Source organism: Meleagris gallopavo, chromosome 4 (genome assembly GCF_905368555.1).
Source record: "Meleagris gallopavo chromosome 4, MGAL_WU_HG_1.1, whole genome shotgun sequence".
NCBI classification, from domain to species: domain Eukaryota; kingdom Metazoa; phylum Chordata; class Aves; order Galliformes; family Phasianidae; genus Meleagris; species Meleagris gallopavo.
In genome coordinates this window covers 58,055,489-58,106,695 of record NC_139407.1, presented here as the reverse complement: position 1 = coordinate 58,106,695, position 51,207 = coordinate 58,055,489, and the positions used below count along the sequence as shown (strand labels likewise).

At 38.7% G+C, this 51,207-nt stretch overlaps 1 protein-coding gene across 1 annotated transcript; it reads right to left on the bottom strand.

Annotated features, from left to right (window-relative positions):
* Window positions 1-22,372: 22,372 nt before the first annotated feature.
* Window positions 22,373-42,491, bottom strand: WDR1 (WD repeat domain 1). Its single transcript, XM_085223473.1, has 15 exons — window positions 42,115-42,491; window positions 41,784-41,905; window positions 37,932-38,022; window positions 34,475-34,622; window positions 32,997-33,177; window positions 31,095-31,172; window positions 30,280-30,360; window positions 29,931-30,164; window positions 29,056-29,143; window positions 27,692-27,848; window positions 26,929-27,016; window positions 25,944-26,054; window positions 25,304-25,477; window positions 24,077-24,221; window positions 22,373-23,771 (listed from the first exon to the last, which is right to left on the bottom strand). Exons 1-15 carry the CDS (start codon window positions 42,128-42,130, stop codon window positions 23,662-23,664), a joined length of 1,824 nt encoding a protein of 607 aa, XP_085079599.1. The 5' UTR covers window positions 42,131-42,491; the 3' UTR covers window positions 22,373-23,661.
* Between the last annotated feature and the right edge of the window lie 8,716 nt (window positions 42,492-51,207).

Sequence of the window (51,207 nt, the reverse complement as noted above, 5' to 3'; positions counted from 1 at the left end):
CTTTTTCTGATTTATTCCATTGCAATTATTTAGCTTACTATTAGCAGTAGATATCTCTTTTTTACTCCTACTCGTGCTTTAGCTTTTTCCCTTTCCAGTTCAACTACATTTAATGTATCACCCATTCCTCCCTTCTCTGTAGTTGGGCACCCACATACCACATGTGCTCAGAAAGAGCCCTCATCCACTGAAGTCCTCACGCTTCTTACACAGTGCCACCCAGCTCTCCCTTACCATCAGATGCAAATGATCATTTCTGCTCCACACTGCACAGTAGTTGAAGTTTCTGGTATCTCAGCACAGTGCTCTTTAGAAAACAGCTTGCAGACAGGTAAAACCACAAAATATTTTGATTTTGTATGGAAGAACATCTGATTTTTCAAAGTTGTGAGTGCTTGTCAAGTCCTGATCTCTCTTGTCTGACTGCCTTAAAGTGTCTCTTTTGTGCAGATAAAGAAAATATATTTAGATACAAATTCAAAATCAGAACGTCTTGGAGAAGTAAATGTGAAATGCAATATGAGGAAACAAAATGTTAGAAAAGACAGAAGGTGCAAATGTAGTTCTCAGATGAAGAAATAACTTACTGATCCAATTGGATGTACAGGCCACAATAAACACCACTCCAGCATATTTATTTTGGGAAGAGAGGTGCCTGGCACTGAAATGGCACAGAATTAACTTTTAAAAAGTAACTGAACTAACCCAAAGATTCTGAGTCCACATTTGGGCTTTTTTCAAATCTTCTTCCTCTGGTTTATGTACACTGGCTTTATCTCAGTTCATCTGAAAATTATATTTTTGAGGGTTCAGTGGAAGGCATGAAGCCTTCCTGTCTGCACAAATCTGAGCTTCTAGAGAAGTCCTTGGCATTCTTCCTTGGAATCGTATGACATTTTCTTTCTTTTCTTTTTGCATGGTTCAGTGGATATTTTCTTCCTTTGTTTTCCTTTCAAAGAGGTGTACCTGTGTTTTAATCCACGAATCATAGAATCACAAAATCACAGAATGGCTGAGGGAAAGGACCCCTGATCTCCTCTCTTTAAGGAGAAACTTGCCTAGGGTCTTGTCCAGACAAAAGAACTCTTTTCTGCCCCAGTGAGAGATCTTCTCCCAGTGTACAGTCCTTTCTTACATGCAGAGTAACTTGAGACTTCTGATTTTTCCCTTCTGGAAAGGAGTGAGAAAACTGAAGATGATGGCAGAACACATCTGCAAGATTCCAACAACACCTTCAGTCCTATTTTGAGGTGGTGCAGGCTGCTTCCATATCAAATAGTGGTTGTTTTTTTTTGTTGTTGTTTTTTTTTTTTTTTTGTTTGTTTGTTTTGTTTTGTTTTTTTTTGCTTCAGTTTCCTGTTTGTAAACAGAGATTTTCTACTTATCAGCCGTATTTGAGAGGCAATGATGGCTGCTTTTGCTCTATCAGTAAAAGTGATTCACTGAAAATTAGGGCACTTTGTAAGCACTTTGGTCATGGTATTCACCTCCTACTGTGATCTGGACTACTTAGTGAGACTTGGCATTTATAAAGGCATAAGGAAACATGTTTACTGGAAAAGCTACTGTTCTTTATTGCTGATGATTTTATTATGGATAATTGCACATATTCCCTGATTTGGCTGAGAAAATATAAAACCAAGTTAATGTGGTTAGCAGGCTGGCAACACCTACAGTTTTCTAAAACTTATATATTGTTGCTGACCTTGAAGCTGGCAGTGTTAGTAGTGTACTCACTTGTTCCAATAGCCAAAATACATGGAAGGCCAAGGACCCAAGGGAATCTATGCTGACCTTTAACTCTTTATTGCAAGATGAATATGAATTTGGAAAAAATATCTACAGATAACATCTACTGATATGCAAGAACAAGGAAGGAAAGCTTTCTTCCTCACTTTGTCTGTATCAAAAGCTTGAACAGTGAAATACTTAACTATTCAGAGAAGCACTATTTAATGCTGATCGCGCCAGTCCTCATTTCATATACATAAGTATACTACAATAGAGTCTACAATTATAAAATCAAGTATTCCTTTTCAATTCTACAATAGAAAGAATCAGCTTACCACTAGTCTTGACCTTGTACTAACAGTTAAAATACGTCTTGATCATAATGTCTTATGAAATGCTGCATTTGCTGAATGACAAATTTCAACAGTAAAATTACCTGTAGATACATACCAATCAATCAAATCAATCAGGAACTTTCAAGCATATTTCCAAGTGGACTCTGTGAACACCAGGAGATTTTTAAAAAGTTATTGTTGGGAACAAAAGACTTCAAAATTAAAGTAACCACTCAAGTGAAACACAATCCATTTGGAGCCAAATCTTACTCGCTATCTTCCATAATAAGAGAAAGACATGCCTATTTTGCATAAAGATGAACTGTTATTCTACCAATTGTTTTCCTAGCACACTTAGCAGCTTTCCAAACACATAACAGAAAAACCTAGACTACAGGTTCAGATAGTAGGCATGTGGCTAATTGTTTTTTTATGTGAGATCAACAGATTTTGCAAAAAAAAAATGTAACAGCAAACATCAAAGATACATTATATCAGCTATGTCACAATAAAATTCCATGTAACAGATCACACAAAGAAAAAAATAACAAAAAAAGGACATTTATACAATGAAACACAAAGGTATATATTTTTAAGTAGCTAAGTCAGAGTTTATAGGCAGTAAAAACATAAACTTTGCTCTCAGTATCATGGCTTTCTTTTATATGGAGTACTCCCCCTTTGACATCAATAACCACACACTTGAGCTTTCATTTCATGAAAAATGATTCCTTATTTATAATATCCTATGAAAATAAAAGATATAGATTGCATCCCACCTCTATTACCCTTTTCTGGATTAGAAGTAAATGCTTCCCTTTGACTCCAGTGGAATTCACTGGGGCTTGTTTAGAGGTTTTTGGAACTGGATGCAAAGAGGATCTGTAAAGATAGAAGCTCCAAGGACACAAGCCTTGGTTTCTCATCTATGGAGAACATCTTAGAACTGTTGTTTTCAAATCATAATAGTGAAATCTGAGCAGTTTCAAAACTTACACCATCTGGTTTTAGGCCATGATTATCAATGAGAATACGTTAAATAGTGGATATTATATTTTCCACTTGGGTTCTGCAAAATGCTGACGAATGAAGTATCTCATTCCTTTTCACTGAAATTTTATCAGGTTTTGAAAAGATTATTTAGGGGGCAGCCTGCAATATTTGAAATCTTGGTACAGCTTTTCTCATGTCAGAGTCTTTAGTTGCATTATTTTCTATTTTTATTACATTGGTACGTTTTGTATATGAAAACAATATGTAGTAGATATATTGATATATAACTGCAATCAAATATTAAAATTAAATTCAATATTAAAATACATAATTTAGTATGATATTGCCTTACATAAGGCATTTTAATATATTGTATTATATAAATCTTCAGTTTCCATTTGCAGACTCGCAGTTTACTAAGGCTTATGATTTTCTGCTTGCTACTTCAAGTTTGTTCTTTTCCAAGAAGATCAGAACAACAACAAAAAGGAGCGGAGTTAACTAATCTGTCCAGCATTATGATACAGAGGACCTTTTGCCTAAGTCATTGAAAATAATCCAAGGATCTTACTACTAGACCAGATCTGCAGGGTCCTAGTTCGACAGTCTGGATGAGCTCCCATGCAGAATACTCCATGACAGGCTATGAGAAGACACAACCATCTTGGGGAGCTTTAAGCCTTTGAAGCTGTGAATGTCTTTCTTATCAAGTTACCTGCAGCTGGCACTTGGGAGGCAAGGCTTCTTGATCCAATGCCTAGCATTGAGCCTGGCGGTAATCCCTCAGCCTGACACAGCCCCCTTTAAAGCCTGAACCTCCTGATTTACCAGTGATCTCTGGTTGATAGATGACTGATACAAACAAAGGAATGAATAGAGGTAGTCTTCCTTTCTTCCTTTCTTTCTTTTAATATTCTATTTGACATTTAGAAACCATTCTATTCATGAAGTGCAGTGACCTTCTTTGCAATACAGCCTTCACCTCTGATTCCTTCCCTGTGGCCCAGCAAAGCCAAGTTTTGTCAGGCTGGTGTAAGTGCAGCTCTGTTCCTCCTCTAAACTTTTGTCTGGCTCAGGATCAAGACCGCCTAGTTATTTTTTTAATCTTTCCTGCCAACATCTTCCTGTGCATGCTGTACTCCTTTCTCTTCTAACACCTACTGTCTTTGTTCACATACAGGAAATGTTCTATTGCTCCAAGATCTCTTTTGAGGGTTAAAATAATGTATTTTCTGATTTATGTCATTTCCTGACAATACAAGGGCTTCATTTGTCCCAGTGCAATTGTTAATAGCTCTTTCTTTTCCTACCACAGGAGCACTGCCCCTCTGTGACTGAGGAAACACCCTTGAATGTGACTGGTATGGGTCCTGTGTTTGAAAGAGACCACAATGTGTGGGAATATAAATGGAGAAAAGCAAACAGACATTGCTGTAAATCAGGCTGTTTATGGAACAGCACCATCCCACAATCTGTGGGAGTCTTTGACTAGCTCCATATTTTATCTTTTAGGAAAATCTTAGGAATTTTCTTCCCTGAGAGCTCCTGTTCTTTTCCTCTGACTGTGAATGCAAGCAGTCCACAGCTGGAGACTGGGGCTGTGGGAGCTGCCAAGAGCTTTCACCAGCTGGAGCAGCCATTTCATCCCTTCACTGGATTCAGACCCGCTGTTCTAGGATCTGCCATCACCTCAGATCACAGTCTTTTCAAATCAGATTCAGAAACACAATTACTTCGGTTCTATGCAAAGAATATAACTTGATCTAAGCTCTCCCACTCTGATTTGAGTGTGTAAAATCAAGGGCTTTGTAGTTGAATAACTTCTTGTAAAAGACAAGAGTGGCCACACTCTCTAGGGCAGAAGCTTCACTATGCGGTGAAAGAAATATTATCATTGCTACATGTCGAGCTTTTAAAAGGTTTCAGTGTTCCAATGAGCAGAGTGTACAGGCACATGCATGTTCTAAAGTGTGAACACATATGGCAATAAGCTGCACAATAGATGACTGAGGAAGAACACTTTCTTTCACTCTCTCTCCATCCACATTTAAAAAGCACTTTCAGAAATGCTGCAGCCAGCAAAAGGCCCATAGGTGTATACCTAACAGACTAACATAGGATCAGGGTGTGAAAAAGTTTAATTCTTCATCCTCTGTTTCAGCTGCTGAGTCCATTACTCAGAATGATAGCATCAGGAATGTTTTATTTCAAAAAACAACCAACCAAACAAATAAGCAAACAAACAAACACGTTAAGAGATTAAAGCTCTGAATAAGCCTTAACCACAGGATTTTTCCCTGAAATCCCATTAATGTGACTTTCTGTCTCCTGCTTTTCTTCTGCAACAAGAAACTGCTCTTCTGGTTGCCTGTATTCCAGAGAATGCTCCATGACAGTGCTGCAGTTTGCCTTCTGGAGGCAAGGCAGAGTGCTGCCATCATATTGTTCTGCTAATTTTGTTCAGTCCATAACAATTTATTTTCAGAAATGGCTTCAATTTCACTGTAAAGACAAACCATTATAAGAGTATTTTGATGAATCCTACTAAGCAGATAATGAATTTAAAATATGTCATATTTTAAGTTATGTGGCACTGTTTTTTGGAGCTATATAGAACAGTAACAGACCCAAGGTGAACAGGTAGAGCATGACTCAGCTCTGACCTCATCTCTGCTACTTTCCCACTGCCACTTCTTGAATTTCTTTCCTCTTACACTCAGTAAATGACACAAAGAGAAAATACAAATGTCAAAGAAATGAGAAGCAGCCACTCCTTTTTACAGGATTTACACATTAGCTTCAGGAAAAAAATTGCCTGGGGAAAATGATTTCTCTACCTTAAACATTCCTGAGTTTCCTGCAGCTGTATATCCTGATGACGTTCAAGACCAGCTTTGATCTACAAATCCTGACCATTTTTTATTAGTTAATGGTTCCTGAATTGTTGGCAATATGTGTTTTTCCTCCTTTCTATACACTTACTACAAAAGATAAACTGTGAGTAGGAAATGCAAATTCCTTCTGATAAAGGAAGTGTGATGAAGACTAATCGTTGATAAGAACAAGACAAAACAGGACAGTTTAGATAATATGTATTAATGTGTAGAGCTGGTTTAAATGGCTTCTCACCTTGTCCATTTCAGTTTTCCTTTTTTAAATACCCAAGTAGTTACTGTTTTAGTTAATGCAGAAAGGTGTGTGCTTATTGGTTATATTTCATTTTTAATTACTCTTCTTTTTTCTTTTCTCTTTTTAGTTTTTTGCTTTTGCTTTTTAAAGTATCTCCTCGAATTTAGGTAAAATGAAGAACAATTTATGTAAAATGAAGCACATTTAAATAAAAATAATAAACACTGCTAAGAGTGCTGATAAAGTTTTCTTCATTTTTGTACTGTAATCCTTTTTTTTAAAAAAAAAATCCCAAGAAGACATTTTTATCTGGATTAATTTTTCCTTTGTCAAGTGCTGCTCCGAAAGTAGTACCTCCTATTTTATTATGTTGGTCCATGATGTCAGAGGTAGGAGTTGGTGATATGACAGTAGAGAATGAACCTTCCCAATATTCACTACACTTTGCTCCTGTGTGACAGATGGCAGCAGAGGGGCAGTCTGACAAGATGTTGTCTGACATGGAAGACGCACATGAAGAAAAGGTGTGTCACTGAACTCCTCCATGTGGAAAAATTGCACCCTCTGACATTCACTGATGCTTGCTGAACAACTATAGAGAGCAAACAGTGGATGTGAGCACAGTGAGGCAGTGGGTGGTACGTTTCAGCAGTGGCAACAGCGACAGTGGTGCTAGTGCAGATTTTTTATGAGTGCAGCATGCAGGTCCTTGTTCAGTGCTGATGAAAATGGTGAAAACGTACAGCTAATTGTGGTGACTATGTTGAAAAATAGGTTTTTTTTGTAGCTGAGAACATGCTCTACCAATTAGAGTTACTGTGCTCTTCATATCTGTTGCAGTTTCCATAGAAATAAATAGGAGTCATTATCTTTCTAAGTTGGAATGTTCATTTGAAGAAAAATGCTCTAAATAATTTTGAAATGAGTTCTCAAGAAGAGGAGCTTCAATGCTGTATGCTGGGAGATAAAAAACATCAAACATAATAGATTGCATCTCTTTTTCTTGGACAATTCCATCTTTATCTTTGACAGTCAGAAGGTAGCAATACCTTTCCTTGTACTGACCTAAGTTGTTGTCAGTGATATGGGTATCAACCCCATTTATAGCAGTGCAATATCAACATAACATTCTATAAATGGTGATCTAAGATGTTTTCTTTGTCATTAGCTTCAGAATGTAATAGTGGATTTGAAAATTACCTGCTGAAACCAGGAATGATTAAATGTATTTTTTATTTGTGCATCTTTTGGTTAATGATTACATTTTTAACCTGCACATCTCAGCAGCAACCTGTAATGCTACCTTCCCCTTGTGGGACAGAACCAACAGTAAAGGAACAACCACGTTTGAAAAACTCCTTTATAAATGGCCCAGAAGAATCAGGAGAGACTGTAACTGATTTTACTTTATTTTTTTCCAAAAGTAGAGGAAAAAGACATACACAAAAGTTTTCTGTAAAAGCCAGAGGCAATGAACAAACACAGAATCTGTAAAACGAGCGGTGACCACTATATTGATTTATCTCTGTTGTGACTGATCTCTCTGATATAGAAAAGAGATTTTAGCACTAGGATGGCGAAATTTGCTGAAATGGCTATGACAGCTGAGTGTACGTTTCACAAGCTTACCAGAGGCAGAGGTGGCAGGTGGCTTCCTGCCTACATTTATTTTTCTTCCTCTTCCTGGCTCAGATGTATGTTCCTTAGGGTTCGGATACAACTCCAATCAACTTAATGAAATTTGCAGTATCCTGAACTTTCAATATGGACTCCTCTGTTTTTTTTTCATCTTCAGAATATCTTAAAGAATCACAAAAATACCATAAAACATTAGAAGTAAAATAAGCTAGTGACGATCATTTAACTTGGTCTGATTAAGGCTTTTCTTACCAGCTAATTATCACATCACAAGATTAAATTCACTACAAGTCATCCTGTAAGGATAAATATTTTTGGATTAAAGAAAACAGAATTAAAATTAAAAAAAAAAAAAAGGCTAAAGCTTAAAATCTGATTTGTCTGTGTGTGAACATGAAATGAAAACCTTGTGCTGTGTTCAAATCTTGCTCCACAGCAAGGTGAAATTTTAATCAGTTCACTTATCGTTGTTTTCATGATTCGCTATGTCCTAATTCATATTAAATGAAAACTACCCTTGAAATATTAAAAGCAATGTTAAAAGAAGACAAAGAATAGCATATTAACATGTTAATATAGGGCCGTCCACATTCCACATCAAGTGCAACATTTTCTCTCCAAATGCACCAAATGAGGAACATTTCTTCCGTTTGATGGCAGCTGTGACAGACAAACCACTCAAGCAGAGGAGCAATAATGCTGGTTGGCAATTTCCACAGTAGTGCCTGGCCAGATTCAATCACAAGACCTCAAAACTTAGTGCTGCTGGCTAGAAAAATGGGTAGTGAAGCTAGGAATACATTAATTCAATGTGTCATGTATTGAATCACGAAATCATTAAGGTTGGAAAAGATCACTGAGATCATCTAGTCCAACCATCAGCTCATCACCACCACGCCCACTAGATCATGTCACTCATACGTACAGTCTTCCAGTGAAAACCTCGTTGAATCATTATTAAAGAATAATTCTATCCTCACATCAGATACCATACAGTAGGGCTTCCTTACTCTTCTCTTTGTGAAGTGCCCTAAAACTGAGCTCCACAAGGAAATATTATCTTCACTTTTGCAAGTTTGAATGTTCAGCTTGGCTTTCTGTCTGCTGTTAATTACTATGTACTTCTTTCTAGATGAAGGACTTTTTTCATTCTTAAATTTCAAGTTTAAATTTTAGAACAGACTTCTTGTGGAGTGTCCCAGTGCAATCTCTGTGAGAGAGAACACAACAGGACAAAACAGTTAAACAGTCTATATTGCACTAATGGCCCCTTGGATACTTCTATATGGCCAAAGCATACCAGACAGCCTATGGGCCTGCTTCTCCACTTTTAGGAGGCACTGATCCAGGATGGCTATCCTCCTTTTTTTGCAACTTCAATCACCTATGTTTGACACTGCGTCACTTTGGGCAGATTGGCTGTAAGATATGAGGAGTGCAGCATTCTTCTTCTACATGCAGATTTCAAAATAGCCGGAACATTCATAACCCTGCATTTTACCTCAAGTGAACTTTTAAAACTCATTATATTTAATGAGAGTTTCCTAACAACAAAGAATTTATGTGGGCCCAACTGTCACATTTCTGAGTCATGCTACAGTGATTTCTCTTTTAAGTAGATTGGTGTGTTTGGTGCATAGATTGGCTGTTTAAAAGGCTTAAAATTTGTTCTGATTTTTGCTAATTTTTCTTTTAAAAGGAAAACAGGAAGTGAAATAGATATTCCTCAGTTTCATCTAGATTAAAGAAAAGCTAATTTTTGAACCAAAATGCAATAATGGATGTGATTTGATTGCAGAAGTAATGAAGTAGCTTGTTCCAAACTTGTGGATCTTGTCATGCAACTTATTTGAAACAGTCTTGGATTGATCATGACAACAAGGACAAATGTTACATTGATACACTTAAAAGCATGCAAGAGTCGTAATTATTCTAATAAAGAAGTTCAAGTTTTTAAAATTGTAGATCTTACTATCATGTCTTTTATTTAACTAGCTATTCTTGTTAGGAGGACCTTACAGCTGAGGGTCATGATACTGGAACTGAGATGGGTGAAGTGTAGGAAGTGCTCTCTTGACCTACATGCAGAGTATCTCTGATTGGAAAACAAACAAACCTTTTCAACCCATAGCCTGGTTTAACACTGCCGCCAAATCTTTTGTCTCAATACTTGTCTTAACATTGCCATGCTGTGGTTACATAAAGATGCCGTAGCTTTCTGGTTTTTGAATTTCTGTTGCTGCTCATTAAACTTAAAATTGTACTCCAACTGTATACCTTTGAAACAAGTGAAAAACAAACAGCATGCACAGACAAGGAGTCTGGTTTGCCTGAGGGAGTCACTTTCTGGTATTATTTTGTTATCTTTTGATGACAGTTTATCTTAAGGGCTGCACAAACTGTGTTTGTAATACTGACAGCAGGACTCCAAATAGCTATTTAGAAATGCATTAACGTACAAGATACAGGATACCTGGACTCATGATGAGGGCAGGCTCATTCCTTCTGGAGTGAGTGGAGCAACAGGTACCAGTGAACTGCCCTGGCTAGCAACTGAGCTACAGAGGGGAAGAGATACCCTGATTCTGCTTTTCTGGTATTCAAGGATTGTGGTGAGAAATCATGGGCAAAGTGGACTGAAATCTATCACAAAATCCTTGAGCACATGAAAAGACTAGGAAGAAATTTATAGTACCATAGTTTTCCCAGGGAAAAATCCCTCATTTTTTAATGAATAACTATGACTAGAGGCAGCACCCTAGTTAGTTATGCAAAGATTAATGTCTATTCACTTGTTGCTAGTTCATAGCTTTGATTTGGTTACACAAGTTTCATGCTAGCATGAATCAAACTGGAATTGAATATAACTTGAGGAATACAAGAACACTGTCCAAGTATATCCTTTAACACACACACACGCACACACACGCACACACACGCACACACAAAAAAGAGTAAACAGTACGGCAGACTGTATTACCAACAGTCTCAAAAGGCTGTTCACAATTTGCATTTCAAGGAACTGGTAAATTCAGGAAGACAAATCGAGACCATTTCAGATTTAGACCCTATTTCCAAAATTGCTATCCACACAAAAGTATGAAATATTATTTAAATTATGTTCATTAAAATATAACATAGACAAATATTCTGTTTGGATTCTAACATGGAACCAGATTCTCAAGACTGGTCCTTACTCAAAGACACTCAAACAGTTTGGTTAGGGGAAGACAAAAATCAGATTGGCTCTTCCAAAGAGATGATTATGAAGTTATAAAAGGGACAAGTATGCTATTTAAAATTTGTTTTGATTGCTGAAGTAATGAGGTATCCTGTTACAAAAACATTGCACCTTGTCATGTAATTTTGTGTTACATGGTAGACATACTTAAAAAAAAAAAAGCGTGCAAAAAAAGTCAAGCAATTCTAATGGCTGTGGCAAAGCCACAGTGCAAAGGACCTGAGAAAAAAAAAAAACGTAAATAAAACACTACCTTTACATTTTTACTTGTTCAGTGATCATATTCATTTACTGTTATTTTTTAATGTCAGTATAACTTGACCAAAATTGGCTTTTTCTGGCACCCCAAGGGATTCTATATCCAGCCAGATCCTTTACTCCATTGGTTTGTAAGTCCAGCATGAAGAAACATGCCAGCCTCCGTACTGATCTGGGGCTCTTGGTCCTATTTACGCTCTGGTGTGTAATGCGAGTTAGAGTAATATTCTCCCTAAATCAGAACTGCTGCTTTGCACTGTTATAATGCTGGTAAATAACACAGGGATATGCTGTAACCGAGAGCACCATGGTGACTGTCAGTCTGTGGCATGGCTTTGGTCTGTGCCAGTTAGCCCACTATGAGGCAAGAAGTAGGCCTAGTCAGGGAGGCAGCAGGGTGTGAGGAACACACCCAATAGGTACTGTGGATAAAAGAGTGTCAGGTTTGCTTCCTCCACCCTCCATGACCCCTTCAACTTTATCCGAGCAGACTTTGCCCCCTCAGGTGACTCCTGATGGCATGCAGCACACCCAGGTCATGTAATGCAATCAAACTCTGTCCCCGATGGGTTGCAACACAGCACTCACGTTATGTCAGACACTTTCAACTCAACATTTTGTCTTTAAAGCCCAGAAAATGATGCTCGAGAGGTGCAAATCCAAGCACTACTCGGTGTAGCCCTGACCAATCTGTTCCGCTTGGCCGTTTTGTCTTGTAGTGTGCAGTTGGGCCTCCTTTACTTAGCAGTATGCATGCAGCCATACAGGCTATGACTTCAAGGTTTGTTGGACCCCGTGAGAGCAAGAAACAGCATTTCTGCTGAGGTTAGAGGGTGGGGTCAGTCTCTGTTAAGCACCAAACAATGGTGTAGTTTCATGACCTGAAAACTTAATCTGTAACTAGTAAGAATTTACTGAGTGAAATTTAAATGCCTTTGATATTCATCAGGCTAAATTTGATGACCCAGTAGTTCCTTCTGACCTTAACTTCAGTGAGATATGCCACCCAGGGAGCAGTCTCACTGGAGATCACTTTGAAGCAAACTACAGCCCACAGAATTGTGGCCTGAATTATTCCTGCAGCAATTATTTTAGCATGACACCATACAATCTTTTCAGTAATAAATGACAGAAAAATCCTTTTCTTGACTAAGAAAAGAAACCATAGTACTTCTTTTTTAAGAAATGGTAAGACAGCACTGTGATGGATATGGTAGTAATAGTATAAAATCAAATTCAGTTTTCTCATAACATCTATTGCCATATACGATGTAGATGTTAACCTTAGGTATAACATGATGGATTACAAAAGAGACAAGAAAATCATGTGATTATGTTGAGTAGGAAAAGGAAATTGTTCCACTTACGGCACTCTAAGAAAATAATCTCTTTTATAATATGATAAATCTGACTAAATCATAAGGAAATTATCAGATGCACTTGATGAATGGCCACTTGTACTACGCAGAACACGGTTTTGGCAAAGCATAACACTGGCAAAGTACCAGCCCTGCTGTGCTCCTGAGACAAGTTTATGTGAGTCAGCACAAAAATATATTGGTGTTGAATACCTCTAGGCTCCTCCTGCACCACAAGAAGTCAGATCCTTTGTGTTGCAAATGGGAGCTGGGTGCATTGTCAACGTGTATCTAAAAGGAAACCCCTAAAAATACTTATAATGTGGTAGCTGGCACATCCTGGGGGTCCTTTTCCTTATTGGAAAGGCAAGTAATCATAAGGAACAAGCCAGACAATAAAGCAAAACAAGTTAAATGGATGAATAATAGCGCTAACCAGTTCTACATACTTTCAGTAATGTATACTGTACCATCATCCTGTTGGTCATGAAAAGCTTGGATATTTAGTAGATTATGTATTAATCAATAATGGAAAAATCCATACAAAAACAGAGGAAATAAATCTTTAGGTACAGAATTCAGATTTAAAACCAAGTTCTATTACAGTATTACAGTATACAAACCAGTAAAGTGCATAGTTATTAATGCAGGGATTGCCTAGGTCATTGTGGAGAAGGATTTTCCAATCCAAGAACTTCATCCTACTGACATCTGCCTGAAAGAGTAATCAAAATTTAACTTAGTTTATCCCTTTAGTAGTCTAGTTTCTATGGAGACATTAAACCACAATGAGTTGAATTAGGACAATTGTGACTTATATATTAATTTCTCCTGGAAGTATTCACATGCCACTTCTTGTGCTCCTGTCATGATCTAATAATCTAAAGTGTAACAATTTAATATGAATTTTATAACCTGGTGCCAAACCAAATAGGTGTATTCATCCAAGAAAAGTATCTATTATACTTATCAGAATCTGGCACCATTTAAAAAACACTCCTAGATGTTATCTTTGACACTTCAGTTCCCATTGTCCAAATGTCCTTTTTTTTTTTTTCCTTAAAAATATCCACAAAGTTAAAAATACTTGGCAGAACTTATTCATTTTGGTGAACAACTGGAATGTGATATCTTAAAACCAAGTATTGCAGCATTGTTGCTTACTGTACAATGTAAGCGTCCCAGAGGTTAATATTTACATTCATTTAATGTCAAGATGATAGACTAGCTTGAACTGAAAGATACCTGGGAAAACAAACTCACCATTCTGTAAATAATCACTCAAAAGCCACTCCTTTTACAACTGTAGCAGCAGTTCTTGATCTTTGGAATAGAAATCAATAATCTGTGCTGTTCATCCTCCACCTTATAGAAGTCAGGCCATTTAGCCTTTGGTCAGGCCATTCAGATGCTACTCCAAGGAACCAGAAAGAGATACAATGACCTGAACTGTTTAAATTAAGTAAATTTCCAAAGTCAGGTAGTATTTCCATGTTCTTGGTAGAGCATAAAGAATGAAAGCAGCCACTTAGACATCCAGCAGTTCTGAATGAGAGATAAAACAGGCATTTACCTGGTAAGAAACTTGAGAAGCAGAGGACTGATTTTTTCAGTCTGGACAACAGATCTTAGAATGATCATCTACAAAGATGCACTAATCAAAAGTCAAGATGTGGCTGGGGCGCAGAAAAAGGTAGTAGGTTATTAACATTGTTGGCAATGGAAACCTGATCAAAACAAATTCTAAGAACATCCTGAAGAAGCCAGAGCATGGTTGCATGGCTGGGAAGGAACTGAAGATGCCACTGTAGATCGCAGAATCTGGGTCAGGACTAGGCTCATTTGCCAAGTCTAGTTGAACTGCAGGGTTACTGCTACTTACTAATTACTGCTAATTGTTATTTTTCATCTGCTTGTCCATTATGGATAAGCCATGATGTCTACCTCTGCAGGAGTACTGCTGAGAAGAATTTAGTGAAAAAACCTCAAGACTTTCAAGAGCTGAGGTAGTGGGAACAGACGCTTGTTGTTGATACAGGCCCCCCAGGTTACCATTCTTTTTTCTGTAAAAGCAGAAGCATTAGGTAACAGATGTTCAGATCATACAAACCCGTACTTCAATCCCAGCTGACTGACAGGAATGTGACTCGAAACTGTAAACAAGCTTCTTCCTTAAAAGAACACTACTCGCAAAGGAAGGGTATTCGATCATTGGACTAGATGATTTTAAAGATCTTTTTCAGCCTTAATTACTCTATAATTGATTTGCCCCCAGGTGAACACTCTGCAGTTGCCAGTACTCCTGGGGAAACTCCCAGCCCATTCGCACACTTTCAGCATGTCCCAAGGTGCCAAGGGGTTGACAGGGCACATCGCTGAAGTTCTCTCCCCCTGTCCAGCCAACCTCCACGACACTGAGCCTCATTCACACTAGACCCACAAGTCAAACAGCTATACAATCCAGCACAGCACTTATACTTGCTTTCTTGAACTTCACCTTGGCAACAACTCAACTGAGTTTCTTCATATCCATTGTAGACCATGGTCTCATTTTCTTTTAGGCACCCTGGAATTCCTACAGGGGTCCTCCTGAACACTTTCAGAGATGAACAAACAAGAGATTTCCTAGAGTCATAAGCTCTAGTGTGAAGGGTCCTTGATAAGACATAGGAAGAGTGGTGAAGACCCAGAGACTACAATTCGGAGAGGTGACCTCCAGCCAAAGATATCCTGTAGGTCTATGTATTCTTAGAGTACAATAAACTGTTCTGGTAAGATGGTGAGATAGTGGCTGGAATTATCAATACCTATCAATCTCTCTACTTCCCTGTCAGAAATGCTACATGTAAATGGGTGAAGCAACTGAATTACCTACAGAGACTATTGTATGGAAGCGCTTCCTCTTCTTTGGTGGTTCTGACCATCTGTAAGAAAGAGAATAAGAATGGTAGTTCAACATTCGACAAGCACAGTGCATACCTCAATGTTGTTAGCCACCTCTCATGTGGCAGGAATGTTGTGTTCCACAGTTTTTCTAGCATATTTGTTTCTTCAAGTAGCCTGGAGACAGCTATGCTGTCATGAGACCTGAGTCAGTTCAGGGATTCTTTTCTGGGTTAGTGGCCTTGGAGCAAGCTGCTTGTAGCACATTCCTGTCCTTGGGACCCTACCCACACCACTACTGCTCTGCAGCACAACCGAGCCAGTCACACCTGCAGCAGGCTGCCCACAAAACCAAATCACACCCATTTTGCTGTGCCCAGGACTGTAATCTATCCACCTTGAAAGACCTTTCTTTCCTATCAGACTCGTACCTTTGTTGGCTCAGCTGGACATTGACTGCTACACAGCCCAGCTGTGACATTTTCTGTGCATTCACAGTTATCAGGGTAAAGTCAGTAGCTCTCTGTGGAGAGAGAGAAGGAAGCTCCAGTTCCTTGTACAATTGATTTTTCTGCCTTGTTTCATACTGTAGATTTTACTTCCAGTCTCACTGATTCTATAATTTAGATATCAATAAATCAAGTTCTGCAGACGATAACTGATTGTCTTGGTAAGTCACAGACAATCATGTCCCCTGACAAACAGCCTTATTGATTGATATTTTGTTTCAGTATCAAAGTTACTATAGGAAGCATCACTACTTACAGCTTCCTCTTAATTGATATCACCTCACTGGCTCTCTTAGTACTGCTTAGTCCTTACAGCGGTAAGTGCTAAAGCTCCATGCATCCAACTCCTCCCATCACCTTCCTTGTTTGCTTCTCCCAGCACTTCCCCCATACTGCCTCACCTTCTCTTTGATTCTAATTTGATCTGGCATCGCTTTCTCTGCCTGCATAAGACAATACTGTAACAGACATGCCATTAAACAAATAAATACCATATAAATATAGTATAACTTAAGAGTTCATACGTCTGTTACTATCTACCTTTTTCATCTCTTAAGCAGGTTTTGCCTCCTTAAAAGTTACAGCCTCTTTAGGAGTTTTTGTATTGTTCTCCAGAATTCCTAACAGAAAGGACCTTCTCTGCTGATGTGCTGATGTTACATGGAGGACTACTGCCTCCTTGTCAAAGAGAGCTCTTCCCAGTTAGGCATAACAACAGCTTCTATGGTACCCTGCCCATTGATAGCCCTGTACAAGTGAATGGCAACAGCAAAAAGCTGGGTGCAGTGCACACAAACATAACAGGAATGTGTGCTATGTTTTATCCGGAGGTGTCAACTGTCCTTATTCTCATGTGTGATTTCAGTCAGCGATAAGTAAATTTTCAAAACAGAAGTAACTGTAAAGTTTCAGTTGGGATATCATGATTAGCTGAAAACAAGTGGAAAAGCAGAAATAGGAAATGCAGTTGCTAGTGCTGCTCTGCCACCTGGTGCTGGAGCCATGTCCTAAGCAGTCACTGCACCTATCCTTCTGGCATGTCATTCCTGGGAGAGGGCTGACACAGCAAGAGCCTCTGCTCTGGACGCTATCAGGATTAACTTGAGCAGTTTAGGGAGTACACACACCACACTGCCAAAGTTAACTATCAAAAAGTTATTTGACCCTTTATGACTTTTAATAATAATAAATTTAATTCCCTTTTGCAACAGGGCACCTCTGAGGACTAAATCACACCTCTTAGAACACAATAGCTACTACTTGCACAGATGTAACTACTAACACAGCATTTTTATTTAGCATTTATGATCATTATTTTCATTAATTTTATTTTTCCTATAATTTTTGGTTTTATGTGCAAATCTAGAAAGTGCCAAGTACACGTACAATCAAGATTGTGTGTACCTTAACCCCTTCCTTACCTTAATGCTTTGATTTTACCTTTTTCTATGATGCAGATATCTCTGTGGTTGCAAGCTGAAGCATGGCTTACTGTGCTGAGTGCACTGAAGATGTTTTTAACCTCTTAGAAGCAGATTCTCTATGAAGATTATAAAAAATACTCAGCAGAAAGTGTCCCTCCCCAGCTCCATATAAATGCTGTTGAGAAATCTGTAGGAAGACTGTCTCTTAGCACCTCACACCAATTCATTTGCAGGCAGCTGCTGCTCCACACCACTTCCCCATTCTAAAACCACTTTCAGGTAATACCCCGGTGCAGTCACCACCATCATCACTGACTGATGCTGAGAGCTTTGCAGAGCAGCAGCAACCCAACACTGCCCCCTGGCCGCTCAGTGTGCTGTGTGTGAGACCTTCAGAGGAAACACTGCACACTAAGCCAATTCACTGTTGTATGAGCCATACAGAGGCAATAGGCTGCATATAAACAAGGTATAGGAAACAAAGGTTCACTATACCAACCCCAAAATCACTTCTGTCTTGTGATCATGTGAATCATGGCACAGACTCTGTTGAAATTTGCACTATGAGTGCTTCTAAGTACTGTTACTCTGAGGACACCTCTCCCATCCCCGTGTAATGCTACACGAGATTTATGAAGTACAGCAAATCCACAGTTGAGCACTGAGATCCAGCTGACACAATGAGCAGCTCTCAGATAGTCAGACCCTCTGACAACAGCCTGAATGAGGTTGATAAACCATGTTTTCAGGGGTTGTTAAATACAGGTGGCTCAACCGTTCACGTGGAACAGACTTGCTGTAAATCATGCAGACCAGGCAATCTGGAATGACAAGCATTTCTGGGTATCCACGAGGAAATTCCTTTTTGGTGTCAGGGATAAGCCCTACTTTACAACTTTTATCTTTCTTTAGGGGAAATCAGAACTAATCAGCTTGTTATTTCAGGACTGCTTGCCCACAGTGCGTTTTGGTTGATCAGAATTCACAGTAAAAAAAACCCTACTGTAGATGTTCATGACTACATAAGCCATATACATAGTAGCCAACTAACCTATAGAACAGGAGAAGAAAACAGATAATCCTGGCTTTCATTTAGTACCTCTCTCCCTCTTAGACTGTACACAGGGAATGTGAATGTGAGCTCTACAAGAGGATTGTAAATTCAGAACAAAAGCGAGGCATACTTTACAAACTCTGTATACTTACTGCAATGTAACTAGGACATAAAAATTAACAAAGCTTCTCCTGTCTTTAATAGATAAATTCAATAATGCTTCAGATACACGTATAAAAGCACACCTTAACTTTAGCTTTTGAATTTTTCAAGGAAAAGTGAGAGGGAAAATAATCTTGCACCATATGAAGTAGAAAAAGCTCAGATTTTTTTTTTTTTCCTTGTTTTTCAGACAGGTCTGCTCCCAGGCCAATGTGATTTGCACACACCAATTTCTTCTGCAGGGTGGGGGGGAGATCATGCTAGGGACCACCTAAAAACTGGATGGATTCAAGTCCATAGCACTGTGATGTGACTCACCAAAAGATGAGCAGTTGGCTGATAAAATTATGGAGTTATTTATCATTCATGGGGGGAAAAGCCAAACAAACCCACCAAAACACGTTTCCCTGGGAAGGCCCAGATAATTGGAAAAAAGCTGATGTATCCATCAAACTGCTGCTACTTTGAAGGAAAGGAAGATCCAGGGAACTAGTGGCTAGTTTGTAACCACGGCCCCCCCAGGAAGAGCGTTCTTTTAAAATTCAATCCTAAATATTTACAGAACAAAAGAATAGTCTACACAGACTTGCCATTGGCAAATCACACTTGATTGCTGCACATTTCACCATCAGATGTAAATGCAGTATATCCCCATTCAGACACCTCCTCTCTGCAATCCCACTTAAAAAGAGAGACCTGTGAGCTGGAAGCATGGATCACTGGGGTCAGGGAGTAGCGAAAAGCTCAAAATCCAACTGATTTTGTCAGCAGGTAACAAAGTATTCCAGAGAGCAATACTGAAGCAACATAGCCTCCTCTTGCTAACAGCAGAAAACACAGCAAGAGACAGTAAGCACATAATACAACTTGGGAGTTTCAGGTTGAGGATCAGGAAAAGTTTGACTAGAGCAGATAACTCAAGATCACATGAACTCCATCCATCTAATTTTTTAATATTTTGGCTGGGAAAACAAAACTAAACCAGAACATCTGACCTGATCCAGTACTGTTTACTGCCCCACTTCATATGTGAGATTAGACAACATGGAGGAACAAAGGACCTTCGGTGCCATTTTCATGAACATTTCTATTAATAGATGTAACTGATTTAATTCCTGTCAGCACAAATTTCAAGTGAACTTCCAATGGCATGCAAGATACACGTCATTTATTCTTCCACTGATTAGCTTAATGTTCAAGCCTCTCCAAGGAGCTTTGCTCTTTTAGAGTGAGCATTTCCTGCATAATCAAGAACCTGGCGTTCATTCTCACTCCAGCCATTTAAGCTCTTGGGCATAAGGAAGGGACCTTTTTCTCCACAGCACACTTTCATAGCAGAGATAGCCATGGCTAAATTGATAATTAGGAAAAGATTCAATCAGCAAATCCATGTTTGTGCAGCAACTCTGAAGCAGTACCTGGAGTGACATACTGACATGGAGTAGGAAAAATTCTTCTCTGCTTAGGAACAGAGCTTCAAAAATTCAGTTCCAGGCTAAAGGACTCCATGGCTTCAATTAAGAAAAATTTTCAGGCAGTTACCCTCACTCTGAGAATAGGTTTTAATGTTCAAAACCAAAAGCATATAGAAGATGATCAGACACCATCTGATGCAAGTCTACACTCAATTTTCATCACAACGTGCCCAACTTTCTACAAACACTTCCATGTCCCAATTATTTGCAATGTCCTTTACCTCTTTATTTACCCATTACCAACTGAAGATGTTATTTGGGATTTGCTGATGATACTCCACAGAACAGCTGCTGTTAGTTTCTGGCTGAGTATAGATCAGCTTCTTGGAAGGCCAATGTTCTGTACCAGAGAAACAGAAATGGAACAGGCAAACAGGATTAAATCACAAAGTTAAAAGTGGGAAGGGGAATCCACGCAATACAGCCTCGTGAGGAATTACTGGTCACATTAACTCTCTAAATCTATCTCTGGCCTAATTAAGCTGCATTTTCACAGTAAAGCAGGCAAGCTGACAATCACAGCAAAGTGAAAACTGCTTTCAGGTAATTGTCAGCTACAGTTTAAAAGGACAAACAGAAACCTTTATTCTCCCATGGGCTTGAGGAATGATGTTTTGGTCAGGGCTTAAACTAGCATAAAAACACCAAAGTATTTTAATATAGTAACACCTACGGTGTTTGTTTTGTTCTCCCTTCCCTCCTCCTCCCCCTTCTTCTCACTGCATTCCCAGTTTCATACTTGTCAAGTAAGATGTACATATCTCACATATTTCCTTTTGAGGTCATTACCATCGGTGCACTACTGTCAAAAGAAATAGATTAGGGCTCATAGAAAGCAGAACCTCTTGACAGTCCAATCCACACTATTCTTGTGTTTCTTGCAGTAGTGATCAAGGAGCTGACAGTTTGCCTCCAGAGCATCCTGCCATCAGCCAACAAAGGCAGAATGGGACCCTCAGAGAACAAGAATGGGAAAAAAGAAAACATGCGGCTGAAACGACGACAGTTTGTCCATTCAAGCTAACGGCTTCAGTTACTACGCATGCATTTCATAGCTTAAGATGACAGAGAAAGCTTTATTTCCACCAACTATGATCAGCACTTTCTCTGGAAGAAAAGTGAATTTGCTTTATACAACCAAATAATCACCCAGTATTTGTTCTCTTTATTGTGACAACAACAAAAAAATGACATATCTGACAAGTTAGCAATGGAAAGCCCAGTTAAATAAATCTCAACTTTTTGTGCACGCATATACGTGTGTGGAATTGAAATTAGAAAGTATGTCATGCTGTAGCTGGGTGCTCACACCCCATCACTGTTTCTTGACCTTTATGTTTAACTTGAGACATTAGTTGTTCAGTTTGGGACAAACAGAAGTAATCCAACATTTGTGACCTAACTTACTCTAGGCCAAAAAAAGAGCCTGTGCTCTGACATTTGGTCCAGCAGAAGCAGTTGTATAGTCAGATTTGCTTCCAACTACAAAGACCATGTTAGCCTGTAAGGATTTAGAAACTGAAATCATGTGCCAACAAGCAAATCCAATGGAAGCTGAGGCACAAGCAACCACCCCCCTCGGGCAGGCATCCAAACGAATCGTAACACAGGGTTTCAAGTTTAACAGGTGTTCAGCATGGGCAGTAATACAATTTATGACTACAGAGTCTTTCAGGAATCAGAAAACACCACATCCTACACACCGTTTTGCAGACATTGTGTACAGCCAAGAACATAACTGAAGTGGTACGGGACTTGAGGAAACACTCATTCCCCTCAAGAAAAAAATCCCCACAAAAAAACCCAAACAAACAAGAATCCTGAATACCCCACAACCATTTCACTAGCAGAATCATTCCTTACAAAAACAAAAGAAATTGTCACTGAAATCTGTAGTTTATCCATAAATACCTACATAACTTTCTTTGCTTTCAACATTACCTGTATGACAGAGATTGAATTACTGAAGGAATCCACTGAGCAGATTCAGTAGCAATGCTTCCAGATGAGATTTGGGGAACAACGTATGAAGCACACAAGGAACAGCACAATAAGCAATAGCAGAACAAGACAGTGGCCTGACAAATTGTTTGGATCTTAAATCAGTTCCTTTTGAAAACTGTTTCATTACAACATTTTTGATAGTCAATTTTTTTCAGCAATTGAGCAATGGTCCACAGTATAAGCAGCAGCAAAAGTGTTTTATTTGCTGTATAATTAGTGTCATTAGAAATATGATTGGTAAGAAAAACAACACAAATCCATACAGAAAGGAAAGCTTAATAAAAACCAAACATGACTGGAGAGGTGGTGGCAATGAAGACTTAAGCAGAGAAAAGTTTTTGTTTAAAGAAAAAGCAACAAAAAGAACCATCCAAGTCTTTCAAAGTTTTCTGGACACCACCACCAACTTTTGGCCATCAGAGACGGTAACAAGTTTCCCCACTGCTTTGCACCAATATCCTCCAACCTGGTTGGATTTTTTCAACTTTTCACTTAAATGTGTTGTAGAGTGTAGATTAAGAACACATGAGCATGATCTGTATTTGCATTAGATAATGGCTTACATGCAACTGTTCTGTACATGCAGATGCACGGACCTTACTCAGCAAATGCTATCTCCTCAAAAAGCACTTCAAGTCGTAACAATGCTTCACTTAGTTTAATTCCTGTACTTTTAAAAAAGGGGGTAGAAGTACTGCATTTTTAAAACAATAACATGCTTCTCCTCCTTCAAACAGAAAATATCTTTAATATTTGAAACAATTATTTTTTTTCTGACATTGAAATGATCAGACATCCTTAATCCATGAAAGTAACAAATGTGTTTCCGAAGCAAGAAATTGCCACAACAATTATCCGTAAACATTATACCCACAACAGTAAGTACACCAAAACCCCACACTTTCATCCTAAAATAAATCAAAAAGCTTTGACATGAAATACATAAAAAGTTTATTATGTATGTACCCCATTTTGTTATCTGGAGGAAAAAATCTGAGGCAACAGTTTGGTGCAGTACAGAGAAGCAAAGCAATATACAGTAGCTGCACACAGCTTGATTGGTTTCAGATCACAACTAAATATTCTTACTATGACCGTTAGTACAGAAATGTTCTGTAATTAGAAAAAATGAGAAGTATTTCTCTCATGCTGTACAGTCTCACGTTTCTTGGTTAGAAAAGAATGAGTGATTGAGTTTGAATCTTTCACGCCAACTTGCTAGGCTGTTGCCTCTGGAATGTTCAGCACAAAGGTTAAGCTCCAGACATAATTTAAGTGCTTTTCATGTGCAAACTGTTACTGGCTAAAGCTTTCAAAGTACATTTAATTACAGATATGAACACCCTGTAAAGATATGAGGATATGATAGCAGACCCAGAGGCCAATACAGATTCTTTAAGAGAAATGCTATGTTCCACTGCAGTAGTTCTAGTCCCTGATTAGGTCCTTCCAAAGAAACAGCTTATTTCAATTGTAGGAAATAGACCATTCTTTGACAGAAGCATCATGGGATGTTGTTACCAGAGTATGTTCATCCAACCACGCCAAGCCGCTTACATGATGTAGTCTGTGAGCATCTGTATGGCAGTGCAAAATATCAGAAAATAATTAGGAAGGTGAGGTTGGCAAAATTTCAGCACTATTCTGAAAGTGATTCAATACTAGCACTATATTTTATAAGTGACTACATAATAAAACCTAACAGAACATAACTTATAGCTGGCTGTTTTAGCTAGATAAAAGAGATTAACGTGAAAGCTAAGTCAGTTTGGGAACATATACAGCAACGTGCTTGCTTCCAGTCTTAGTTTTAGAAAAGAAGCACGGAATCGGATTTTAAGACAGACTAGCAACTTTCATAAAGATTTTGAAGCAAACATACCTGGTATCTTGACTCTGGTCTCAGGATCACTTACAGTCCAAACATATACCATCATATCCATGCCTCCAGAAGCAAAATGTTCATTGTCTGGTGACCAGGCAATACAAACAATTTTTGCATGATGTCCATAAAAAACATTATGTTCCTGTTTTAAAGTAATTAATGATAGTGTTATAGCTTTAAGCCACTTCAGAAATCTACCAGCATTTAATGCACAGAATCACAAAACAATGATAATTTTAATGTGTATTGGAGGTATAAATGGATGTCCTAAATCAAGTGCTGACTTCATTTTATGCCATCTAATTAAACTCTAATCAGGTAAATAGAATACAGTTCTTAGACAATGCAAAGACTCTATTACATGTAGATTTACAAAGTGCACATACAGCAAGTCACTTCTTGTTTAAACAGCTTTAAAATAACTTCACATTTTTCAAAAGTGTAATTCTTTTCATTTTTATTTAGAAAACAAAATGTTTTTCTGCAATACTGTTTTTTCTCTACTGTATAGTTTCAGTAAAATCTTATGACTTTAAAGGCTGATTCACATATTGGCTGCTCGGATGAAAAGCAGAAGTTGGCCCGTACTTGGCTCTTGGTTGAAGGACAGTAGATTGAAGAATGGGACAAGGTTCCCTGCTTTACTGTATCCCTTTTAATTGCTTAGTCCTTATCAGAGAGCCAGCAATATTATATTGCCAAGTCTGCTGTATTTACTTCATTTTTATCATACACTACAGAATTCTTATCAAACCAAGCCTGCATTCATCTCCATTTTACAAAAATGCACACATTCTCTAACTGACAAGCATGTAATTTGTTTACTTTTCTTTTAAAAAACCTCATGCTATTGATTCAGCTGATCCAAATAAGGTATCTGTATATTTTGTAATATTTTGTACCTAATTACTCTATCCTGTGGAAACCCGATCCTCTCCCTCACCCCATTTATCTAAATGTTTGACATTAGATAGAATTTCAGCATTTTTCTGGTAGCCAATCTATGCTCTACATTTTCTTCACCTATTCTTACAGTCTAGAGGCTTAACATAAGCTATGGTGGAAAGCTATTCCAAGATGCCATGAAAACAGTCAAAGGAACAAATACACAAATTATTTAGCAATTAAAGCCCATCAGCCACATATTCTACCACAACAGATTTAGACATGAGATGCCAGTCAATTTCTATAAACAAATAAAAAACCTGATGCAGTATTTCTTACCGCATAGCCATCAGGGACACTAAAGACAGTGACAACTTTGTTTGCATCACAAACTGCAAGAAAGGCACCATCGTGAGAATATGCCAGGTCAGTAACAGGACCTTTAGCTTCCAAAGTCTTATCATCGCTTTTCAATGAGGTTCCTTGGATTGAGTACAAACGGACATTCCCATCCTGTAAGATAAAAGTAATAGGGGAGGTACAAAAAAAATACAAAAACCACTGTACAGTAGAAACAGGAAGGCTTGCCGAGCTTCTGGAACATTTTCATCAGTTCCATCTGGTACTGCTTACATTGAGAACTACTGAGAAATAATCTAAAGAACCTGTCGTTTATACTGGCGACACTCCACTAAGTCTAGGATACAGCAACAAAGATTTGTCTACTTTAAGTTTACACTGGATAAAAACAAATTAAAGACAGTGAACAGAGGAGAAAAATATGAAAAAAGACATTGGTCACAATGGTGGGAGAAACGGGGAATGAAAGCCCAGGAGTACCAATTACTCATAGCTTACTTACTACAATACTGCTCCTGTTAGAGCTGTCATCATCTCAGTAGAACAGATGTACTATTGTTAAATGCTTCTGTTACTAGTGCAAGTGTTCAAAGTATAGCTTTAAGAAGTACAACCTTACCGTTCCTCCCACTGCTACTGAACCTCCTCCAGGGTGAACAGCCACAGCTTCTGGCTCATAGCCAAGGTCATCAATTGCAAAACATTTTTTCTTATCTTTCATCAAGACAATCTGCAAGTAGAAAACCAGAAGCTCAGCTCCTTCTTCCAAGAGCCTAATACACAACTATGATTAAGTCATGTTGCTTAGTCATCAGATTTGCTCTGACCGCTCAGAAGCTTACCATGCCCTAATCCTGAGGGAACATCTCCTTTAAAAAAAAAAAAAAAAGGAAAATATGCCTATGCATGGTGACTAACTAATCTGCTGTACTGGAGTACGTAAGTGCTCTACATTAGGGAGCACAGGGCATGCTCTACTGCATTCAGCTTTACCTCATTTGGTCAGAATACAAAAGAAACATGGAAAGAGCAGTATTTTTAGCAATACTTAATGCCTGCCTGCTTCACTATTAAAGGAGGGGATACAGGATCAAATTAGCAGCAAGCTAATAGTGCAGTGCAGCTCTACATAAATCACTGCAAAAGTAATGCCTATTTATTTCCAAGGAAACTGTAGCAGATAAAACAGCACAATAACACTACTTGATAGAGCAAATTCTCAGCTATAGAATACTATTTTTCAATATAGTCACCATCACTAACTACGCATTTTCACCATCAATGAAAAGCAGCCCGCACGCTGCTCTTGCCAAAATCTGTACGGTGGTCCAGAACGTAGCTTGTCTTTCACACTGCTGTCACCACTGCTGAAGTGTACCACTCACCATGTGCATCACTGCACTCACAATCCACTGTTTGGTCTCCATCAGCATTCAGCAAGCATCAACAAATGTAAATGGAACATTTTTCCACAAAGAAGAATTCAATGACCCACCTTTGTTTCATGCACACTTGTATGTCAGGCACCATTTTGTCAGACTGTCCCTCTGTCACATATCAACAGAATTTAGCAGAATATTAATACTAATATTATTAATACTTACTTGTCCAATGCATAAAACTACAGTATAACCACCAGGACCCACAGCTAAACATTTTGGTTGAACATCCATTTTCACAGCATCCTGGCCACTAGAGGAAGGTGTGGTAAGGTGGAGAAGCAGAAACACAAAAGAAAAAAGTTTATTTCGTACTTAATTTAAAATCAATTATTCAAGTAATCATCTACTAATGATCCTCAAGGACATGCATAATTTTTTTTTTTTTTTAATTTATTTACAAGGTTTCTGTTTACTGTTTAGAATGTCAGTGTCTCTATCAGGAAGCAGACCTTCTAAATGAAACTCAGTGCAGCTGCTTTAGAGTCTAGATTTCAGATTTAACTAAGTCATCTTAATAGGTTTTTGAAGAAGTTCGGGTTTTTTTTTTTGCTTCAACTACAATTTTTAATGAAGAAACAGTTGTGTTCCACTCCTCCTAATAACCAGATGTTTATTAACAACATTCCTGTGTATTAATGAACTAGAAAGAAACTGACACCGTTTCCACCAATTCAACCAAGCTACCTGATACATGACCGATATCTATCTAGCCTGTGGAAGGGATGAGACGAAGTGAGAAATGTCTATGAGGCATTTCTTTGTCACAGAAAAAAGCAAGGTTGGTACAGCAATCATTTCTACAGTTTCCATGGTAACTTAAACCTGAATAAGTTATAGCATAACATTATTTACCATTTAAGTTAACAAAACTTGCTATAAAATAAAAGGCTGTAACAATATAATAAAAGGCAACAGTTTAACTAACCTGTAGTCCCTCTTACTAAGGTTGGTATAGCGCACAGTGTCATCCATACTGCAGGTGACAAGCTGATCCATTTCATCCACTGCCATTCTAGAAACCTGGTTTGTATGGCCCTTCCCAGAAAAGCCATCGTTCTCTCCAGTGTCAGAATCCCAATAATGTACACAGCAGAATTAAGGAACATTTGAAGATGCCACTGCATGCAGATATAGAACCATATCTGAATTTAAAAACAGTTTTACATAATCAGACTAACTGAGGTTGGAAGGAACTTCTGGAGATTTGGTTGAAATCTTTACTCAGCAGAATGTCCCTTTAATTTGGTTTTGAGCATCTCCAACAATGGAGACTGACTCCACACGCCCTCTGGCAACTCTGCACTTGTGCTTTAAGAAGCCTCTTATCCTCACAGATGAAATTCTGATGTTTTGTAACGAGCTAGATGACCTGCTACAAACAGTAAACACTGGAACAACTAGGATTAGGTCTAAGAATACAAAATACTTCCCAAATAATTAGAAGTCCTGCAGCATTGGCTTTCCCCTCATGAGGCACATTAACACCAGTCTGAACACCCATTATAGCCAGTTTCACATAGAGATTGGCTGACAAATCCTTTGTTTTTTGACTCCTGCCAGTGTGATACCATTTTAATGCATCGTGGAATGCAGGATGAAGGTCTGCAGTTTTATTTTTAAGCTTCAGAATATTGAACAGTATTTTAGCTAAACACATCACAGTCTCATCAATAATCAATGCCCCTCAGGAATCAATCTGTATTTCCAATGTTTTGGTTTATAAACCAAGAGGACTGAAAACCGAGTCTCAAGAGTTCTTGATTATTGAGAAAGCCTGGTGGCATTTGGAATGCCAATTAAAGAGAGAACTTAAAGGAAAAAAAAAAATAGTATAGGTAGGAAAAACAACTCTAGACAAATGTTTGTTACTGGGTCAAAGGGTTCAACAAGAATTTCTCTTCGTTGTCCTGAATATCTAAGAAACCTCAACAGATTTCTTCCGGCACATGTTAAAAATATAGACAACAGATAGGTGTAACAACAAGCAGCAGCAATACATATTTAGCATGTATAATTAAACATATACGTGGAAAGTTAAGAGTTTAATTTATATTTACTCGTTCCTACATCCTCAGTGATAACTGGAAATGAAGATGTAGCATGTATTTAGCAGGAAAGTTTAAAGAAAACATTAAGACAGGACAGTTAAATTTCTTCAGACATAGAATGTTAACTTGTGTTCAATAAAGATAATTCTTGGTTTTTGGCAAACTTTTTTTTCCCCCCTCCTAATACATTCCCTCAGACTTTAAGACCAGAACAAGTATGGCTTTATCATTCAAAGGATATTAATATGACCATCGTTACTGCCAGAATAAATATAGGACTTTCCACCATTTTTATGCACCGTAAGACACTGAATTGATTTACTATGACCCTGTGAAAAAGACACAAAAATAATTATTCATGAGCAATTTTTCATTTTAACATTTATAAACAACAACAAATCTATTTGAGAAGAATTACAAGTTATTTAGAAAGTAATAATTTTATTTATAAGCATTCAAGGCCATCCAGAATACAAATCACTAATTAACAATGAAGTTATTTTACCTCTGCAGTATTGCTCTTTCCATGTACTACCCTTTAAGAAGGAGTAAATAAGCCCTGTGAATATCCCTATTACTCAGCCTGCTGGGCCAGAATACTTCCATGCTGAAAAGTAAACTTTGCGTATGAAAGCCACTTGATCGTTCAGAATAAGAACTACAGCAGCAATAGCAGGAATCTAGGACATCTGTTTCTAGTTCACACAAAAATGCAAATTCCCATGAGAATGCTGTGTCAGCAAATTCTTTAATTCCTAAAATTAAAGCTTACTTAGCAACCCTAGACACCATGTTCACAACCAACGGATGAATTAGAGATCAGTGGTAGTTTTCTATCTGTTCTGTATTCCTTGCATCCAAAGAATGCTAAGAACTACTGTAAAACAAATATGATAACCATAACTGAAACTAAAAGTTGAGCTGTATTTGCATAGTATCACTGCATGCAATATTAACTTTTTGATTTATGCAACTTGCAGTAAGTTGCACATAAACTGCCTGTTTGGCAATGCTAATTTAACAAAGCCATCTTTCAGCTGATACCACTCCATTTAGACAACTTTGCCAAGTCATTTATTACAGAAATTCTGGTACAACAATATAAGCTTCACTTACCTTTATGACACGTAAAGGTTTATCCGGATTGTTTTTGTCCAAATAATTGATATAGCCAGAGAGAGAAAGAGACAGTAAATGGTCTTTCTGCCACAAGCAACCCAGCTGCTGATCCAACACATTTGATCCCATGTTGAAAGTACTGACAACAGAATTAGCACCAACATCCCAAATTTTAGCAGTTTTATCTCCAGAAGCAGAAAGCAATTGGCAGCTATCAGGGCTCCAACTAATCTGTAAAAGCAAATGCCACAAGATAGTGAGTGCATTTATTATTGCAAGACTTCACAGCCCATGAACTTCGTAATGCAATACCACGGATCATTTGTACAAATGAGGCAATACTTACAGCGTAAATACCTCCATCATGAGCTTTTCCTCCACCAAGAGCACATACTTTCTCCCCGGTCTTCCCATCATAGATAAAAATCTTAAAAAGAGTGCACAAACAAATCACTTAAAGGAAAAAGCAGCAGCAGGAGAAAAATACTGAAGAGCTAAAATATTGTTACTCAAATTCTTTGTAGCAAAAGAATACTTGTGTCTATTCAAAAGATGTGTTATTCCGTATGCTTACAAGTATTCCTGCATTTAATATTAAATACTAAACAAGCAAAGTGACCATTCTAAATAAGCACAGTAAGCCACTGGTTATGTTGGATCCTGACATTCAGAACTGTGAGAAGCATTATATTTTTCACTCTTGATGTGATGGCAGCCGCTTAATACTGCGGTCATGGGAGTGTTCCTACATGGGAAATGCAGGAACTGCATAGGAGGAGTTCCCTATGGTAAATGTTGCTAAACCTGTCCTTACCAGTAGGGAGTCCACCTGGAGTTGGGATGCTATCTGTGAGTTCATTATTTCAGACAGACTTTTCAGGATCATAACAAGAACATACATTGCAAAAGTCTGATAAATACCTGCCAAAATCATCTATAAGTAGTAACAGCTAGGGAGACAGAACAGAGAAAAAGCTGGGTAAAATAATTTAACTGACATCCACTGTTACAGCATCATACAGAGACACAAAGTCTACTTCAGTCATTTCTGAGAATAAAACAAGTGGGAACATGAATGTTCCCACTTCTATCCTATTTCTAATATGGACAAGAATCTGCTGATCTTAATCAATACAAAAAGTTGCTTTTTTTTTTTTTTACCTGGCCATCTGCACTAGCTGTAGCAAATCTGTTCCCATCTGGAGAAAATCTCACACAGTTCACAAACCGTGTATGATCCTGTAGGAAAGACAACCATCAGCACAAAAGAACAGATCTATTTACATACACAATCCAGTAACAGTGAAGTTCTTTTTGGTCAAGCTAATAAATAGCTGTGCAGTACATACCTGCTATAAAGTATACAGTCTCTCTGTATGAAGAGAATTGTCTGCATCAAAAGCAGTCTAGAGAAGAAACTGTGGGAATGGTACTGATGAAGTTAAACCAACTGAGCACAAAACTAGGTGAATGAGTACCACTGTATCAGGAATCGGTAGGAAAAAAAAACATACGATCAAACGTTCAGCCTAGATGAAACCACAGGATTCTTTTCCTCTACTTAATCAATTCTTCAGCAACACTCCGCAGATTTTGATTTGCTTCATTGTGCAAATAGGTTTCACAAACAGGAAGCATGAAATAAAATGCTTCCTATTTGAAATCAGAAAAAAAGTCCAAAACAAGGCAACAGCAATGAAGAATAAATTATTAATTCCAAGAGACCAAAGTCATGCTAGTTCTGTGAAGTAACCAGGCAAGACTGATGTATGCTCCATAAATAGACTATTTACAAATAGGAGACTATCCAAATGATGTTAACTAGAAAGCACACGTTAAACAGGAAAGCACCACAATGAGGCCAAAGCTTTCATACAGAGATTTGGGAGACTATTTCTAGTACTACAAAAGGCAGGTTCTAACCTACTTTCTTTGATTAAATATAGATTTATTTTTTTTCCTGATAATTCACTCTCTAATCTGAATCACCTAGCAGCCTGAACTTGAATCCCATACAGCAACTCAAATACCACTTTAAAAGGAAAGCTACATCACATACCAGTTTGAGCAGCACCGGTAAGCGATTCAGACTTCACAGTTCCAAAAGAACCAGCTTAGCAAAATGTAAGTATCAACTTAGGTTCAAAAATAAATTAGGCAACTGCATCACTTCATTGGATTGCAGAGCTCAAAACAATTCCTTTTCTAGAACTGAAATCCTTACTAAAGTCGATATACAAAGTTTACTAAAGGCATATGCTAACCAAAGTAAAAGCCCTACTACAGGTCTTTAAAAAGAAAAAAAGAACTACTAAACATTTTTACTAGTCCAATTAAACCCAGTATCTCTGCCATAGGTGGTTTTGCTTTTTTTTTTTTTTTTTTAGGTTCTGTGGCATTAAAAAAAAGCTGCAAAAACAGAAGTTGCTTTTGGCCTCGAGCAGTGATGGATTTCTTAAGTATGGCAGTCCCAGGCTTGGTTTCATTTACATAAAAGATTTCAATTAATACAATTAAAAAACAGAAAATAAGAAGGAACAGAACACAGACCACAGAAATTATATATCCAACTCTTATAGCAGATATCAGTTATATTTTAAACCACCTCTCCTCACTGTTTCAAAGCTGCATTGGGATTTCAGATTCATGCAACCTTAAGGAGATTGCAACATTCCACTCACAATTCATGAATAAAGCACCTTGGAGAGTATTCAGAAACACTACGTGCATCTACATCAAGTAGCAGAGCTCAGCAAGCATCACTAAACAGATGAAAACATCTGTTAACTTATGTTACAAAAAAAGAAAGCAAAGCTAAAATTCATATGAAGCTATTAAGAAGAAAACCTGAAGCAATGGTTTATTTTAGTTTTGTCAGCCTGAATCAAGCCTTCAGTTATAACTTAAACATGGGCTCTAGACAGTGACTTAATGCCAATCGTGGCTCAAAAGAGGAAACTGAGAACTTTTTTAACTGTTTTAACAGTTCAGACTGGAATTTTGTTGGAAAGCTTTCAGTCAACTTGGAAAGTTTAACAGAGCCACAACTAAGCTTAAACTCACACTCAGTGTAAACTTGAACTTGAATGGAGGTCCCTCAAAGAAAGCAGCACAGTTGTCATCACTGCCAGTTGCTAGACGATAAGGTCTTGTTTGCTTTATGTCCACGCTGTTGATCACTTTGTTGTGCCCAGTGATTTCACCAACAGAAGAACCACTATCCCACAGGAATACTGCTCCAAATCTAGACAAACATATAATTCATAAAAGTTACATGCAGATTAACAACTTGATCATCTACGAAGAGCAGATTTAAGTGTGCTCAAAAGAAATTAGGTCATCTCATTAATCTCATCCAAGTACACTGTAGTTCCCCGGAGGAAATTTGAGATCTTGCTGGAGATGGAAGCTAATCTTCATGAGGAGAGATTGGTTGATCCAGAACAGAGAATCAGAAGATACTTGTCAGTGAGTTTGTCGGTTTGTGAAAGACAGCACAAAGGTTTCCCAACTGTCCAGTCACTACACAGAATATAAAGAGCTAGGATAACACACTGGATCAGCTTTCTGATTATTTAGTCTAGATTGAGTACCATCACTTTTACAGCACTATTTAAGATTTAAAGAATCAAAATAGCTTTTTTTTTTTTGCCAGTTTTTATTTTAAATTAATTCAATATAATCACTACAAGAGCATTAATCTTCCAGAGCATATCTACTAAAAATAGGTTCTGTAGAATCACTTAAGATTCTAGATTGGAAGTATATATTTCTAATATGAAACAGTTCAGCTTCTTAAAGTAGAAAAGCAAATGTATCCACCAAGCACCAGGTGAAATGGATGGAGAAACTGAGTCAATAAATCTCTCACTAGTATCAGGACACAGTAAATGATAGAGTTAAGAAATGGTGCAGGAAGTGAGGGAAACAGGACTGCACTATATTTTAGGTACAACACTATCAGGGGGTCTGTGAACTGCTTTACAGTCTTTAAAGACACACAAATTTGTCAGTCACAAACTCTGTCCTGGTAACAGACACCTCATCTAACGAGTCAAGGACAACTGTTGCAATTTTCTTTTAATTAGCATAATACTACTTAAAATATAGGAGTGCTGGTAAGGGAGAAAATTCTAACACATTTCTCTTTATTTTTCACTCTTATTCAATAGTATCTTCAATCTTATAGCCTTCCTTTCCTCCTTGATCTGAATTATACAAAGAAATCCCTCAGGAGTCACAGTGAAAGATATAATTTAACATATCATCACCAAAACAAGCAATACCCACATAATTTTAAACTGGGAAGATTCTAACAGAACCATATTTACCAAGTAGTTCTACAGCTGTTGAATACTGCATAAAGAATTTTGCTGCAGAACAGAACATCTTGAACAGGGAAAGTCATGGTTTACCTCACTCAAAGAATTAAAAGCTGTCTATAAAGAACGTGCTTTGCTGGCATACAAAGGTTTACACTGTGACTACTTACATACAGACATATAGAAATACACAAAGACACAAACAGAAGAATTACTCACTTTTCCCTTCCTTCTCCAACCACAGCAATTCTTTTGCTGTCTTCAGTCCAGGCAAGGTCCTTTATTTTTCCTGCAAATGGCTGATACTCATACTTCAGAAGGTGTTCCTTCTGTGTAGTATCCCAGATTCTCAGCTTTCCAGAGACATCTGCCATAATAAAGTAGAATGTAACTACTGTGGTTCCAGCATGACATAGTCATGACTCAGCAAGCTCACAGGACACAAAGTTTCAGCTAAACTGAACATTTGTACTAAGGATCAATCCCACCCTACTGTAGTGATTACAAACAGCTTGATTTAGGAACATTGAAGACTACATCTGTTTCACTGAATTATGCTTTTAACCAGATATTGATGTTCAAAATATACAGCAATAAATACAACACAAGGAATGATCTTTTGAGAACACATGAAAAAAAGTCACACAGCAAGAAAGAGTAAGAATTTGCATGTTAAATGCCTGTTACTAAACAAAATTAGAATAAAAAATAAACCCTTTACCAACTACAAGATAGCTTACCCATACTTCATTGGGATGTAAGCCATCCACAATAAGAAAGGAATCTGGTGCACAGTGGCTGATGTAGGAGAAGTAATTACGAATTCCAAGACAAGGACAGGCTGAGAGAGCAGGGGCTGCTGAGCCTGGAGAAGGCTGCGAGGTGACCTGAGAGCTGCCTACAGTATCTAAAGGGGAGCTACAGGAAAGAAGGGGACATTTTTTTAGCAGGGTCTGTGGTGACAGAACAGGGGAAAATGGTTTCAAGCTCAGAGAGGATAGATTTAGGTTAGATATAAGGAAAAAATCTTTTACAGTGAGGGTGGTCAGGCACAGGAACAGGCTGCCTAGTGATGTGGTTGATGCCCTGTTCCTGGAGACTTTCAAGGTGAGGCTGGATAAAGCACTGGGCAACCTGATCTAGCTGTGTTGTCCCTGTTCATTGCAGAGGAGTTGGACCTAGATGGCTTTCAGAGGTCCCTTCCAACACTAAGGATTCTATGATTCTACAATTCATATTTCTTTTGCACCTTGAACCTTTAAAGTAAACCTGCTTTGCATGTAAATACAAGGTACAAAGAGGTCTATGCTACTAAAACTTATTCATGCATATTCATTTGCATATCTTCTCAATACAAAAGCACGTACACACTTAAATGTGCAGGTATCCACATGCAGCATCTAGATTACTACAAAGAAATCTAAGAGAATATCAAAAAGTGCTAATGATAAGCAGCAAACACAGACTAACACTTTAAGATAATGTAACAAAAGCTTCCTTGGTCCTTATTTCCTATAAGTATCCTTGAACTCACTTGTGTTCAAGAGCAATTGCTATGGTACATCTGCAACAAAACCTACAAACATAGCAGATCTTGTGCATAAAGAACTCTTTATAAAGGCCACTATTTAAGAATAAGCTATGTGCTAAAGGAACATCTTTCACCACAGCATAGCTCCTTTGAATTCTGCTCACCATTTATCAGTACATCATTATAGTCTAGCTTAGATACATAGCACCCCTGTATCTTTGGTACCTGACTGTGGGATCACCTTCACTTATGCTAAGAGGACAGATTCAGAATGCTTTATTTTAGATTCTATTACAATAAGTTGCTCTCTTTAAATTTGGACTTCAAAATCTGATCGTTCCATCTATTAACAGAAAGGATACACACAGCTTTAAATCTGTAGTCATAACAGAGATGTAGTAATGGGGAATACCACAGAGGAGAAATTACCATAAACCCACAAAGCATATTGCCAAAAGTCTGTCTCATCAGGCACATGAAGTATTAATGCAGACTGAATGGCTGATGCAAATTTATAGAGAACTGAATCTTACATGTTATACTTAGAAACAGCTTAAAGAGTCTGATACTATCTTCAGAATCCATGCTCAGCAATACCAAACTATTTGTAATTGATATATGGAGGACAGTTTTTAAAAGAAATATTGCAGCCTAAGCTTGTTTAATGGGATTAAAAATAGACAAGTGAAAAAAAGCCAACTGAACACTTCCCTGGAAGCAAGGAGTTTCCTAATGCTAATCACTAACGGCAGACATCTTCTGAAGTTAGGTATATATTAACTGCTCTTTTACTGGCGACCGAAAGTCTAAAATGCCACAAGAATCAAAAGATAGTAATTGAGTATGGCACAAATCTAGAGCACCAAGTCTATCCAGAATGCAAACTGGACTGTAAGGAGGTACTCAGTTCAACATACACTCCACACAAAAGACTGAGCCAAGAAAAGAATGGCTTTGGTTCCTTTCAGACGAGGAGGAGAAAAAAAACTCACACACAAAAAAACCATAAGGCTGCCTTAAGAGCGTTCTCAAAGCTTCCTCAGTATGCATAAGAGATGTATTCTAATACAGCTTTCAGATATGCAAGAAACCAAGCAAGAAAGAACTGAGATATTTTACACATTCAAAAACTTTTTCCCCTTATGTCGCTGAGAGAAATTTCCTTACTACTGACCACTACATGAGTCTGGACTCCCTATGGGGACTCATATTCAGAATGTTTTGTTTTCAGCAATAGTAACTCATACATTACCTAAAAGCAGAAATCCTTGCTGTATTTTGGACCATTACTTGCTTTTCAAGCCTTTTTAATTGACAACAGCAAGCAGATTTGAAGAATACATGAATTGAAGACAATTCCTTTTTAATAAATATACTACTACATGTTTCTTAATATTCTTCGACTGTGTTAACAGTTCAGAAAGGGATCAATTACTTGAAGAAAGCTTCTACTAACATGGGTTTGTTTAGTTTTTTGCAAATCATAAAGAACTGCAACTATTCCTGCTGATAATCCAGGAAACTCAAGCTACCCATTCTCAGATACTGATTCATATGTATTACACAGAAACTGAGAATCAGTCTCCTTCCCTGCTAACTTACCAGTGAGTCTTTTTTAGTTCATGTTACAACTATAAGAAAAATGATGCCAAGTCTTGCCAAGATCTGTCAGGAAGAAAGGGGGAGGGAAAGGAAAGGAGAATACACTGTTCTAGAATCCCTCCCCCATCCTTAAAGTACCAAAGCGTATTAAGAACAAAAGAACAGTAGCTCTGCATTTCAGAACTAACTTTTCATTCTGCTGCATGCACAAACATCATTCATTATGCCAAGCTTTCTTTCCCCTCTTTAACACTAGACATTTTATGTTTGTAAGGTTATCTTCAGTATTTAAATCAGAAAAAACTTTATTTTGAAAAGACCAAGCATGTCACTGATCTTACAGTTCTAGAAAGAGGTTTAATGAACACCTACAGACGTCCTTCCCTCCTCACTCAATTTCACCAAACCATGTCACATTGGTTACATACAGTCTGCGCATAACGTAGAAGATTAACTACTTTCTGTTGTGTCATTAAGTTCTGTGTGAAGGACTTCAACAGGTCTGTCCATACAGCCTGGCCAGCACACACACTGATACGTTACCTCCAGACGCTATGTAGAATCCACTGGGAGCATACTTGGCAACTACAACCTGATGGGCGTGCTCAGTATAGATGTCAGCAATTGCAGGATTCTAGTTTAAAGGAAAAGAAAAAGACAGTTACTACACAGTATTTTCTGGTTTTCACAGAGTAAAAATCAGACATTCCATGATAAAATTCAGAATTTGTCCCTCTTACACACTTCAACTTGTCTTTTAAATCAAGATATTGTCTACAGATGAGAAGAAAACTGCAGAGCAGAGCGTGGAAAATTGCTGTCTACATAAAACAACACACTAATTTCCAATGAGTGCCATAATCAACTACTTCCTCTGACAGCCAACATTAGCTACAACTTCTTCCTCCCTTCAGTACCTAATGAAAAGTAGAAGAGCACCCTCCAAAGTAATAGGCCAAGCACTTTACAAAGTTTTTTGTTTTTTAACTGCCTTACCTGTTTAAGCTTGTTTATCTATGTAGGCAACTAAACACCAGCTGCGCTTTGGAAAATACAGCCAGAAACTCTACTGTAATGAGTATGAAAGTTAAGCATACGGTTAACCATATTGCATGGCTACTACTCATCACTACGTACCTAACATTACTGAGTAACCAATGAGGTGGGAAGATGTTACTCATCCTTGGCAACTGAAGCCTGGTTTAAAAGCTACTAGGTTAGTACATAGTCATCCCTACTATCAACAGCTACACTGGAGTTATGAAATTCACAGCCATTCCACCACAATTTTTATCTCTTCAGTCTTAAATGCCTTCAGATGCTTCAAGCTGGGTAATAAAATTGACTCGATGTTTCAGTTACATGAGGACATAAAAAATTAAAGGCTAAAATGATGATAAAGACAAAATTCTTCCAGTACCTTCTCTGAAAAATAACTTCATAAACAAAAAAGCCATTCTACACAATACACTGCTCGTGGCACAAAATAATAAACTATTCCTTAGAATAATTTTTCTAGCAGTTATCAGATTCTTTCAGCTCCAGAAACCTTACTCTTAAGCAAAAGAGCATTTTAGTCATTGTGATTAATACAGATTTATCCAACCAAACCAGAACACCATCTGATATTATGGTATGATTCAGCTGACCAATCAGGGAAAACCAAAGCACCCGCTCTGAGCTAGAAAGCAGACATTCTCTTGTTTGCAACAGTTCTTTCTGTTACAGTAGCACTACATCTCAGGAGGCAAAATATAGCTTACTCATGCAAGAAGCAGCTTCTCCATTACTGCTTCCACTCTGCTTGACCACATTAGAGCCCTACTTAAGTCACAACTGCCTGCATCTGCACATCACTCTCCATTTTGTGTACTATTGGATTTTATCTAAGCAAGACCAAATAATGTTTTCTCTGTGTTATACTGTAGCAACTACAAGTTCAAGGAGCTCAAAAAAACCTCACTGCTAATAACAGCATATACAATGATTCTGTTTTACAGCAGCAATCCCCAGAAAGCTAAGCGCGTGAAACACTGGACTCACAGACTGACTTCACCTTTGAAGTGAATAGTAAAAAACAGTCTTCCAAATATAAAATACAGTACACAGATTCAGGATGCCAGACAACGATTTAAATCCTGTTTACTTGATAAGAAAACTACCTTTACAGGCAGAAGTAATTCAACTTGTGTATCTTTCATCCCAAAAGCAAAAAACCTCAATTCTAAAGAGATTTTAGGATAAGATTGTTAGCCAGGACAATGCACTACCAATTATCAGTTTCAATAAGAAGAGAGAACAGCTTATTCTCAGTGCTGAAATCAGACCCACGTATGAAAGTGAGCAGTTTAAGTTCCAAGCTTCAAAGTAGGCTTGAAACCATGAAGACAATATAAAATATTTATTAAGTATGAAACCTCACAAATATCACCAGCCCTCCTGTCTCCGAGCAGCACCATTCCAGGACTTTTTCTTGTTAAAGAAACTCTCTAGCTCGTGCTCAAACACTAGCCCTGAAGGCTATATTCATCACTACTGATTAGCTCTTGATTTAGAGAGTGTTCACTGCATCTTAATGACCTGCTTTTTTTTTTTTTTTTTTTTTTAATTAGAGCACAACTGTCCCATTGGAGAGCTGATCGTGGGGGGATTATACACTGACTTCTCCAAATTTTATCTGGTTGTTGCAAACTATTATGTAGGCTCCCATACTTCTCAAAGAAGACATAATTCACAACTAGCAGTGGACACATTTCCAAATTAGGTTACAAGCTGCAACACTTCCCAGTACAAAAGGCACAGCATAGGCTTTGCTTGGTTTTTATGTCATTGCTATACAATACATTCTGCAGTTTGTAGACTGTCACCTGTCAATTATTAACAGTAGCAGACTCTTTCCCCTTGCTGCTTCAGATAAATGTACATACCAGCATAAGTAACACCATAAAACCGAAAGGTTTATGACTTCCATTCTTAACTTCCCTTGAGAGTTTAAACAGCCTAAATTGGAACTCCCAGAGTCCCAGCTCACTTTTGTGCTCAGACTTTGCCACATGCTCTGTGTTGAGGCTCACACTGGGACCGACATTTGCAGCACACAAATCTTCAGTGAGCCGATTCAGAAAGTTGTTTTCTACCAGTTTAAGCCTCAGAACAAAGTCGGATGAGCACTAATCACAGCACAAGGGAGGTGGCCAAAACCCATAACTTGGCAAAAACTGTAACATAAGCAGAGTGGCTTTTCTCTTCTTTCATTGCATCATGCTAAACTGAGGCTTCTAGTTTCAGAAAACTGAACTTCCCTTGACACTAAGAGTGAAACACTATTATTACAGGATAATGTTGAGTGCAAACTTGGTTTTGTTTTTCAGCAAGTACATTTAAACAGATATCAAATAAGACGTTTCCAAAGAGCTGTTTAGTAGCATTTCTGTGTTATGAAATAATAGTAAATACCTGAATACAGAAAAAGCAATAAGATTAATCAGGAAAATAACTCAAAAATCCGTTTTGCAGAAGGAAAAGCAACCAGATACAAATGCATATTTGTGATGGAGACCTAAACATTCCTAAATGGGATCTGCCCCTCTGCAGCACAGTGAGATTTACAGTAAGGAAGTAAATCCAGGGGAGAGTTAGATTTTTCGAAAGATTATCAGTCACGCGGATTAAGTAAAAACTTGTTAAAACCAACAGCTGAACAATTTGCTGTGTTTTCTCCATACTTCTCAACTGGATGCCATCTTTGAAGAGAGATTATTTAAGGAACTCATCTAACATTTCTCTATTTACCACCAAAGAATTAATCCAAACAAATGCACCAAACCACTGTGAAAGCATTATCTGGAGGTTCCAACCTTGAATGAATGAGAAAAGTCCCCTACCAGCAGGGCTGAAAACAAGGTGTGCTGGCACTTACCACAGAATCAAGTGCCTGACAACTGCTATGATTCCCGGAACGCTAGGGAAAGAAGCAGCTAGGGACTCATGAATTTGCAAGTATTTGCATGCTGCTCTTACAAGCTAAAGGCCCAACGCAATAAAAATAAGGAAGTCTTCATTTATTAGGCAAACACATCTCCCAACTCCTGACCGTGCTATTTCAGAAAAACACACAAGGCCAGGCAGAACTATCAGCCTCTCTCCTCTACACACTCCATGCAAAGAGAGGGCGAGAGCTGCACGTTTCACTGCGATTCTTCAGGAATTTTTGCAGCCGCTTCTGCTTTAGTCACGCACTTTCCTTCCTATCCCCGCTCAGCGCAGCGCCGTGAGCTCCAGCGCGGCTCCCCGCCGTGAGGGGAGCACGGGGAGACGGGGGAGGAAGGGGGGGGGGAAACGGAACTTCGCGAGGGGTACGCGAAGAGACTAAATAAATACATCGGGATACGTTACATCGATGTTTCGGATGACGACGCATTTCCCATTGGTATAGAGAAAATTGTTGCCTTTCGGATCACCTCCAATGATTTTGGACACGCCTCGTTCAACCTGCGGGAGGCTGGCGAACACTTTTTCTACAGGGAAAAAGGAAAAAAAATAAATAAGAAGGGGGAAAAAAAAATGGAGAAAGAAAAGGCGTTTGAAGTCCCTGGGCTCCCAGCCGCCTCCCAGCGGCGCGGTCACTTGTTGCTGTCAGCCGGCGGCCGCCGCCCCGCAGCGAGGCCGCAACCGGAGCCCCGGCCGCCCTCCCTGCCTCGCTCCCCTCCGCCTCGCCGGAGCTTACTGATCTCGTACGGCATCCTCGTCCACAAGCTCGTGCCGCGGCGCTGCGAAGCGGACGCAGGCGGACAGACGGACCGCCGCTGCGCTCTGCTCCCCGCCGCCGCCTCAGCACCACGGCGCCCAGCGGCACGAAGCAGGAAGCGCCCGCGCGGCCCGCCGCTCTCCCCTGCCTTTGACCATATATAGTCAACTCTGCTCGCGCCGCGCCGCTCCCCGCCAGCCCGCACACCGCTCCCTCCCCCGGAAATGCCGTCGGCTCGGCCGGGCCCGGCGGGGCTGTGCTGAGGCGGCCGCAGGAGCCGGCCCCGCCCCGGCAGGGAGCTGCAGATTGCTGCGGGAGAGCCGCAGCAAGCAGCGCACGGCGGCTCGGGCCAGCCCCGAGGTGGGTGCCGCCACACCGCCTGCGCATGTGCGGAGTCCTCCCGTACTGCCACGCATGCGCGGGAGCGGCCCTGAAGCCGCGGTTGTTATGGGAACAGCGGGCGGGCGGCGGGCAACCGAGCTGTGATGAAGGAGTGGGGAGTGCGAGGGGAGGTTGTGGAGAGAGGGGCGTGTGAAGGAGCGCTGAGGGGTGAGCCCCTATCCTTTCCTCTTGTCGTGTGGTTAGCAGCCACAGGCCTCTGCCTTTCAACTCCTCGTATCGCATATTCATGAAGGTTGGAAAACACCACAGAGATCGTCTAGTCCAACCATCGACTCATCACAAAAAAGTCGTGTCACTCAGTGCCTCATCTGCATGCTCCTGAATACCTCCAGGGTCGGTGACTCCATCACACAGCCTGTTCCAATGCCTACCCACCCTTCCTGAGGAGAAATCTCCAAATATCCAACCTGAACCTCCCCTGGCACAACTTAAGGCCTTCGTAGAATCACAGAATGGCCCGGATTGGAAGGGTCCTCAAGGATCACAAATCTCCAACCCCCCTGCCACATGCAGGGCCACCAACCTCCGCATTTAATACTAGACCAGGCTGCCCAGGGTCCCATCCAGTCTGGCCTTGAACACCTCTGGGGACGGTGCATCCACAATTCTCTAGGCAGCCTGTTCCAGCACCTCACCACTCTCTCTGTAAAGAACTTCCCCTATGACATCCAACCTCAATCTTCCCTCCCTCAACTTAAAACCATTTCCCCCCTTCCGCTGTTATCTACCCTTTCAAAGAGTTCATTCCCCTCCTCTTTTTAGGCTCCCTTTAGGTACTGAAAGGCTGCAATGAGGTCACCCCGCAGCCTTCTTTTCTCCAGGCTGAACAAGCCCGGCTCCCTCAGCCTGTCTTTGTAGGGCAGTTGCTCCAGTCCTCTGATCATCTTTGTAGCCCTCTTCTGGACCCTCTCCAACAGCTCCCTGTCTTTCTTGTACTGGGGGCTCCAGACCTGGACACAGTACTCCAAGATGGGGCCTCACAAGAGCAGAGTAGAGGGGGACAATCACCTCCCTGTCCATGCTGGCCACCCCTCTTCTGATGGAGTCCAGGATACCGTTTGCTTTCCGAGCTGCAAGGACACATTGCTGGCTTATGTTAAGCTTTTCATCCATCAAGACCCCCTTCTCTGCAGGGCTGCTCTCAAGGACTGCTCCTTCCAGTCTATGTGGATGGCTGGGATTCCTCCAGCCCAAGTGCAAAACTCTACACTTTGCCGTGTTGAACCTCATCAGGTTCACCTGGGCCCACCTTTCAAGCCTGTTGAGGTCCCTCTGAATGGCATCCCTTCCTTCCACCGTGTTAACCGCACCACTCAGCTTGGTGTCGTCAGCAAACTTGCTGAGGGTGCCTTCACCTCTTGTCTTATCTTGTCCTATATGCTTCTGGCTGCATGCAGTGGGGTACGTGTCCCAGTAAGAGCCGTTGTTGGAGGTTAGGTGTCTGCCTTCAGTTTTCAGGGGGCACAGCCTTCACTTCGCTCTGGAAGCCCCTATGCTGGCAGATGACGATGGAGTCAGTAGTAGTTACCTCCTGCAATGTCTTCTGGTTCTTGATTTCCACTCAGGAAGGTATAAGCAACCCCTTCCTGTCTGCATTCAGTTTTTCCTGAGGATCAATCTTAACTTGATCCCTTTACATTTTAAGGTTATGCTATAATTAATAGCATTGTGAGTGTTTTCCCACTGTTCTATGCCATTTTATCTGTGCAACTCCAGGTATTGCTTGGATGTCTTACAAACTGGAGGTCTTTCTCAGCATCAGAGTAGATGGGTATGACAATGTTTTATGCAGCATGTGAATATGATATATAGTATTAGCAATGGAACATTCTTTGTGTATTTTTGGCTTACTGAAGTGTAAGAAAGTCATGGGGAACACTGTGGGATTTTCCTTTGAGAGTTAGAAGAATGGGGTAAAAAAAAAGAGAAAGGAATAAAGCTTTACATTCTGGAAAACAGAATTGGCATTTCAGCACAGATGTGTAGAGATTTTCACTCAAGTCCAAACAGAAGTGTGCTGAAATTTTGCCCAGACCCTGGCCACTATACTTAAAGAACACTGAGGGCAACACACAGCCATCTTGGGATTACTTTAAGAGATTTCTGTACTTTTCTCTTTTGCATTAAACAGATATGTTTTTTTTTTCTGTTGTCTTGAGTGTGGCTTCCTTGTGTTACATTTTCCTATAATGATTGCATAATAAAAATTATCCATATAAAACCAGACTTTCTTCTTCACATGCTCATGTTTTGTCAGAAATAAATGAAGATATGTGTAGTTATTACATCAGTATTTGATGATAAATACAGGGGATGCTGTAAGACATTTCTGTGTACCAAAGCTGTGCATATCTTATGTACATGAGATAAATGTGTTACAATCTTACATGCCCAAAACCATATTCACATTTTTCCAACTACATTTATTCACAAAAATATTTCTTCTCTGAAAAGATTGTCTTTGTAATTTCTTAAAGCAATGACTTCTCCTTATTTCCCAAGACTTTGACATTTTGACAAGGACTTGAGACAAGACATTTTGGTAAGGACTTGAAATGATGCAGCTATTACATTATAGATCTCCTATTCTCAGCATTCATAAATAATGGTCTGGGCTTGGTAGCAGCAGGTAGGTAGCTACTCATGGAAAGCGTAAGGTCAGATTTTCAGAAGTGATTTTTTTTTTTAGATGTTTCTTCTTTATGGGCTTAGAAATAAGCATCTGAAGTAGACTGGTTAGACTTAGCAATGTGGTGTGTCTGGAGCTTCCATTTTTTCAGCTTGTATTGAAATGAAGAAGAGATCATTTTTTCCACTGCAAAGACTCAATTTTTATTAACTTGATCAGCGTGTTAATAACTTCTACTTGACCTGAACAATTTTTCACATTTTCACAGCTGTTCTCACACTTTGACAGAATCTTGGGATTTTATTTATTTATTAACAGAGATTTCCATTCAGCTCAAACTGCAAGTGCTTAGCCTCTTGGAGAATTATGGTTGACTCGTGTTTGGTAGCAGATTTATTTGGAATAGTTACAGAAGTTACTGCTCCCAGCTGTCATTTAGCTATTCTGTTGAATGTGGAATCTGCCAATGTCAGCTTGCATCAGCGTAGCTGAGGAGATGGTGGTCTTTGGCAGAAGGGTGGGCAGCTAGTGCTAACTGCTTCACTCAACCAAACTAAATCTTCCAGAGCAGTCTGCCACCCATTGGCTTCAGCTTGGCACATATTGAGACATTTCTGAGTGTTTTGGAAAGCCAGGTTTTGCTATGCATTTTTCAAGAGTGTAAATATGCCACCTGCTAATATATTCTTAATTTATGTAACTTTAGTTACTTAGTGACAGTGTGGACATCATGGTAGGTTGCTTTAGAAAATGCTTGAATGTTACTGTTTGCTTAGTTGCTCGTAGATACGTGCAGTGGATTGTAAAGTACATGATATATTTATGTTCCAGAAGGCTACAGCCTCTGTTCTCCAGGCATGTAGATGTTTACCATTAGGCATGTGATACCAAGGATGTTATTCACGTATTTAGAGTTGAATACTAATGTTATGCTTGAGGCTCTGGACCAGCATTAAAGTAACAGTGTGCATAAATGACAACATTGCAGGAGGAATATATGTGAACCTAAGGCTGGACTTCAGGCCATTCCCTCAGAAAGTAATAAAAATACCAAAAGACATGCCATTGTATTTCTCAACACAATACGTTTCTAAAATACATAGCAACTTTTCAGATTTTTTGCCATTATATATCGTTCTCCTTTCTCACTAACAAATATGACTTGAATGCTGATGAAAACACGCCCCTCAAATTTGCAGCTCAGCAGCGTAGCCTCAGGCACACGCTAACAGCTCCTTAGAAAGTACTTCACAGTCTTTTGGTATTTCCACACTACTTAGCATAGCATTGCATTTATGCACAAGATCTGTCTGGTGCTGAGTAGCCATCAGCTTTTCTAAAAGAAACGTTAAACAAAATACTTCTTTCTGTGCTGTGGTGGTTTTGGGTGGGATTTCTTGTTTTGCTTCCCCCCCTTCCCCCCCCCCCCCCCCCCCCCGAGGATACGACTGTTTTTTTTTGTTTGTTTTGTTTTTTTTCCATTTCCTGACACTTGCAGACACTCACAGAAATAAACACGAAGTTTGAAATGTGAATTAGTTACATTTCATACTTATTATAAAAAGAATTTAGAATGCCAGGTAACAGTAAGTCAGTGCTTTATATATTATTAGAAAAAAATATTTATTACAAATACCAACCAGATAGATATTCTGTTTTGTGCCCTAAAAAATAGTGAATTTTTATTCAAGATTCCAGTGCTCCAGTGACAGAATGCTAATCACAGAGTCAATGAAAATAGACAGATTGTGATGAGTATTATCTAACCATAATACTCTGAAATACAGTAAGTACTAAAAAAAAATACAATGGTTTGAATTTACATATTCATAAAAACACTAAGACTTGGGGTAAAATTTGGTTTTGCTGACCTCTATGGAGACAGAATCAATGGAGATAAAAGTCCCAGTAGCTTCCCTGCAGGGCCGTACCTTATTCCCCCATCATTTGTTCTGATACTCCTGGTTTTCTGTTCCTGGATTAGAGACTTGAAGAAGGCCAAACCTTCTGAGGATGTGTGATGGGAAGGTTGTGAAACAAGCAATATAGGCTTAGATTAGCTTCAGCTGTGGCAGAACTAATCCTTGGTTATTTTTCTCCTTAACTGGTTCTTAGTGTTGTCTAAGAGCCAAGACAAAATCTGAGAGAAATCTCAACTGTCATGCAGCAATTGCAAGAGCAACCACTTGTGTGCTTCAAGTGCTCCAGCTGGCATTACCACAAGTGGAAAAATGGTTGTAGAATCTCTCCCTTACAATCTGTAAAATGGAAGAACCGCAAAAGCAAGGATAAAGGCAACAAAAATTAAAACGGTACAACACTTTAAGCTGTGAAACCTCTCTGGAATGCCTCTTCTCCTGAGTATATACTATTAACCTCTGATGCTCTGAAATGCAGGTTTACCTGTTAACATATTACTGTTGGTCCTCATTCTCCTGAGGCTACAACCTCCTGTACATTTGAATCAATGCAGCTTTAGCTGGAACTGTTAGTAATAGAAGGATATGACCTTACTACGCTGTGTTCTGGTGAACATGCTCAACAACAATAAACATTGTGAGGCAGAGCTCAGTAACACCGACAAAAATGTAAACATGTATTTTTAATACCCTCAACTGTATAAAGAAAAGGAAACGAGTATGGAAAAAGCTGGAAACAACAACAACAAAAACAACCATCCCTGTTGTATCACTGTAATCTATGTTTTTCACGAGTAATATAGCATTCTTTATTGGACATCTTGCCAGGAAATTTATCATAAATAATCTGAAAAGGTGACAAAATAATCACCAACTCTGGCAAATAAGGTGTTTTGATACATAATCAAATTAAATTGCACAGGAATACAGCACACAGGAGTAAAAAAAATGTGAATTTCAGAAGGGTATGCATTTGCAGGTAGTCCATAGGGAGGCAATTAGATCCTTTTCACCCTCTTAAGAGGACAGTCATTGAAATTAAGAGGCGGATGATTTAGAAGTGATAGAAAGAGTATTGTATAATTGACCCATATAATTCTCAGCCACAGGCTTTGAGTCAGATGGCTTAGCTGAATTCTGTGACTTACACAGATAAGACATAAAATGAGATATACATTACAATACCATTTGTGATTGCCTTAAAGAAGAAAACCAATTGCTTTCCTGATGTGAGACATGAAGTATAAACCTTCTGAAAGTAGGTGTAAATTCTCCCATGTGTAACATTACTTGAATGTATCGCAGAGATTTTATGTCTTTGAGCTTAAAGACTTGACTGGTGCCTGTTACATGGCATAGGTTATGGATTGCTTTATTTTATTCTATTTAGAATTATACAGACTGAAACTGATAACAATCTTTTGTAATGAAGACTTGGGAGACCTTATATATTTATGTCTCCTTATTTCACAACAGCCCTAAAGTAAATTAAATGAGGCATTTTACAGTTGCCTTAACTGTTGAGTAGTTAAAACTCCTCTCTTCCTATTTAGTTTAACTGGTGTAAAAAAAGGATCTTCACTACATCTGGGATCATGGAAAAGTTTTCATGTAATGGAACACATTATACATCTGTTACAATGACTGCTATGCTGCCGATATTCCAGCGTCAGCAATGTTTCCATGCTTACTGCCATGGGAGAAGCTGCACCTGTATTACTCTCAACAACAAAAGAAATATATGGCTTCCAAAAAAGGCAAGCTTTTGTTCTTCCCAGAGATGTATTATACACTGTAGCGAGCCACAGCTACAGACAAAACACATTCGTTTCTAAATGCTTATCTTTGATTTATTCTGACAAGAAGGGTTCTACTGTTTGGTTCAAGTGCTGTTAATAACAAGGAGAGAAACATGAATGTATACTGGTGACAAAAATCCTTGACATTTCTGATCATACAGAGTTTTAGCTATTTCCAAAAATAAGTATATTATGTCTAAACATAAATTAAAAAAAATTAAAAAGATCTCTTATAGTGCTTCATATACTGATGCTCTTGATGCCGTATGTGGCATTCAGATTTGACATCTGTGTTTTATTTTGAACTGTGTACACTTCCTACATGTCGGCAGTGATTGTTGACCACTCATTCCATTTATAGTTACGTTTTGCTGGTGACCTCATCTCTGCTTACTATAGCATACCACTAATGCCACTGGTAAGAGCCAAAATAATTTTGACTACCATGTGACATTGCTCACTGTAAGTTATAGCTCTCTGTGATGCAGCAGCTCTCCTGTGCCATTCAAAGTACTTGCCTACATTTGGTGCTCTTTCATTTTTAGCAACTTAAATCCAAACTAAAATTGTCAATGTGTGAGTGCAGTCTAGGCTTCTAAATAGATAACCTCATTTTCAAGTGTAGTGAATGCGTTTATCTTCCTTCACCTCCATTCAGAGGGATGTGTGTGTGTGTAACATTGTAAAAATCAGACCTGTGGCAGAAACAGCTTAAAATAATTGCCTTGAGGTAACCAAGATTGAAAATGTTGATCTTCAGCCTTCTGATGATAGCTTGTACATAATTAAGTTTCCTATAGCATAGTTAATAATATAAGAAATACTTATATCTTGAGGCACGAGAAGGTTTTTCCTTTTAACATTAATATTAATCCAGTACTGGAGGTTAGATTACTTTCCAAGAATTGGAAACATAATGCAGTTTCTCTATTCTACATTAACAGGCTATAAGAGGAGTTAGGTTTTGTTCTCATTAGTAGAGCAGAACCATAGTCCTAATTAAGCGAATGAGGCAAACAAAGACTGATATATGCAATTGAGAAATAAGCATGGTAGGCAAAAGGAAGAAAAAGAGGAAAAAAACTTCAAAAATACAGTAGTGTCACAGAATAATTTGCCCAACCATGGGAAGCTACTGAAATGAGTTTAGTGAAGAGGAGTTCACATCCGATGTGATGTTGTAACCCAGAAAATGTGCAATACAGACAATTTTACTGAGAACACTGAAAGGGAAACTGTCTCAAATCCAGTATTTAAACAGGCAAAATCTTTGTTCACATGGGAAATTACTTAGACAATCAAAGGGAACTCTTAATTTTACAGCATTTGTGAGGTCATACTTAAAATGAGCTACAGCCAGGTTGATACTATTTTCCATGCAGTGACAATTTGATTCTGAATGGCTTAAGTAGCCTCCAGAGACCTTTGTTTTCCATGTTTCTCTAAGCTTGTTCTTAAGTGGAGTATGGCAAGATGACCCAAATGAAAGGAGGAATCAGATCTTCTTAAGTGAGAATCTTCTTAAGTGGGATTAGATTAACTCCATTGGTAACCAGTTTCTTAAGTGACTCCTCTCAGGGGATTCAACCATGTTAAATGTTAGAAAACTTCTGTTGCACAGAAAGTAGTTCTAGCATGGTCCTAGTTCAAAACTAGTATGTCAGTAACAGTCTTTTCAATTAATTTAGACCTATAATTTCCAGAGTTCTATAAATATAGTCACTAGGCAGGACAAAATTAAAATGTTGTTTGTATATTGTTGCTATGTTTTTCTTATCTATTTCAGAGAGTTTTCACGATTGTGCAAAAGATGCAATGCTGAGTGGCAGAACACAAGTGAAATACAACAATGAAGTATCACAAGGGTTTCTTAGCTCTACTCATCTACGTTCAGACATTATGATAGAGTTGTTTTTATAACGTTGGCATTATTATCACTGTAAAAGCAAATTGCTAAATGTCATTGATAATGACCCACAATCCTCCTAGAATGTGATGATTAACTTCCGCAGAGCTAAGGAGCCAAAAGCCAAAACAGTCAACACTGAACTGTCTGGAAAGCAAGGGTGAGCTATCTGCTATGGAAAGACAATGGGTTACACTCCTTAAGGGAATTAAATGGCTAAATCCTGTTTAAATTACCTTCTTCTTTCCTCTGAAACCACTAAGAATTAAGGCTTTAAATAGAATTTAAAACCTAAATATCTCTGTAGGGTTGCATCAAAGTCATCACCTGCAATATCTGAATATACAAAAGACACGTCATGAGAAGCTAATAAGTAATTTGTTTTATCTAAGCATCTACTGATTGTTCTGCAATCCT

Coding starts and splice junctions, on each gene's coding strand:
- WDR1 (XM_085223473.1), bottom strand. Junction 27,017..27,691: donor CTTAGTAAGAGGGACTACAG/GTTAGTTAAACT, acceptor ACCTTCCTCTAG/TGGCCAGGATGCTGTGAAAA. Junction 24,222..25,303: donor GTGTCCCTGATGGCTATGCG/GTAAGAAATACT, acceptor ACTTTAAAACAG/GAACATAATGTTTTTTATGG.